We start from the raw sequence: 72,089 nt of genomic DNA, 5'->3' as shown, positions 1-72,089 counted from the left end.
CTTGTATACGTCAAAGTATATTCAATACATTGAAGACAATTCCATTGCTGTTGCTCGATAGGCCGTGGTTGCTTCTGAAGGATGTTTGCTGAAAGAAAGAAAAGTATATTTTGATTAGTCATCGTAAACTGAGTTGCGTGAATATATTCCGGTCATTTCAGCGATTATAAAAACGTTACTGCTATTGGGAAAAAAATTAAATATGTAAATTAATACATCATATAGGAGTGCGTTTGTCTAAAATATTAAGTCGCATTTTTGTATGTAGTCAGCTACAACCCTTTAACTCATTCTTATGCGTACTCAAATGTCACTGCTCACCTTTTGTGGAAACGAGTTTCTTCATGATGTAGTCACGATCTTCAAAAAAGAAGCCTCATACGTGTTGCCGAGTCTTGATACCTCTATGGCTCACGACATACTCGTGCTCCCATCATCATCGCAGGTTCTTCACCCGCTCAGTGCTTTGGGCACCACTAACTCAGTGACCAAAGTGGCCACTCATGTGGTAGTGGGCCCTTTGTTCGGTGCTTTGGGAACAACTCTAAAATGGCATACAACACGTGCGCGCCGTCTTTTTTATAGATAGGGCCACGTGTGTAGTGACGGATGCGCTGAATCTGTGTGGTGTGGGTGTATACCAGCCATGAGGGAGTGTGTGTGTGTCGATCTGACAACTAGACCTGCAACTAAGAAATCACTACAATGGAAGTTTGGGCCTTGTACTTTTGTTGTGTTTTCCTGGTAGCGTAAGAGTGGCCTTCTTTTTTCTATGTGATGTTATAGAGTCACCATGTATGTGACCTATTTTGTGACGCATTTTATTGTACAATGCGTTTGAAAAACTAGTTGTGGAAGGGTGTTTTTAAATTAAACTATGTACTCTGGTTACGAGTTTGTTGAGTGTAGAAGTATATATATTTTTTTCTATTTTGTATTCTATCATAATTGTGCTGACTTTTCTGCTTTAGCGTGCAGTACTATATTATTTAATAAAGTTTATAACAAACTGTTGAAATCATGTTTGAAATTAGGATGGAAGCATGTAAGCTGCTCTCTGTGAGGAATAGCAATGCCGGCTCCCGCAGGAAGTGGGGAGCCGGCTGGGATCGTGGAGGCCTTGCGGCTGTTCCCACGGTCCGCAACGTTAGATTTGAGCCCCGGGGGATGGGGTGCTCGGGAATCCACACTGTAAGCATCTTGAAGAGAGGTCTGGATGCACTATGAAGGTCTCTGTAAATGAAGTGGTAGTTTGAAAAGTGAGATTTTTTCTAAAATGGTGGACAACATGCAGTTTTGATAAAAGAGAGGGATTGATTAGTTGTTCGAGAACATTCTGCACTAAGCTACGATGAATATTTCTGTGTTTTAAAAGGCTGATTTTTATTGGTTAAGAATAAGTGTTAGCAAAGAGCATTACATAAAATAAGCTGGTATATTCTCAAGTGAAGCATACTTGCTGTTTAAATTTGCAACAATGGATGATGGACTTTTCACCTGTGTGCTGAGTTTGGTGTTCCCTGAAGTGTTTCTATGGTAACTGGCAGATTGTGGAATGGAGGAAGGGTTGAAAGTTTTGTCAGTTGGAAAGGGTGCAAAAGTTCAAGCAATATAAATGTGTTTTCTTTTGAATTTAATGTGGGAATATATGTGATTTTTTATTTATTTGTATATGTGTGTAGATTGAGTGTGTAGTTTGATCGAAAAAGCTTGCTATTTGCTATAGGACTTCCTGATCCCGTAGGACTGCTTAGGGGGATTTACAATGATGTCCAAGTTAAAAAAATGTTGATGGCCATTGTTGAGCCTTTGATGGCCCTCGGGAGCACCGTCTCCGAGGGCTGGCTCTTGTAGTGTTATAGGGTGCTTATTCGTGAGAGTCTGCTGTTTGCTATGGTTGGGCGAGAGTTCTCTTTGAAGTAGGAAAGCAGATTGTTTTTCGTATGAGAGAGCAGTATGTAAGGTAGTTTCTCTGACCAAAAGCAATTCCGGCTCCCGAATGATGCAGGGAGCCGGCTGCTACCGTGGTGGATTTGGGGCTCTACCTACGGTCTTGAACTTTATATTTGAGGCTTGGTGGATGGGGTGTCCGGTGATTGTAAAAAATTAGTGATGTATTCTATTTATTTTTTTTACGGTATATTTATTGTGCGCGTACAGTGTGAATTTTGGAAGTTGTTCCATAAGCGTACGTAAGCAAGAAAAATGAATTAAAAATAAATCTTTTACAGATATTTATCAAGTTTATGTGTTTATATCTTTGTTGCTTGTAATGAGACGTTTTTACTTTATTGGTACTTAAAAGTAAGTGCTTATCTATAGTCTAAATTTGCTGAGGAGCAGTGTTTTATACAGTGCTGAGCTTTTGACCTCTGTTGACAGTTGACTTTTGCATGATCTGTTGGGGGTAGGGTGGAACGTTATCTCAGTTGGAAAGGTTTGGAATGTTAAATCAATAGAAATGTGTGTTTTGTTTTAAATTAATGTGTGCCGGATTTTAATTGGCTATTGATATGTATGTATGTGTAAAATGAGAGGGGAAAATGTTCCATTTAACGGTTCTGCTGCAAACACGGAACTAGAGAGATTCTGTACAAGAATATCCACTGTGTGAGTGGTATTCTTCTTCATCTACAAATCAATTTGAAAGGTGAGTTGGTAAGTTGTATGGGAGTGTGTGCGGTGCATCTTTGTACATTGAGGAATTATGGGGTATATCAAGACAGGCGATAATATTGTTGCCGCTTTATGTGTAGAAAACTGCCTATAAAGCTGCGATAATGTTATCGCCGTTTTTGATAATATGCCCCTATATTCGTTCGTTGTTAAACGTTTTATAGTAGTAAATGTGTTTTGCTCTAATGCATGCTGTTATGTTTTTTGTTTAATATCAATTTGTGCGTCTCTGTACATTAAGGGATTATGGGCCGTATTATCAATAAAGGGTGATACATTATCGTCGCTTTTATCGGCAGGAAACTGCCGGTAAAGTGGTGATAATGGTCTTGATAATACGTCCTTGTGAATTGCCATGGAAGCCCAGGTTAACACTAGAACCTGGGCTGCTATGGGAATTTACAAGGGTCTATTATCAAGCCCATTATCGCCGCTTTAGCGACAGTTTCCTGCCGATAAAAGCGGCGATAATGTATCGGCCTTTACTGATAATATGGCACTGACGGGCATATTATCAAGGATCAGTGTTAAAATTATCGACGTTTTATGGGCAGGAAACTGCCGATAAAAAGGCGAAAATGGTCTTGATAATACGCCCTTGTTAATTCCCATAGAAGCCCATGTTCTGGTGTTAACATGGGCTTCTATGGGAGTTAACAAGGGCGTATTATAAAAGCCCAGACACGGCCTGTGTAGGGAGTTGCGGTGAGACAGGCAGGGTGGGGGAGGGGCAGGGTGGGGGGTGATAAACAACGGAATCTGGATGATTGTAGGTAATTAAACCATTAAATTAATAAAACGAATTTTGGGTCATATTATCAACAACATAAGACGAAACATTATCGCCGGTTTTATCGGCAGAAAACTGCCGATAAAGCGGCGATAATGGCGTTGATAATATGCCCTTGTGAATTCCCATAGCAGCCCAGGTTAACACCAGAACCTGGGCTGCTATTGGAATTTACAAGGCCTAGTATCAAGCCCATTATTGCCGCTTTATCAGCAGTTTCCAGCTGATAAAAGCGGCGATAATGTATCGCCTTATGTTGTTGATAATATGCCCCTTCGTTCCGTGCCCTGCATCGCATTTTGCGATGCAGGGTGCGCTACGAAATTCGAGGCATATTATCAAGGACCGGTGTTAAAATTATCGCCGTTTTATCGTATTCTTAGCGTATGCTGAGAATGATTAGCAGTAGAAACTATGGTGCGATCACTCTCTCACTGTCAATTCAGAGCACAGGGCGCGCTATGAGAATAGTTAGAAGTGGTCACTTATTGGAGATCCGATTCAGCTGTGTGGCTTATGCGCGATGTTAGCAGGCATCGCTTACTTGATTACGGTAACTGAGCGTGTGGTTTGCTATAAAAAAATTGTGTTTACTCCTCTGTAGGGGAAGCTGGATGTTTCCATCTGGCCGTCGATTTCGACCTTGAAAGAAGAGTCAACTAAATGAGCCATATAAGAGCGCTATTGTCTCAAAAAGAGGTCGCTCTTACATCTGCTAGAGAAACATTTGTCCTTCACGTAGCAAACACCCGCACAGAAGTGTATGCTTTATTAAATACAGACGTGCGATGGAATTTTAGGGAGTTACTTTAGACTATCTTTAATGCGTCCTCTAGTAGGGTGTTAGCTTACTTTTTTAAAGTTATAAGCATTGGCCTTGTGACTTCTGTTGAAACTATATTTGGTGTCTTGTCGGTGTATTTTCATTCGATTTTTTCCACCATCTTTGGTGAATTGTGCTTAATGCTCACATTAAGTGCCGGTGTGCTTGTGTTAATTTGTTTACTTAAATATGGATGCACATCTTGCAGCAGACGACAATATTTCTCGGTTGTAGCTGGTCCGCAACCGAATGCTTAGTTACTATGGAGCATTGCCTCTTGCAACGTTGAGTGCAGCTTATGAATTATCATTTCGATTCTCCTTTTTCACATGCGTTCAACCTGTGTTCCATTGCCTGAGCTGTGATTTCGACTGGGCCCTGGATTTGTGTCTCTGCAGTACGGTGTCTCCCAACGCGGATTATGACCAGCTGATGAGCCCCTTAGTGGTTCATGACTTGCTCTGTTCTGGCGGCGGGATTATGGCTTTAGCAGTGACACATGGAATAATGGGACGTTGGAATGTTTTTCCAGCGGCGCTTGAGTTCTTGGCACGCAGTTACATTGAAGATGACCCGAGTTTTCCTCCGATGGTGATAGAGGCTCCGGTTGTTGAGGAACGTATATGTTCATTCCCACTATTGAATTGGATGGCTGAAATGTTTTCAGATGAGAACAATGACTTCCTTTTGGAGGCTGTTGCTACATACTGTGCTTATACGCTGGTGGAATAAGACTGTTTTATTTTTCTAGCTATTCTTTATTATTTAGTTACTCCTTTTAATCAACGATCGAATAATTGAACTTGACTCTGCTTTTTAGGCTTGGAGTCTGCGTTCGTAATTTGCCCACGTTTATATTATGTGCTTTGGTCAAGGAAATGTGTCGTGGGCTGAGCCTTGCACTCACACCGTGTTAAGTTAGCATGGGTTTATTAGAAGCTTAAACGCCATTTTTGTTTTCCTGCTCTGGTTTGTACACAACACGCACTTGCAATATTGTTTAGAGAAGACTGAATATTTTGCTTCATATGAGAATAATTTGATATACTACATTTGTAGACTGTCTCGCTACTTTAGTGTGTATAGTGAGAGCATGAAACATCAAGGTTATGTTGGATACTGTGTGTGTTATTCGGAATGATGTTCACACGTTCGAGCCATACGAGATATGCAGCTGTGGCATTTCTTATACTTGCGCGTTTAGTACTGAAGTGTGCAGGCATAATTATGCACAGTTTGAGAACATTCGTATCTTGACAGTTTGTGTAGAACTTAATGTGATCCACTACTGCTGAGTAACAGAGGTATGGGTCTGCCTATGTAGTCGTATGAGATCTTCTGTAGTTATAAACTAACCTGCTAAGTAGGGAAGGTGAAATTTAGGTATATTTTAAATCTGTTTCCCTTTTGCATTATAGGATGCTTTCTCCCTTTGTATTTTATGAAATAGTAACAATGCTGACAACTTTGTTTCTGAAAATATGTTTGCTTGTATTATGTAAGGTACTGGGCAGGAGATTACGGTGTTAGAAATAAACTTTTCAAAGTTGCAGGTGTGTTTATTAAGTGCTTGTTTTGGACTTGTGTAAGAATGTAACGAAAGAGTGCTCTTGTTATCTACCTTACCTGAGGTAACCTAAGTCGCATGTTGTGGGTTGACTAATAATTGGTGTATTTGCTATAGGAGGAAGAACCAATGAGTCACTGATTGCTAGTCTGTTAGGGTGTTTGGGTACTAAGGTGGGGTTTGGAACACCGTAATTCACTGAGGTCGTAAGTCTTTATGCACAGTTGTGTGTAGGAGCAGAATCACTGCAACAGTAGTTACAACAACAAAAAGGCTCGATAAAGGGCCTTGAGGTTGAATCAAAATATGAAATTGAAGAATAATTGATAAGTGTAGCCAAGAAAGGGAGCAAGTGTGGAAATTTCATAGTGCCTTCAGCCGGGGTAGTTGTTATAATTAAAAGCGTTGATAAAGGGCCTGTACTTTGAATTTGAATTAAAGAAGAATGATTGATAACCCCAGCCAAGAAAGGGAGCAAGTTTGTGTGTGTATGTGTGGATGATGTGTTGATTGAGCAGAAGATGAAGAAGGTGAAAAATAAGAAAGGCTGCAGACATGCAAACTTTGTTCTTCTTTGTAAGGGAAGTGCCTGTTTAGTTTTCCTGTACATATATATAAATCCCCTGCGTGGCCTCTGCTCTTTGGTGTGAAGAGGTTGAAGTCATGTATATATATATATATATATATTATTGTCATAATTGGTCTTTTGCACTTTATTGACATGCACTTTTTGTACTTTAAAAATAGCATAACAAGATCTTACCCATTTATCATTCTGTTCTTGTTGAACAACGTATAAATATTCTAACTATTTAAAGAAGGATTTTTTATAATTCGCCCTTTTTTTTTTTTTGCCCCCCTCTAGATACAAGTATTTTGATGGATTTATCCGGAGATTTCTGGCTCTAACTTGTGTACACATGTGATTTGATTTTATAACATGTATTTATACGGACATATAGGCTTTTCTATTTTTGAATATGTCTTTGATTTCTATGATCACGTGATGTATGGAGGGGGCGGAGGTGATTGGGTAAAATGTGCACTATAAAAATAAAAAATGTACAAACATTGGTTGCATGTGAACAAGGGCCCTAGTAGCCCGAAACACGTTATGCACTTTTCCACGAACTTGAGCAAATGAAAAAAGAAACCTGACATCTGGTCCTGTGGTCTGTCTCTTGTGTTTCAGTAACGAGAGGAGTTTCTTGTGGATATATATATATATATATATATTACCTACTGGCGGTCGCCAGTAGGTATATATAGTTAGGATTTTTTCTCTATGGGATTTTTGAAAATTCTATGTCTAATAACTTTGGCGTTTGTGGACGGAATTGGCTGAAATTTTCAGGAAAATGGCACATTTTGTTTCTGAGCAGCCCTTGAAAATTTGGGGGGGGGGTTCGTCAAGGGGGGGCCGAGAAAAAAGGGGGGTCCCAAAACGTGTTTTTAACATTGAGTTTTCCATAGGGCGGTTGGCCTCACTTTTAGCCCGAACAGCTGAATGGATTTGCACGAAACTTGGCAAAATTGTAGGGACTGGTAGCCCGATGTGCCTTTGCTAGGTCTCAATATATGTGCTCCAGTGGATTTTGAGAAATTAACGTTCAAAAAAAGATATATATCTGTAACAGCGGACCGGGCAGCGCTCCGGTTCGCGGACTTTTCGCGGTACGGAGCTTTGTGAAGCGAAGCTGATTGGTTCTCCAGCATCTGTGAACATTCCAAACAGTCCGTAGCGGCCGCCATCTTGTCTCTCGGTAGGATCGAGAGACAAGAGGAGGCCAAAGCGAAGGGGCAAATGACCATAAGGGGGCATAGTAGATCCTCGCTGACCCCCTAGGTTTGATGTGGAGGTTTTAAAAGGGCCCCGCGGGGCAAAAAAAAAAAATAATAATAATAATCGAACGGCTGAATGGATTTGCACGAAACTTGGTAAAATATTAGGGACTGGTAGCCCGATGTGCCTTTGCTAGGTCTCAATATATGTGCTCCAGTGGATTTTGAGAAATTAACGTTCAAAAAAAGATATATATCTGTAACAGCGCTCCGCTTCGCGTAACGGAGGTTTGCGAAGCTGATTGGTTCTCCGGCGTCTGTAAACATTGCAAACAGTCCGTAGCGGCCGCCATCTTGTCTCTCGGTAGGATCGAGAGACAAGAGGAGGCCAAAGCGAAGGGGCAAATGACCATAAGGGGGCATAGTAGATCCTCCTTGACCTCTTAGGTTTGATGTGGAGGTTTTAAAAGGGCCCCGCGGGGCAAAAAAAAAAATAATAATAATAATCGAACGGCTGAATGGATTTGCACGAAACTTGGCAAAATTGTAGGGACTGGTAGCTCGATGTGCCTTTGCTAGGTCTCAATATATGTGCTTCAGTGGATTTTGAGAAATTAACGTTCAAAAACAAGATATATATCTGTAACAGCGCTCCGCTTCGCGGAGATAAAATTATATCTGTATTACCTAGCTGTTGCTAACACCAGTTAGTGACGGCTAGTAGGAGATAGCGACCATCTTGGGCCCCACTTTGCATGTGAGTGATATTTATCACTAATGACATGCAAAGTGGGCATGCCAAGATGTTAGCGACTGGAAACAGTCGCTAACATCGCTATCTCCTATTATCAACTTTTGGAAATATTCGCGATAAGCGCGAATATCTCCAAAAGCTAGCACCTGCCCTGAGCAGTTCTTAGCCATGTTATCCAATGGGAGGTGGATAACATGGCTAAGAGCATTAGCTCGGTAATGCATGAATATCGCTGAGTTTTCAGCGATATTAATGCATTGCGGTAGTTTTTTATCGTATTTGCGATAAACCTTGATAATAGCAAGGTTTATCTGCGATAATTTCTGACGATGCTTAGCGGTAAAAAAATCGTTGCTAAGCATCGTTAGGGATAAATATCGCTTAACTTTGGTAATATGCCCCAACGTCTGTTAACGTTCGATTCGAAGGAAATCAGGAAGTGTTGAAAAACATTGTCTGCGCCATCTTGCCTTTTTTCAAATGCCACACTTTTGTCGTGCACGGCAGTCATTTTAGATGCCTTGACCAGACCCACTCTGTGCACGCTGTCTCCCCACCCTCGCAAGCATCTCCCCCAGGCAGTGGTCACCCCCGCTCTCTGTCTTATGCATGGGTAATAAACCACCCCCCATCTGCGCTGCTCTTCCCTGAGAATCACACCCTGTGCCCGCCCGACACCTCCCTTTCGCCCTATTCACTACCGCACCCTCTGACACTCCTTTTTCTCTGTGTCCGATTGTCCAGGCCGGTCCTAGGGTATCAGCTAGCCCTGCAGATGTAGTTTATGGCCCCAGCTGTAAAGAATCACCCCTCTTCAAAGGAGTTATAGTAGATCAAGGCCCACACTCGATGAGATCCGTCACAGCAGACGCGTTCCTATTATCTGAAAACCATCCTGTATTGTGATTGGGGAGGGGACCGAGCCTGAAGCGGAAGATTCCAGGGATGACTCTTTGTACATCAAAGTTTTTACAATTATGTGTCACATTAAAAATATATAGCACTCCAACAAAGTAGTAAGATTATAAAACTTTAATAACTTATAAATATATACAAGAAAACAAAAACAGTAATAACATATAAACATTTTTAGGGAAAAACAACGAAGTAGCGGTCGGCTGTGCGAATAGTCCCAACGCAGCACAACGTCCAGATTTCTGGCATGGGGCGTCGCGGGGGGTGGGTCATCAGTAGCAAACTGTTGTGCGAATAGTTCCAAGGCAGCAGAACGATGGCACCAAGGTGATGTCCAGTAAGTTGCCGCACTGGTTTTGGTATCCTACAATGCTGCTTCGAATAACGGCGTGGGGCGCCCCGGGGGAGGCGGCGTGAACGGGCCTCTCCAGGTGGAGTCTCGTCTGTTGTAGTGGGGCGCCCCTTTACCGTTTCAGTTGCCATTCCGTCCGCTTTTGGTCCACTGTGTCAAAAGCCGCAATTCAGCTGAGTTGCGCCCACTCTTGCGGTGCAGCGATAGGCGGCTGTCACAGGACTCTCAAAATGGCGGCAGGCTGTTTCCTTTTTGGGCCTGGTCCACTGAAATGGCCCTGGGACACCTTGGAAATCGGACGCTTGTCTGCTAGGTCTTGGACCCCATTCTCGAAAGCGTCCCCTCCGCCTTGAGGATTCATCAAAAGTTTTGGGGGCCCCCGACTCCTGTAGGCTTCTGGTGGGGAGCGGCTGCCATGATTGCTCGCGGAATGACCACGACGGAGCTACGAGATGGTGGTGCTCTCATGCTGACGCCAGCTTCAGTCTGAAACATCCAGAAACAAGGTGGGGCTTTCATCGTTTGGGAAAAAAAATAAGTTTTCATCCAATGAAAAGTGTTGTTTTTAGGTCATATGATCAAGCCTTCCATCATTAGAAAACCAAAAGTAAAATGAACCAATGAAAAGTTTTATAAACAAGTCACATGACCTGTTATGCGGCATAGGGTATAAAATGCGGAGAAAATACGTTGGCACGTGAGGCGGCGTCAGTAGCGGACCGATGTGCGAATAGGCCGAAGGCAACACAACGCGCCAAGATCCGGATGGCACCGATGTGGTGTCCAGCAAGTTGCAGCACTGGTGTGGCCATCCTACAATGCTGAAAGTCGGCGTGGGGCGCCCCGTTGGCCTGTGAGTTTGCGTCAGTAGCGGACCGATGTGCGAATAGGCCGAAGGCAGCACAACGCGCCAAGATCCGGATGGCACCGAGGTGGTGTCTAGTAAGTTGCCGCACTGGTGTGGCCATCCTACAATGTTGAAAGTCGGCGTGGGGCGCCCCGTTGGCCTGTGAGATGGCGTCAGTAGCGGACCGATGTGCGAATGGGGCCAAAGGCAGCGCAACAATATTTTCTGACTAGAAGACACCACAAGGCGCTGAGATGCCAAGATTCGGATGGCACCGAGGTGGTGTCTAGCAAGTTGTGGTACTGGTGTGGCCATCCTACAATGGTAAAAGTCGGCGCGGGGCGCCCCGTTGGCCTGTGAGATGGCGTCAGTAGCGGACCGATGTGCGAATGGGGCCAAAGGCAGCGCAACAATATTTTCTGTATGGAAGATACCACTAGGCGTTGAGATGCCAAGATCCGGATGGCACCGAGGTGATGTCTAGCAAGTTGCTGTACTGGTGTGGTCATCCTACAATGCTGAAACTCGGCGTGGGGCGCCCCATTAGCCTGTGAGATGGCGTCAGTAGCGGACCGATGTGTGAATAGGCCGGAACCAGCACAAGGCGCCACGATCCGGATGTCACCGTGGTGGTTTCATAGTTGAGAGGCACTTCATCTGCAGTGGGGCGCCGAGATCCGGATGGCACCGAGGTGATGTCTAGCAAGTTGCTGTACTGGTGTGGTCATCCTACAATGCTGAAACTCGGCGTGGGGCGCCCCATTAGCCTGTGAGATGGCGTCAGTAGCGGACCGATGTGTGAATGGGGCAAAGGTAGCGCAAGAATATATTCTGAATAGAAGACACCACAAGGCGCTGAGATGCCAAGATCCGGATGGCACCGAGGTGGTGTCTAGCAAGTTGTGGCACTGGTGTGGCCATCCTACAATGGTAAAAGTCGGCGTGGGGCGCCCTGTTGGCCTGTGAGATGGTGTCAGTAGCGGACCGATGTGCGAATGGGGCCAAAGGCAGCGCAACAATATTTTCTGACTAGAAGACACCACGAGGCGCTGAGATGCCAAGATCCGGATGGCACCGAGGCCAAGATCCGGATGGCACCGAGGTGGTGTCCAGCAAGTTGCAGCACTGGTGTGGCCATCCTACAATGCTGAAAGTCGTCGTGGGGCGCCCCGTTGGCCTGTGAGTTTGCGTCAGTAGCGGACCGATGTGCGAATAGGCCGAAGGCAGCACAACGCGCCAAGATCCGGATGGCACCGAGGTGGTGTCTAGTAAGTTGCCGCACTGGTGTGGCCATCCTACAATGTTGAAAGTCGGCGTGGGGCGCCCCGTTGGCCTGTGAGATGGCGTCAGTAGCGGACCGATGTGCGAATGGGGCCAAAGGCAGCGCAACAATATTTTCTGACTAGAAGACAACACAAGGCGCTAAGATGCCAAGATTCGGATGGCACCGAGGTGGTGTCTAGCAAGTTGTGGTACTGGTGTGGCCATCCTACAATGGTAAAAGTCGGCGCGGGGCGCCCCGTTGGCCTGTGAGATGGCGTCAGTAGCGGACCGATGTGCGAATGGGGCCAAAGGCAGCGCAACAATATTTTCTGTATGGAAGATACCACTAGGCGTTGAGATGCCAAGATCCGGATGGCACCGAGGTGATGTCTAGCAAGTTGCTGTACTGGTGTGGTCATCCTACAATGCTGAAACTCGGCGTGGGGCACCCCATTAGCCTGTGAGATGGCGTCAGTAGCGGACCGATGTGTGAATAGGCCGGAACCAGCACAAGGCGCCAAGATCCGGATGTCACCGTGGTGGTTTCATAGTTGAGAGGCACTTCATCTGCAGTGGGGCGCCGAGATCCGGATGGCACCGAGGTGATGTCTAGCAAGTTGCTGTACTGGTGTGGTCATCCTACAATGCTGAAACTCGGCGTGGGGCGCCCCATTAGCCTGTGAGATGGCGTCAGTAGCGGACCGATGTGTGAATGGGGCAAAGGTAGCGCAAGAATATTTTCTGAATAGAAGACACCACAAGGCGCTGAGATGCCAAGATCCGGATGGCACCGAGGTGGTGTCTAGCAAGTTGTGGCACTGGTGTGGCCATCCTACAATGGTAAAAGTCGGCGTGGGGCGCCCTGTTGGCCTGTGAGATGGTGTCAGTAGCGGACCGATGTGCGAATGGGGCCAAAGGCAGCGCAACAATATTTTCTGACTAGAAGACACCACAAGGCGCTGAGATGCCAAGATCCGGATGGCACCGAGGTGGTGTCTAGTAAGGTGCACTGGTGTGGCCATCCTACAATGCTGAAAGTCGGCGTGGGGCGCCCCGTTGGCCTGTGAGATGGCGGCAGTAGCGGACCGATGTGCGAATGGGGCCAAAGGCAGCGCAACAATATTTTTGGAATAGAAGAGACCACAAGGCGCTGAGATTCGGTTAGCACCGAGGTGGTGTCTAGCAAGCTATGCAGCTGAGTTGCGTGCGCACTTGCGGCGAATAGGTCGAAGGCAGCACAACAATGTTTTCTGAATAGAAGACACCACAAGGCGCTGAGATTCGGTTACCACCGAGGTGATGTCTAGCAAGTTGCCGCACTGGTGTGGCCATCCTACAATACTGCTCCGAATAACGGCGTGGGGTGCCCGAAGGGGGGGGGAGGCGGCGTGAACGGGCCTTCCTAGGTGGAGGCTCGTCTGCTGTAGTGGGGCGCCCCTTTACCGTTTCAGTTGCCATTCAGCTGAGTTTCGGCTGTTCTTGATGCTACAGCGACAGGCGGCTGCAACAGGACTCTCAAAATGGCGGCCTGTTCTTTGGATTTGGGCCTGGTCCACTAAAATGGCCCTGGGACACCTTAGAACTCGGACGCTCGATTTTTTTTTCCTTTCCTGTACATGCAAAAAAAGGTAAATGCCCGGTACGTTACACGCTTCATCTGCCACGATGAACTCTCCAGAGGAATCGAAAAAAATATAGTTATGGTAACTATACCATGCATTGTCATATGGAGAGGTGGCACCAATTAATTATAGTGCTGCATAAAAGAGAGATTTGGAGGAGAACCCCTGACCTCCTAGTACATTCATCAAAGAAGTGGCACTGACAGCATCAGAGGCAAGGGAAACGGTCCCAAATATTTAGAAGAACTTTGGAAAGATTAAAATGACATGTTTAGATTGTGGCAAATTAATTTCATGTGGACAGATGAGTGTTACTCTAATAAATACAGCATATGAACATCATCATAGTCGATGGTTGGTAGAGACATTTTGACTATATCCTGGACCTGCCCGTTCTCGCCCAAAATGGCGCCGGAATAAATGGGACTCGTAACTCCTTGTTGTGTACTGGTTGCAGAACCTTGAAATCACGAGATACGTATGCAGTTTTGAAGCACATGGCGGGCGGGGACGAGAATTGATTGAATATTTCGACATCCCTATTGATATTAAGTTCTGATGTGTTATTGATTACTGTACTATTGAAAGTTCGAATTAACGTCACCCATGGTACTTGCCCGCAAATGTATATCTAGATAATTTTATTGTAACTGGCCCTGTCGTATTTTAATTATAAAATGTACGTCCACCGATTCCGTAACTGTTAGACACCTTAGTTCTTGCAACCTAATGGCCCGCCCATTACGTTCCTCTACAGTGTAAATGTCTACTCATCATATACGATTACAGTTTGCTCCGTGGCCGGCCCACGTGGTTATAGGCTCGTATTTGTATAATGAAATTTTCACAATAAAGGTTTTTAAAAGAAAACATGGTAGTTGTATATACATTGGTAAAGTTTTTAATAATAGTGACTGTTTTAGAATCATTAAAAGGCAAGTGAAATAAAGCAGACCAATTACATGAAGGGTAAAAGGTATAATACGAAGGAACGCAGTAAAGATAAATGGTCAAGGGCTATTGTGTTTTCTACTCCTGCAACATAAAGTGATCGATAAGAATCTCATATTCAGGCGTATCGGCGACTAAGACAGCAGGTCGACCCTCTTTTGCTCAACGGCTCCGTCATGGGACGAAGAAACGCTCTTTTTCTCGAAAAAAGAATATATTTTACTTGCAGGACAGTTGTAAATTTTCCGGGAAAGTACATTAGCCTGGAACATTATAACATATATTTAAGAAAAAATAATGTTCGGAAGTAATAAAAAGCGTAATTTTTAGGTCATATGACCAAGCCTTTCATCATTAGAATAAGAAAAGTAAAATGAACCAATGAAAAGTTTTATTAACAAGTCACATGACTTGTTATGCTTACGTTACGCGCTGCGCGCCCCGGATGACTTCCGGATGCGCTAACGCGGCGCGTCATATGACGCATTACGCGACAACGCAGGTCCAGAATATAGTCAAAATGTCTCCACCAACCAGCGGTCGGAACACAACCCCTTTCAGCAGGCTAAATAGTTCTGTTAAATGACAACAGAAGGGACAGGCAACAAGAACCATCAGTCAAAGAGGGGAGGGCTAGTTCTTCTCTACCGGGTTACATTGGGGCGCTACCGGAACTGATCGAATTGGTAGTCTACAGTGTTTCTGGATGTTTCAGACTGAAGCTGGGGTTAGCATGAGAGCAGCACCATTTCGTAGCTCCGTCGTGGCCATTCCGCAACCAATCATGGCAGCCGCTCTTTATCGTTATTTTGGGCGGGGTGGGTGGCGGAGCCGAGCTGTTTTGCAGCCATCATTGTGTGGAGTTCAGTTCATCTCACTAGTTTTGTATTTGTCATGAGGGGTTGTTCCTAATGTTTCTATTTTAGCGAGGTCAAAAAGAGATCCCATTAGTGGCCTACTGATTTTGCTCGATTCCTTTTCTTTTTTTTTTACACGATTTTTCGTTATCTGCAAAGACTAAACAGAGTATTGCGACTCTGTGTTTGTTTGTAAATAGAGAATGAACCAAAGAGAACCAATTCTAAAACAGTAAATACTTGGATAACAATCAATCAAATGGAGAGAGAAGCAGGCACCACGTATTACAACGGGGGCAAAGGCCTGCGTTAACTACCCCTCACTATGTGCAAAGAGAGAGTACTCCTAATAGAAATGAGGGGGGGGGGCACCATTCAAAGCAGATCAGTGTGCATAAACACGAAAATGTTTTCACTTACCACGTACTTGACATTCGACAGCTTATGATATTTGCTATTAAAAAACCATTGAAATTCACTGAAAAAACCATAGGTTATAGACCATATATAGTTAGGAATTAGCATTTACAAAACCTTGAAAATTCACTGAAAAAACCATAGGTTATAGACCATATATAGTTAGGAATTAGCATTTAAAAAACCTTATTTTACTCACACAAAACCATTGAAATTCCATATATAGTTAGTTGCACTAACTATATATCGCGCACCCGCAATCCACTGCTGATGATGTCACATATTACATCATTCATGACATGGTCAGTGACATCACTGATGACATCACTGATGACATCTCAAATGACATCACTGATGACATCACTGATGACATCTCAAATGACATCACTGATAACATCTCAAATGACATCACTGATGACATCTCAAATGACATCACTGATGACATCACTGATGACATCTCATTTGACATCAATGACCACATCACTGATGATATCATTCATGTGACAATACAATGCATCTCCTCACACTTTAATATAACCTCTGTTACACCCAGTGTTAAATACAGAGTATAATTTTTGAAACCATTGACACACCAATACTAGTTACTACATACGCACTCAGTGATTCCTATGTTTACACACACATTCACTCATTTACCCATACAATCATTCATACATACAATCACTCATCTTTACAACACTATCATATGCACTCATACACCTATACAGACTCTCACACTCTGTCACTCATCCATGGAGTTACTCACACACCTAGTCAGTCCTGTAAATAATCAATCACACTTCCATTTTCTAATCTATACAGTTAAACATAGAGCACCTTACATTTTGAAACATATACTAACACATACTTACTCTCTTATACAATCATTGATACAAGTACACATTGATCTGCACAGAGTCACACACCTCCCAGCCAGCCACACACACACTCAGTCTCCCATACAAATACTTGGGCAATCAATCAATAACCCATATAGTTACTCATATAGCTACTGACCAACACATGCAGCAGTTTACAGAACAACAGACATAATGATACACAAATTAAGACAGTTTAGTCACTAACCCATGCACTCAGTGAGACACATTTAATCACTCACTCATACAGTCAGTCACGCACCTACTAAATCCTTCATCCAGACACTTCTACATCTACTCATTCTTCAATATGTAAAACATATTTAAACTTTTCAGAAACACACAGTCACTGGATGATGTCATCAGTGATGTCATTTGAGATGTCATCAGTGATGTCATCAGTGATGTCACTGACCATGTCATGAATGATGTAATATGTGACATCATCAGCAGTGGATTGCGGGTGCGCGATATATAGTTAGTGCAACTAACTATATATGGAATTTCAATGGTTTTGTGTGAGTAAAATAAGGTTTTTTAAATGCTAATTCCTAACTATATATGGTCTATAACCTATGGTTTTTTCAGTGAATATATATATATATATATATTTTGACTGAAAAAAACATAGGTTTCACATACGTTATAGTTAGGAATTAGCATTTAAAAAACCTTAGAAATTCACTGAGAAAACCATAGGTTTCACACATGTTATAATTAGGAATTAGCATTTAAAAAACCTTGCAAATTTACTGAAAAAACCAGAGGTTTCAAACATGATATAGTTAGCAGGACATTTCACACATACAAAACCATTGAAATTCCCCCGTTATAGTTAGTTCAGCTAACTGTAACTGGCGCGCCCATAATGCACTACAGATGCCGTCACATATTACATCACACATGACATGGTCAGTGACATCACTCATGACATCACTGATGACATCTCAAATGACATCTCAAATGACATCACTGATGACATCACTGATGACATCATCCTTGTGAAAGAGTGGCAGACCTCCTATCAGCATAATATAACCCTTGATACACACATTCAAAAATAGAAACTAACATTTTCAAAAAAATGGAGATACCAATACCAGTTAGAACAACCTGTTCAGTAATTCCAAAATCTACATACACAATCACTCATTCACCAACAGTTCTATATAGCCACTCATACATGTACTCACTCATCATATGTACTCATACACCTATAAATCCTGTTACACACAGACACTCAACCATAGTTACTCACACACATACTCACACATGCAAATAAACTATCAAACATCCATTTATTTGCATATACAGCTATACACTTTACCACTACACTTACTTTTACAGAAATGTACACATACTTATTCTCTTAAACAATCACTTATAGAAACACATACTTATTTATACAGGAACTCATCAATCTCTCACTCTCACATATAATTACTTATATACATCAGTACTGTTCAGAGAAGGTGGGGAGGCCAGTGGCAGAACAACAGACACACAGTGTCAGGAAGGCTCTGAATACTTCGCAGGGGCAGTATCGATGCTAGTCCCAATCGCCCTCCACCAGTGGCCCAGCTACCAAGAGCTAGGAACCCCAGCTGAAGGGAAAAGGGGAAGTGGAAGAAAGAAGAGACACCTTGAAAACTGTTGCCACCTGCACTGACTGCTGGACTCTGGAAATACGTCAGCCGTCTGTCAAGGAGATGCCTAATACACAGATGAGGGGAAGAATAAACAACAACTACAACCCACCTTATTTATCACTCTATAATAAAAGTTTAAACTTGTCCTACCAGTGGTTTTCAAGGTAATTGCTTCTCTTCATTTAAATGTGAGTGCTCAGCTGAGGACTTTTCTTACTGCAAGATAATAAACTAACATTACTGGTTTGCTACTCTTTGTAAACTCCTACTACTGTATATTTTAGTACTCTAAATACCTGAAAGACCTCACACTCCTGCAGTAAATGGTTTCTTTGTGGAACAGCTATGCAAGTCTCTAGCTGAGCATACAGTCTCTGGGCCAAAGGAATCCTTCAGAGCGCACAAAAAGGTTCAAGGAAGGAACAGAAGGGAAGGAAAGGATAGGGAAAGGGCAAGAAGGTAGGGGGAAGGCCAGTTCGCTGCTTATCTCGGTTACGCTGCAATCTTACTGTCCATGCTCCTAGCTCAGCTGTCTTGTGACGTTCTGTATTCTTCTTCAGGGAGCGTTTCAATCCGTCGACTGCTGCCTTGTAAATAACCAAGTCTGTGTACTGGGAAGGCGCTGTAAATTACTTCAGAGGCTGCCTCATTCAAAGGCAGCGCAGTTCATCAAGAAGGATGTCTTTGAATTCTGTGAATTGCTTCCAAATGCCCACTTGGTCCTATTCTCCTCAAAACTTATATCTAATGCACTGGTAATGCTCTAAACTTAAGGAACGCGAGGTATACTCTTTGGAAAGAGATTCCTCACTAAGAAACTATTATTTCTATTTGACTTCTAACTCCCGTCAGGAATATTGACGCGGAGCAAGAAACCCGACTGTTACCTCTGGAACGAAAGTCGTTGAAGTGCGCAGTTCCTTGCCCTCGTTCTAACTATGTACACTAGACCGCACATCTCTACAGTGTAACGGTGCGTCAAATGCGTCGGCCATCTTAGGGGAGTGAATGAGCACATTATTTAATTGACCACTAAAGAGAACCTAAGAGACTTTTTACAAGGGTCACGGGAGTCTGTTTTTCAATTGCAGGGATACCATACATTCACCCGATTGGATTTTACAATTGCTCGAGTCTTGATCTGCCACATGGGAGCACAGGTTGCTGCAATCTGAAAGTTCCTGACAGTACCCCCTGTCAACGACCGATTTATCGGTCCTGGCTTGAGTGGTTTTCGTGCATGAAATCTCTTGATCAGTTGTGGGGCATGAATGTTAGTTTCAGGTTCCCAAGACCTTTCCTCAGGACCATAACCCTTCCAATCCACTAAATAATGAAGTTTCCCTCTCTTCAATTTGGAGTCTAAAATGTCCTTGACTTCATACTCTGCATGGCCGTGAATCTTTAAGGGTTCAGGAGGTTTACTCAACCGCATTTGTGGCTTAGTCTTTTTCAACAAGGAGACATGGAAAACGGGATGAATACCTATCATAGCTGGCAGTTTTAATTTTACAGTCACAGGACCAAACACCTTTCCCACAAGATAAGGACCCACAAATCTGGGTTGGAACTTCCTATTCCCCTTCAAATGAAGATTCTTAGTTGAAAGCCACACCTGATCACCCTCCCGATATTGTGGAGCGGCCTGTCTATGCTTGTCTGCACATTTCTTATATGAGGTCTTAGCTTTTATCAAATTGTGTTCTGCCAACTTATGAAGGGTGTTTATGTCTGTAATCATATTTTTAACTGCAGGTACCTCCAAATCTTCTTGAGTTACAAAGGGGTTAGGGTGACGACCAAAGTTCAAATAAAACGGAGAGTAACCAGTAGAGGCACTCCTTGCATTGTTGCAAGCAAATTCTGCCATCCACAACCAATCTGACCAATCACCACCCCGATCCATGAGGAACAGACGGAGGTATTGCTCTAACTCCTGATTGATTCTCTCCGTCTGACCATCAGACTCAGGATGGTAACTGGTAGACAATCTACTCTCAATTCCCAAACCTTTTAGGTAAGCTCGCCAGAAATGGGAAATAAACTGAGGTCCTCGGTCTGACACTACAATTTTAGGAACTCCATGCATCCTGACTACATTTTCACTGAAAACTCGGGCTAACTCTGGAGCTGTAGGGGTGCCAGACAGAGGAATAAAGTGACTCATCTTCGTGAAAGTATCCACAATCACTAAAATGGTATCAAATCCCTTACTCACAGGCAAATCAACAATAACGTCCATGGAAATGGTATGCCAAGGATGGGTATGGGTGGGGAGTGGTTGTAACAATCCCTGTGGAGCCTGACAACTGGGTTTGCTTCGTGCACATAGCTCACAAGATTGCACATATTGTTTGACATTAGCGGACAACCCAGGCCACCAAAAATAACGCTGCACCAAATCCAGAGTTTTGGAAATTCCTTTGTGTCCGACTAAAGGATGATCATGACAACTTTGTAACGCTTTCTGCTGTAGAGTTGACATGAGAAGATACAGAGTTTCCTTAAAATAAGGTAATTGCTGATGACAACGTCTTTCTTTGCCAAGCGAGACCCACTTCTGGATTTCTTCTTGAGTCAAGCTCTTTCGGACCTCTTCCTGGAAATTGTCTAAGGAAAGAGTACAAATAATCTTGTCTTCAGGAATGATTGGTTGAGGTTCCACCGGATGTTCACATTCTTCCATATTCAAACGGGATAGAGCATCGGTCTTCCCATTTTTAGGACCTGGACGGTAAGTGATGACGAAATCAAAATCCGCAAAGTATAAAGACCATCGTAACTGCTGTGGTGTTAAAGTCTTTGCGGTCCTTAGGAACTGGAGATTTTTATGATCTGAAAATACTGTCACTGTTTGTTTGGCCCCCAGCAAATAATGTCTCCAATCTTCAAAAGCATCTTTCACTGCCAGTAATTCTTTTTCAGTAATTGTGTAGTTTAATTCAGCCGCATTTAATTTTCTGGAGCGATAAGCCACCGGATGAAGTTGCCCAGTTTTCGCATGCCGTTGCGAAAGAACACCTCCAATGGCTTGATCTGAAGCGTCGGCTTCCACAAAAAAGGGATTCTGCCGGATCAGCATGTTGCAGAACAGGAGCGGACACAAATTTCTTCTTCAGACAAAGAAATGCCTTCTCAGCCTCAGGAGTCCAATCAAACTTAACTCCTTTCTTCAACAGACGCGTGATTGGAGCGATCAACTGTGAAAATCCCTGGATGAAACGCCTATAAAAATTGGCGAAGCCCAGGAATCTCTGAATCTCTTTTATGTTCTGCGGAGCTGGCCAATTTTCCACAGCTTGCACCTTTCCAGGATCCATGGTGATTCCTTGAGAAGAAATGACAAATCCTAAGAATTCCACTTGGTTCACATGAAAAACACATTTTTCCAGTTTTACAAACAAGTGATGGGCCCTAAGTCGTTCCAACACCACTCTTACATGCTTTGGGTGATCCTGCAAATTCTTGGAGTAAATCAAAATGTCATCCAAGTAAATTATGGCAATGTTATCAATCAAATCACCCATGATGTCATTAATGAAATGTTGAAAAACTGCAGGCGCATTACATAACCCAAAAGGCATCACACAGTATTCAAAAAGGCCGAATTTGGTGCGGAAGGCAGTTTTCCATTCATGCCCTTCCTTCATTTGAATAAGGTGATAAGCACCCCGCAGATCAAGCTTAGTAAACACCTGAGCTTCCTTAATTTGATCCAACAAAACAGAATTCAACGGTAACGGATATCTGTTCTGAATGGTTACCTGGTTCAATGCACGGTAATCGATACACATTCTTAAACTTCCTTCCTGCTTCTTCGGAATAAAAAATAAAGGAGAGGATACCGGCGACTGAGAAGGTCTGATAAATCCATTAGCAAGGTAACGGTCCAAATACTCTTTGAGGTGTTCATTTTCTGCTTCCGTTAGAGCATAAATCCGACTACAAGGAAGGACGGCCCCAGGCTCTAGATCAATAGTACAATCGTACGAGCGATGAGGCGGTAACACTTCAGCTTCCTGTTCATTGAAAAAGGCCTCTAACTCTCGATACTCTGCGGGGATTTCTCCTGAAGTGATCGCTTCAATAGTCTGACCTCCAAACGACAACAGAGAGGCTTGCAAAGGTTCTTCCAACACTTCTTGTGGACCAAAACAGTGTTCCAAGCAAAATTTAGATTGCATTCTGACAGTTCGATTCTCCCAATCGATGGTCGGATTATGGGTGGTTAACCATGGTAACCCTAAAATCAATTGAAACTGCGGTGCATCAATTAAATTAAATTGCAAAATCTCCCAGTGACCATCGGACTGAATTAGCATTAATTCTTCAGTATGACTGGTGATGGGGCCTGAGGTCAAATTCGTTCCGTCCACGGCACGAACAGGTTCTTGTTTTTCTTTACGGATAGCTCGAATTCCCATTCTCTGAGCATATTTAATGTCACAAAAATTGCCAGTGGCTCCCGAGTCCAACATTATGGCCCTCCAGAAAGCTGAAGTTCTCTAAACTTTAACGTCATATGAAGGATAACGTGTGGAGACATGGTTTGTAGAGTATTCAAAATAAGATGAGGTTCAGGAGCCGACTTATCTTCCTTCACCACCAGAGCGACCCCGTTTACTGATGGTTCGTCTCGTTTCCCTTAAACGGAATCTTGGGTCGCTTTGTGCATTCCTTCACAAAGTGGCCAGAGCCACCGCAACATAAACATAGCTTTTTCTGGCGTCTCTGTTCCTTCTCTTCTTTACTCAAAGGACCTCTCACAGCTCCACTTTGCATAGGTTCAACATCATTATTACTTCCAGGCCCTTTCTCTGTTCGAGTCCGATCAAATAGAGGAAAACTAACTCTCCAATCTTTCCTCTTCTCTCCTTTACGTTCCGAGTTGCGGAAATCCAATTCTAACACCAGATCCACCAATGCAGATAGTTCGTTCGGACGCTTTGGTACTTGAGCTAAGGTGTCCTTGATTTCATCTCGCAATCCTCGGTAAAACAATGCTGCTCTCTTTTCTTCTGGCCAATTGGTTTCAAGAATGAGTTTATTAAATTGCGTGAGGTATGTAATCAAATCTCTAGAACCCTGACGCAACTCCAGCAGCTCGTTATCTGTGGTCTGGGAAATCCTTCTCCTGTCAAAGATTCTAAGAAATTCATTCTTGAATCGAGCGAATTCACTAAGAAGGGGATCATCTCCACTGATCAAAGGCATTGCCCAATTGGCTGCATCTCCTCCCAGATAAGAAAGGATAAAGGCTACCCTGGACTGAGCGTCGGGGTAGAGGGTGGGTAAGAACATTGGGTTAAGAAAAGTTGAGCCTTTTGGGGATCCCCTGTAAACCTCTCTGGGGCTGCTAAGGGAATTAAAGGAGATACCGAATGAATAACCTGTGCGATTGCCTTAGGATCTGGGCTAGAACTACTAGTACTGGGAGCTGGAGTACTCTGAACTGGATTCCCCATTGCCAACCCATCTACCTTTTGAGCTAACACCCTAGTCTCCTGCCGAGATGCCACTAATTCTTGTTTCAAATTTTTATTTTCCTCACGAACTGCACCTATCTCTCTTTGAATTTCTTCAAGTAAACTCCCCAATGCCTTCAAATTCATTCCCTCAGCCATACTGCCCGGGCGAAGTCAATTACGTGGGCACTTCAATCTGTCAGGAAGGCTCTGAATACTTCGCAGGGGCAGTATCGATGCTAATCCCAATTGCCCTCCACCAGTGGCCCAGCTACCAAGAGCTAAGAACACCAGCTGAAGGGAAAAGGGGAAGTGGAAGAAAGAAGAGACACCTTGAAAACTGTTGCCACCTGCACTGACTGCTGGACTCTGGAAATACGTCAGCCGTCTGTCAAGGAGATGCCTAATACACAGATGAGGGGAAGAATAAACAACAACTACAACCCACCTTATTTATCACTCTATAATAAAAGTTTAAACTTGTCCTACCAGTGGTTTTCAAGGTAATTGCTTCTCTTCATTTAAATGTGAGTGCTCAGCTGAGGACTTTTCTTACTGCAAGATAATAAAATAACATTACTGGTTTGCTACTCTTTATAAACTCCTACTACTGTATATTTTAGTACTCTAAATACCTGAAAGACCTCACACTCCTGCAGTAAATGGTTTCTTTCTGGAACAGCTATGTAAGTCTCTAGCTTAGCATACAGTCTCTGGGCCAAAGGAATCCTTCAGTGCGCGCAAAAAGGTTCAAGGAAGGAACAGAAGGGAAGGAAAGGATAGGGCAAGCGCAAGAAGGTAGGGGAAGGCCAGTTCGCTGCTTATCTCGGTTACGCTGCAATCTTACTGTCCATGCTCCTAGCTCAGCTGTCTTGTGACGTTCTGTATTCTTCTTCAGGGAGTGTTTCAATCCGTCGACTGCTGCCTTGTAAATAACCAAGTCTGTGTACTGGGAAGGCGCTGTAAATTACTTCAGAGGCTGCCTCATTCAAAGGCAGCGCAATTCGTCGAGAAGGAAGTCTTTGAATTCTGTGAATTGCTTCCAACTGCCCACTTGGTCCTATTCTCCTCAAAACTTATATCTAATGCACTGGTAATGCTCTAAACTTAAGGAACGCGAGGTATACTCTTTGGAAAGAGATTCCTCACTAAGAAACTATTATTTCTATTTGACTTCTAACTCCCGTCAGGAATATTGACGCGGAGCAAGAAACCCGACTGTTGCCTCTGGAACGAAAGTCGTTGAAGTGCGCAGTTCCTTGCCCTCGTTCTAACTATGTACACTAGACCGCGCATCTCTACAGTGTAATGGTGCGTCAAATGCGTCGGCCATCTTAGGGGAGTGAATGAGCACATTATTTAATTGACCACTAAAGAGAACCTAAGAGACTTTTTACAAGGGTCACGGGAGTCTGTTTTTCAATTGCAGGGTTACCATACATTCACCCGATTGGATTTTACAATTGCTCGAGTCTTGATCTGCCACATGGGAGCACAGGTTGCTGCAATCTGAAAGTTCCTGACACACAGGGCTGTAATAAGGGAGCAGGGACATGGACTTGGACAATGGATGGCTAGGAGGAGGGAAGGTAGGAGCAGCAAACTTGAGTGGGGGCAGTACAATGTCAGGCCCTGCTTCCAACCCCCCACCATCCATTGTGATATGCATCTTACTTAACGTTAAAAAAACTAGAAATTTGCTGAAAAAACAAGGATTACAGGGACGGTATAGTTAGACTCAGATTTCACTCATACACAACCAGTGAAATTCAGCAGTTTTAGTTACCTAAGCTAACTATAACTTATGCCCCCGCAATATACTGCTAATGACCTCAGACATTACATCATTCATGACATGGTCAGTTATATAACTCATGACATCACTCATGACATCTGAAATGAGCTGTGAATGAAATGGAACTATAATTGCTAGAACTTTATTTAGGGATAGTGTGTGTATATTAACACCCCCTTTTTTTCTTTTCTTTCGCGTAAGAACCATTATAATACGCAACATGCCCAGATTAATATGGCCGATAGCCTTTCACTTTAAAGTAATGTGGAGTCCATTGTCTATGTTGATGTTTGCAATCCTAAGTATGTTTATTATGAATGAGTTACATTGACGAACATACTGGTATAGTTCATGGTGCAAGATATGCTGAAATGACATTGTGTGCATATTAACACTTGTTTTCTTTTCTTAATTGTATCAATTCCTGAATTTTCACATTGTGACCAGGCCAATATGGCTGCCAGCTTCTTGGATAAAAGTAATATATAGTCCTTTGTTAATGTTTGCAACTTTAGGCATTTGTACATTTAAATAAGGATGCTACAATGACGTCTAGTTTCGTTATCAAGGTTCGGACGAGCCAAAACGTGTGGATCACGTCCTTTGCAGATTAAGTACTTCCAAACTACAACCTGAAAGCTGATTCCTTCCTTGTAAGAGTGAGAGGAAATTAAATACATATATATATGTAAAATTCACTGAAAAAAACACGTTTCAGGGACAATATAGTTAGAAACCTCAGAAATTCACTGAAAAAACCACAGGTTTCATGGACGTCATAGTTAGATGGACATTTCACTCATACAAAACAAGAAGAATTCGGCCGTTATAGTTAGTTGGGCTAACTGTAACTCGCGACCCTGCAATGCACTGCTGATGACGTCACATATTACATCACTCATGACATGGTCAGTGACATCACTCATGACATCACTGATGACATCTCAAATTGCATCACTGATGACATCATCCACGTGATCATCAGATGCACCTCATCAAACCCTAAAATACAGACTACCATTCTCAAAACCATAGACACACCAATACTAGTACAGCTACAATGATCTGTGCACTATGCATGCAGACCTTTAACCAGCTACATACTATTGATACGCTCTTCTAAATACCCAGTTAGTACCTATGTTATGTTACGATAAACTTATCAAGCGCACTTACATCATAGATTTCTTGGCGCTAATCATACACCAGTGACTGCAGAGAACCATTTTAGCGTGATTGCACAAAAAGCCAGGTTTTCAAAGCCTTTCGGAAGCCCAAGAGACTGTCACAGTTCCTAACTGAGAGTGGAAGTGAATTCCAGAGCTTAGGGGCCAGATAAAAAAAACTATGACCACCTTGTTGTTTTAATTTGATTGATGGCGTGGAAAGAAGGTGAAGATGGGCGGAGCGGAGATTGCGTGTAGGGACATGTCTAGTGATTAGGCTGTTGATAAATTTAGGACTCGTGCAACGTAGTGCCTTAAAGACTATGGGGCACATGCATCAATGTACGATTTTGCGATTCTTAATTTGCGAAAATTACCGAATCGCAAATTAAGAATTGCAAAATGGTATGCATCATTTTTTTGGCTATTTTTTTGGGATTCGGTAAAAATCGCAATTTTTACCAAATTCCAAATAAATAGCGAATTCCTAACTGCATTTTCGCTATTCCCATTGATTCCTATGGGCCAAAAGGCCCATAGGAGTCAATGGGAAGCCATTTCAAAATTCGCAATTTGTTAATGCATTCCATGGGTGCAGGGGGGGGTCCAAAGGACCCCCCCTGCACCCCTGAAATGTATTTTTAAGTGGATGTTTCACACACACATGTCCTAAGGACATGTGTGTCTGTAACATGCAAGTTTAAAAAATGCATTTTTTTGCTTTTTTAAACATTTTCGCAAATTAACACGAGGGTCAACCTCGTGTTAATTTGCACTTCCAATTTCCAAATTCGCTATTTTTAAAAAAATGATGCATTTTATAGAAATGCTAAAAAATGCGAATTGTGCACAAAAGTTTGATGCATCCCAAAAATGGTTTTTGCATTCGCAAACGGCCGATTTTTCCGATTCGCACCGTTTGCGAAAACCAATGATGCATGTGCCCCTATGCATCCCGTCTTGAAAGCAGTGCGCTGCGCTATAGGCAGCCAATGGAGGATGCACAATAACTGCCTAGCTGACTGCCATCTCGGCTGTTTGTAAATCAGTCTGGACGCCTGATTTTCAATTATTTGAAGGCGATTAAACAGCCCTAAAGGAAGGCCAGTGTAAAGGGAGTTGGAAAAATTAAGACAAGAAAGCACCAACGCTATCACCACCTGGATCAAAGCTTGGTGCGACAGCAGGTACGCAATTTTACTTATTTTACATAGTTGGAAAAGACAAGAGGAAACCACCGTACCCACATGTCCCTTCAAAGAGAGATCAGAGTCTATAGTCACCCCGAGACTTTTCACTGATGAAGATGGGACAGGGGGGGACCTAGTTCGCCCGGCCAGAAATGGGGTCCCCAACACGACGGGCTCTTCCCAGGCAGCACCAATTCTGTTTTGCCGGGATTGAGCTTCAATTGGTTAAGATCCATCAAACGTTGGATATGCAGCATTGTAGCTTGAAATTCAGGGGCTGCATTTTGGGAGTCCAACTTTAAAACCAGCTGAAGATCATCAGCATAGTTAAAAACAGTTGTTTTCCTGATTTTAAGGTAGTGAATCAAGGGGCGGATGCACAGATTAAACAATAGTGGGGACAGGGACGAACCTTGTGGGACTCCACATGAGGTAGACAGATTAGGGGCAATATAATTCCCAAGACGCACTGCCTGGGTTCTGCATGTTAAAAAAGACTTTATACACCTATATGCTGTGCCCCGGATCCCTGCTTGTTCGACACGGTACAATAAGATGTTATGGTCGACCGTGTCGAACGCAGCCGACAGATCCAGGAGCACAAGTGCCTGCGGGGTCCCCTTGTCAGCATTGGGCCTTAAGGCATCCATCACTGCTAAGATCACTGACTCTGTAGAATGAGCTGGTCGGAATCCGGCTTGATTGGGTTCCAGATAATCGGAGTTTTCAATGAACTTGGAAAGGCACCTGGATACATGGGCCTCCGGTATTTTTGAAAAGAAGAGGAGAAGGGAGATCGGGTGATAGTTAGAAGAAACGGAAGGACCTGCTCCTGGTTTCTTGAGAAGAAGAACTAGAATAGTCTTTTTGAGAGCAATGGGTACTTCCTCTTTACTAAGAGATTCATTAATAAGGGGGAGGAGGCTGTGCGGTAAGGCTGAAAATATTTCCCTCAAAATAGGGGGAGGACACCAGTCTTTGGGAGACTTTGGGATGTATCAGGGCCAATAATCGGAAATTGATCCATGGTAGATGGATTATAAGGATTAACCTCTAAAAGCTCCCTATGCTCTAAAGAGGGGATGCTAGCCCTGATTGTTTTGATTTTATCCACAAAGAAACTGTTCAATGCATTACACCGCTCTTGGGTAGGGGTCGAACAAGGTAAAATCCTGTCGTCGCTGCTGAGGTTGTTTACAATTCTAAAGATTTCTCTAGGTTTATTAGGGGCAGCAAGCACCTTTGTAGAGAAATACAAGGTCTTAGCAGCCAATAAGGCTTTCTTATAGACCCTGCGAACTGACAGATAGAGCTGTCTTTCTTCGTTGGCATAGCTGTGCCTCCATTTCCTTTCAGACTGACGCAGCAATAATTTTTGTGATTTGAGTTCAGTGGTGAACCATTTATGGGCTTCCGCCTGTCTAGCCCATCAGAATTTGATAAGCGGGACGTGAGTATCACTAGCCGCCAATAACTAGTCGGAGATGTCTTATTCCATTAAATCAACGTTAGCATTGGCATCGGCGGGGGGAAGGGAACTACCCATGGTATCGATACATTCCTTCATGTCAAGTGTTCTCCATTTTCTAGTCATGCCTCCAGCCACCTTCGGAGACTTGACCCTTCCCTTGAAGGTGGCTGTGAATTTGCTTAAATGATGGTCCGACCAAATGCATGGGGAAATGAGAGGTGACGAGCGTTCGATGTTATGTGACCAAATTTGGTCCAGGGTGTGACCCTTGGTGTGCGTAGGAGCCTTAATATGTTGGACCAAGTTGATATTAGTAAGCAGTTCCGTAAGTTCTGCTGACTGAGGCCCCCCTCCTTCATCGTTGAACCAATAATTCAGGTCTCCAATGAGCATGACTCTAGCATGGTTCATAGCGAGGTTCGCTATCTGTTCGCTAAGAGAAATGAGAAATAAGGGCATGGGCTGGGGGGGACCTATGCAGTCTAGAAATCCTTCTGTCTGTCCCATGCACTTCTCCATTCACCCAGCCAGCAGTATCTACGTATCCTATCACTCCACCAATACCTAAACACTTATGAATTCAGCATGCACTTTCTTTGCAACACTGAAATTAATCCAGTTATTAGTGGTATACTTAAGGAATGGCATAGTAACTAACACAAGTGCAGGTACAATATTTTGTACACTATGCTTGCACACCTCTAACCAGCTACAAACTATTGGTACGTTCTTCTAAATACCCATTTAGTACCTAAGCAGTGTAGGAATCCTCCTGTCTGTCCCATGCATTTCACCAATCACCCATCCAGCACTATCTATTTATCCTATTACACCACCAATTCTTAAGCACTTATAAATTAACGATACACTCTGTTTGTAATACTGTAATTATTCTAGTTACTAGTCATGAACGTATGGAATGGCCTAGCTACTAACACAAGTACAGCTATAATATTTTGTGCACTATCCAAGCAGACCTCTAACTAGGTACATACTATTGATACACTCTTCTAAATACCCAATTAGTACTCATACAGTGTAGGAATCGTCCAGCCTGTCTCATGCACTCCTTTATTCACTTATCTACCACTATCTACTTATCCTATCACTCCACCAATACGTAAGCAGTTATAAATGAAGTGTTCACTCTGTTTGCATCATTGTCATCATTGCAGTTACTAGTGGTATTCTTATAAAATGACCTCAGCACCAACACAAGTAAACATAACATATTCTGTGCATAATCCCTACAAATCTCTAAGCAGATACATACTCTTGGTCCACTCCATTAACCCCTACCGCGCTACCGCGTTTTCCCGCTGTGCGCTGAAATTTAAAAAATGGCTTGTTTATGACAAAGCCAGCTCGTCATCCGCGTAGCGCAGGTAACGCCCATGACGAGCTGGCTTTGTCATCAGCACTGAAGGGGTTAAATACTGAAGTAGTACCTCCTGTCAGTCTCATGCAATTCTTCAATCACCCATCCAGCACTAGGTTCTTATTGTATCAATCTGCCAATACCTAAGCACTCCTGGGGCAGATTTACAAGCACCCTGCAGCACCGGTACGCCACTTTTTGTAACGTAGTGATGGCGCCAGGCACTCCTTCATATTTACAAGGACAGGAAAAGCCACCCTGCATGGTTTTTCCTCTTCTTGTAAATATGACCGCTTCATGAAGGGGCGTTCCATAGGTGTTGCTGTGGGTGTTCCCATGCAACACCCATAGAACAAGACACATCGCCAGATTTATGAGAAACCGTAAATCTGGAGATGTGTGTGAATGCTGCGTCATCCTAGAGTTGGTATAGCCAGGCGCAAAGAGGAGAATTATTTTAATTTCTCCTCATTTTTTCCTCTTTCAATGCATGCTGCATTCCACAGCATACGTTGAAAGAGGAAAATGCCTTTACTGATTGTTTTTGTGCAGGAAGGTGTCCCTTCTTGCACAAAAACAATCTCGGCATGACACAAGCATCCTTGCACCATGGTGCAAGGGTGCCTGTGTCACCGCATGGCTGTAGTTTGTACAGCAGTGCAGAGGGAAGCACAGAGTTGCAACATATCCATGTACATATGTCACATCCCTGTGCTTCGGAAGTGCCTCAGTGCAGCTAAAGAGCTTGCAGTGTCACGCAGCAGTACTTCCTAATAAATCTCCGCCTATAAATTCACCATGCACTACTGATTCATTCTTTCAGTCAATCATGCTGTATACATATTTTCAACCAAACTTTCACATATTACCTTGCAATTATAGTTCTTTCTTTAACCAGAAAAGGTAGTTCTGATAAGAATTTTGCTTTTCTTCTTTTTACTTTTATATATATATATATATTTTTTTTTAACAATTTTTTATTTTTTGGGGTGTTTTTTCAAAAAATGAACAAAAAAAGAACAAATAAAACAGGAAATTTGGAATTACTTATCATTCCAAAAACAACAAAAAAATTTACAACGATGGTTGCATTGCGCAGCACACACTGCATCCACCAACTGCCAACCGAAGCACATAAGTTTCTTACACTTCACGCAGTGTTGCTCGAGAAAGGAGAATTCTGGCCTAATGTCCATTGCAGGTGTTCCTGAGATGCTCCAGATGTACTTGCCACAGCAGGTGAGGGGTTCAAAGCAGCTCGCCTCATTTCCTCCCGAGCAAGATTGAGAGGATGTATGGTCCGGATATGCTGGTACATAGAAGCAGTGCCATAAGAGTATTTTTTTTCACTGGCTCTTGACAGGACTCAGTCACAACTTTTGCACGTCACCGTTCTCGCATTTACTTTCTTCTCTCCAGGTAGAAAAGTGAAGAATTTCCACACACAGATTCCGGCCTCTGTGGACGTATTGCCTCCTGCAAGAATTCTTCTTAAGAAGATACTTCCTCCTGCTGCTGTCCAGATGCCATTTTGTTTCATATTTTTTGAAAAACACCAAAAAAACAAGCAAAAAGGGTTCTTGTAGGAAAAGATGTCTCTCTAAAGATGCTCCAACAAAAATGATTAAAATGGGTGGGGTCCTTCAATAGTTACAGTGGGAAATGTTATAAAACAATTAAATCTTTTTTTTTGAGGTCACATGAGATCCGCGCACTCTGCGCTCACGAAGCATGCACTCGACATCGCGAAATATATTTAAAAATAATATAAGTTTACTATAAGTACAAATATATTATTTTTCTGAATATCTTAGATAATGTCTTGCCCTGATATGTATATTAAATACACATACATATAATTTTAGAACATAAAACTTTTTTGCGGGAGTTGCGCACCCAGCGTGCCCCAGCATGTATATGACGTCACGTGGGAACCGCCACCCCGCAAGGGTCGCATACCGTAATGCGCATGTGTCACGAATGCGTGGGAGCCGGAGTTGCGGACTGGTCGCATACCAATCGCGCACATCAAGTAATATTAAATGTATATGATGAAACTGGAAAACACGCAGCCGTCGCACACTGTACGTGGATCCTTCACAACTTTTCTAAAATGGCGGCTAGAATCCACGCACCCACAATGATGTGTACGCTTTGGGTACGTGACTCCCCAAAAAATTTGAAAAAGAGAAAATAATATAAATATATTAAAATGAAAAATAAAACAAAAAAATGTAACAATATTTCAGTTTGAATTTTTTTTTTGTGCAATTTTCAGAAAAATATATAATTTTATTTAATGAATAAAATATTTATAAATAAACAGTTAAGAAACTGTAGAAAATCAGTACAAAAAAATAGGTTTAACTACTATTACACTTAAAAATTAGCATTTAAAAAAGCTTTGAAATTCACTGAAAAATACACAGGTTTCAGAGACGTTATAGTTAGAAATTAGCATTTAAAAAAGCATTGAAATTCACTGAAAAAAACCATAGCTTCCAGATACGATAAAGGGCCAGATGTAGGTAGCCCAATACCGGTCGGAAACGGCCGAAAATACCGATTTTTGGCCGTTTCCGACCGGTATTGGGCTATGGAGATGTAGGGGCTCAAAAAACATACAGAATCAGTAATTTTACCGAATCATTAATTTGACCGAATCGGTAAAATTACAGAATCGGTAAATTGACTGATTCTGTAAATTTTACCGATTCAGTAAATTTACCAATGGGTAAAATTACAGATTCTGTATTTTCAGATGTAGGTAGCACTTTGAACAGTGCTTCAGGCCTTTCAGGATTCGGTATTTACCATGTAATACAATTGCATGGTAAATACCGAATCCCTGTGTACATGCACATCTGTGCATGTACACCTGTGCCATGTGGCACACAGACATGCCCTAAGGGCATGTCTGTGTGCCACATGGCGCACAAGCCAGTTACAGGTGTGCAACAGGGTGTCCCCCCTTTGCAATTCGATTCGGTATTTGCTATTGAATCCTATGGGCTTCAAGGGCCATAGGATTCAATAGCAAATACCGATTCGGTATTTACTGAATCGGTAAATACCGAATCTTACCGATTCGGTAAAAAATACCGAATTTTTACCTACATCTTCTTTACCGATTCATAAATACTGAATCGGTAAAATTCGGTATTTATGAATCGGTAAATGAGATTTACCTTCATCTGGCCCATAGTTAGAAATTAGCATTTAAAAAAAACCTTAGAAATTCAAAGACAAAAACATGGGTTTCATGGGTGTTATAGTTAGCTGGACATTTCACTGTTTTTTATTGCCCTTATGTGCTGTAGTACCCTTTTGTGCCCTTTCAGTATGGGACTGCCTACATAATGTAGGCTGCATGGGCACTCCAGCACATAGACTATGTGCTCTGATTTACATGTATGGGCTTTGATCATTTCTCCTGTTCCCGAAATGGTGTTTTGTAGGAGGTTCTGTTGATTGTATGTTGACATGCTTTGCATACCTTACATTTGAACAACCCCTTCCTTTAACCCCTACCTTTAGGTTGATAGCCAGAATCATTTTGGACCAATATTTCTTTCATAGAGGCTGCCGTGCTGTATGAAATGGCAGGCCTCTGGTCTGAGGGAGTAGATGGCCTATGGTGGGATCTCCCAAAACTAGGGGCCAGTTTCTTTTTATGATCCATCTAATAAACTTTGCGTGTTTTCTGTATCCCAAAATAAATCTGAAGGTATCCACTTCTTGTTCCGTGGTTTTTCCTACCTCAATGTGTTTTCTGAGCAGGGTCTCCCTAGGGATTGATTTACGTTTCATAATGGCTGTGTCTATTCAGTGAGTTTTGTAGCTCCTTTCTACAAATATCTTCTTACTGGTAGTCTGTGCTACTTTAAGATCTTCTTCACAACTGCAGATTCGTCTTAAGCGGAGCATCTCCCCATATGGGTGTTGGGGATGCGAACTTCCGGCATGCAGAAATGCATTGCCCGCAGTTGGTTTTCTGTGGAGTTTTGTTTCTAGTTTACCATCTTTGATGAAAACCTGTATGTCAAGGAAATTCACACATTCAGAGCTAATGGATGCAGTAAAGTGCAGGTTCAATTGGGTAGTGTTGAGCTCCGCAATTAATTTTTCTGCATCAGTTGTTCCCTGCCAGACTACAAAGAGATCATCTATGAACCTCCACCAGGCTTTAACATTGTTTTTACAGACATTGTGTGTTCTTTCAGTAGGACCAGCTCCTACTACCACCCCTTGTGTAAGCAGGCATAACTGGGGGAGAAGCTGGCCCCCATAGCCACACCTCGTAGCTGTTGGTATAAATTGTTTTGAAAAATAAATAATTTGTTGCATAAACAAAATTCTACCATATTCCTGAGCATGAGGCTGTGTTGTACATGTCCCGGTCCTCTTCGGGCTAAATAGTATTGCAATGCTTTGAGTCCATCTTGGTGGTTTACAGACGTGTATAAGGAAGTCACATCTAGAGTAATTAAGAGAAAATCATCCTACCAAGTAAAGTTTAACATTTTTGATAAAAAATCACTCGTGTTTTTGATACATGAGGCAAGCTTATGTACATGTTCCTGCAGATAGAAGTCTATATATTGAGAAATATTTTTGAGTAGAGTTTTGCGAGCAGAAATGATTGGTATTCCTGGAGGGTGTTTGGCATTTTTATATATTTTATGGATGAAATACATAATCGGTGTTAACGGGTTATCATTTTTTAGACATTTGAATACATCAGAGGTTAACAGTCCTACGTTTTTCCACGCTACCAGTTTAATTTTATAGTCTTTGTACACTTTCTGCAAAGTTGGTTGATCACTGCATTTGTAGCATTCGATATCCCTTAGTTGGTTCATGGCCTCATTGACATAGTCAATTTTGTTTCACAATACCAAGTTGCCTCCCTTGTCCGCATTGCGGATAACAATTTCATTATTTAATTTCATTTTGGATATTAATAGATGAAATTGCATTTACAGTTTGTTGGTTTTGTATCTGATTTTGTTTTGGACAATATGATTTAGCTGCTTGATAACGCTCACAACTTGTTCATGGAATTCGTCGATTGTATCTTTCAACATTATAGGGTTAAAAGTGGAGCAAGGTTTGAATGGAGTCTTTGATGTTTGTTGTATACTCTGTTTATTGTCGTCATCCTCAGGGATTTGACTTGAGATGCTATGTTTATTAAGTAAATCCTGCCTGGCTTGAAGTACCAACATATCTGAGGCCGTTAAATTGTACTGGGACGAATCGTCGGATTGTTGCACCTCTTGATTATTTGACTCTTCTGATTTTGCATTGATTTGTTGCATGAAATATTTCTTCAGTATAAGCTTTCTTACACTTTTGTAAATGTCTATTTGTGTGGACGCATAATTAAAAGAACTCTCGGGCAGTAGGAGAGACTTTGTGAGAGAAGTTGATCTGCTTTATTTAAAACGACATTAGTCAGATTAATTACTGATGGGTTATCCGTTTGCTCCTGCTGAGTTAGCGTCTCAAAATTCTCTTCAATTGTTTCTTTTGTTGTTTGCTGCTGCTTGATCCAACGTTGTCTGGCCCGTCTCCTCTCCCGGCGTTTAGTTGTTCTGGTCTTCTTTGTTTGTTTGTTGTCTGGGGCGCAGGGTTTGCCTGCGCTCGAGGATCAAAAATCCACCTCCTCTGCTAAGGTTATCCTTGCCAGGATCCGTTTGAGTGTTTGCTTGCAGGTCTCGACCTCAGTTTCACTTTCTAGGGCTGAACTGAGGTCGCAATTTGATGTTGGCTCCGGTCTCGATCTACCAACCTTGGGACTTTGTTTGGCAGCTTGTTCTCCTCCGTATTTGGAGACCTTAAGGGAGTCATATTTCGTTACAAAAGTGAAAATATGTCCACTTTTGTAGTCGTTTCGATCTCAAAATTTAAACGCTTTTCTTTCACGTATTTTGTCCTCCTCTTTCTTTAGTCTTTTGGTCATTTCATCTTTTAGTTTAGTTATTTCATCTAACTGTTCCAATGTGCTTAGTTCAATATTGAGTTCCTTAGTTTGTTCTAATAGTGTGGCTCGATCTTTTTTAGCTTATTTTACAAGGATAATCAAAAACCTCCGAGATGACTCCAAATTAATTTGTGCCCACCCTTTCATCATTTCCCTATCTGGGTTTTCATAACTTGGGGTTATCAATATTCTTATCCCCCGTGGCACCCTACCAACATCCAAGAAGCGCTGGAGGGATCTAGCGTCCCACCATTTATTCTGTTCCACCCTCATGAGTTTTTCCAGCTGTTTAATTTTCTCCCTAAGACTGGGATTTCTAAGCCCGACTGGCGCATTGTGAGATATTGAGTCTATTTTGGGCATTTTATTGTCATCAAACATATCGGCTGCCACCGTTTCTCATTCTCTGAGCGTGTCGGCTGTCATTCTGGTCCTAAGAAAAAGTTTATCTGTGTAGATTTGATACTCCGGGCGAAGTAAACCTGCTAATGCTGGCTTCTCACGAGTATCACTGCAACACATCAGCACCCAGCATCACATGTTAGACTTGCTTCACCCTCAGCTCGCCTAGGTCAGGCACCCTCCACGCCCTCCAACTCGTGTTCACCTACCTGGCAGTGGCTGCGGGGTATCGCTGTTGTACTGCTTACTGGGGGGCACTGCTGCCAATATTCCTCCTGGATTTGAAATTGCACTTGATCCCAAGCAGTGGCTCCTTTGATGGCAGCAGCACCCAAACGTCTGATGAGGTCCATGTTGAACCGGAGGAGTCAAAACCCACTGTATTCATCAGCAGCACTTCATCTTGACCTTGGTAATTCCACCCAATATCTTGTGCCTCGCTAACCGAGGCACGAGAAAACAGGAAAATAAACGCGTAAAACAAGAAAAGGGGACAGGGTAGAAACACTCTGATCCCCAAGGCCTGCTCAGGGGGCCCCAAAAAAGCATTTTTTTAAAAATAAAATCGCCCGAATTCACGCTGGGTGGGTGAATCCGGCTCAAAATTAAAAAAAACGAAGTGCGGGCTTCCGCACTTTGTGGTATTAAAGCCCATGGGTTGGCCAATTCCTGGGGCAGTGAAATGTGTGGGAGCCCCCAATCCCCCCACACTGCCCCGGGGACCACCACCTCCCCAAAGCTTGATTAAATAGTTGTGGGGGCATGCAGCCCCCCCAGCCCCGGGGACCGCCACTCCCCAGGGCTAATTTTAAAAAGTGTGGGGGCATCAAAGGCCCCCCCAAGCCCTGAGGACTGCCACCCCCAGGGCTTTTATTATTGGTTTTCAGGGGGGCACCTGGCCCCCCTGTTGCCCTGGGGACTGCCACCCCCCAGGGCTTTTTAGATAAAGAATGAAACCTGTGTCGGGGGACTCAAGCCACCCCAAACGCCCAGGGATTGCCACCTCCCCGGGGCTGTGCTTTGGATGGGAGGGGGCCCCCTCCTGGAGCTAGTGATGGGCCTCGGTACCGCCACCCCCCAGGGCCGGCTCCTGCAGTGTCCCGGGGTGCCCACCCAGGGACACTGCAGTTTGCTGTGGAAGGGCGGGAGGCTCGCGTCTCCCACCCTGCCATAGCAAACTGTGGTTTGGATTTTGGAAGAGAGAGCAGGCTTCCAAAATCCAAACCAGATTGCTTTTCCACACGGTGAGCTGCATGTTAGCAGCTCCCCATGTGGAAAAGCGATGTCGGCTCCCGCAGGAGGCGGGGAGCCGGCATGGACCATGGGGGCATTTGGGCTTCCCCCACGGTCCCAAACAAAGTGGCCAGGCCCCGGGGGATGGGATCCCAGGGGCCAGAAGTGGCCCGGGAGGGAGGCCACGCGGACCCCCTCCCCATAATAAAATGATTTATTTTTCTTTTGAAAAAACACAAAAAGGCTGGCCCCAGGGGATGGGGTCCCCGGGGCCATAATGGCCTGAGGAGGGTGAGCCACGCAGACCACCTCCAAATATATATATAAAAAAACAGCGGCCATGCCCTGGGGATGGGGACCCCGGGGCTGAATATGGCCCCCAGAGGGGCGCCACGCAGCCCCCTTCCATTTTTTACAAACATAGGGACCTGGCCTTGGGGGATGGGGTCCGAGGGCCTATAAAATAAATAATAAAATAAGAATAAATAATAAAAAAACACTCGATCGTGCTGGAGGCCCCGCCCCTCCCAGCAACACTCTGCAAACGCGCCCTGTGGCACGGTTTAAGTAGGGGAATTTATTTCCCTTCAATACTGGGGTACCTGGGGGCCAACTAGCCCTCCAGGTACCTCCAGTAAGCACCACAGGGCTGCGTTACAGAGAGGTGTTCCAGGCCATGCCCCTATTTCACCTCTCTGCAACGCAGCTCAGTGGAACTTACTGGAGTTACCTGGTGGGCTAGTTGGACCCCAGGGGCCCTCAGGATTCAAGGGGACTTTATCCTGCAACTTAAAATGCACCACAGGCGTGTTTTCACAGTGGTGAAGGGAGGGGGCGGGGCCCGAGGTGACATGCGTGGAAACACACCCTGTGGCGTGTTTAAAGTTGGGGAATTGATTCCCCTTCAATCCTGAGGGCCCCTCAGGGGCCAACTAGGCCACCAGGTTCCTCCAGTAAGCGCCACAGGTCTGCGTTGCAGAGAGGTGGTCCAGGCCACATCCCTTTTTACACCTCTCTGCAACGCAGCTCTGTGGCGCTTACTGGATGTACCCAGTGGGCTAGTTGAACCCAGGGACCCTCAGTGTTCAAGGGGACTTAATCTACTAACTTAAACCGCGCCTCAGGTGCTTTTGCACAGTGGTGAAGGTACTGCGCTTACACGCAGCTCTGTGGCGCTTAATGGAGGTACCTGGTGGGCAAGTTGGACCCCAGGGACCCTCAGGATTCAAGGGGACTTAATCCCCCAAATTAAAACACATCATGGGACGCGTTTGCACTGTGGTGAAGGGAGGGGGCGGGGCCTGAGGTGACATGTGTGCAAACATGCCCTGTGGTACTTTTTAAGTTGGCAAATTAATTCCTTATGAATCCTGAGGGTCCCTGGGGGCCAACAACCCCACCAGGTACCTTCAGTAAGCGCCACTGTGCTGCGTTTCAGAGAGGTGGGCCAGGCCACGCCCATTTTTACACCTCTCTGCAACGCAGCTCTGTGGCGCTAACTGGAGGTACCTGGTGGGCTAGTTGAACCCCAGGGACCCTCAGGATTCAAGGGGACTTAATCCCCAAACTTACAACGTACCAGGGGCGCGTTTTCAGAGTGGTGGAGAAAGGGGTCATGGCATTTGTCTACCTGTCACCAATCCCACTGTGTGGGGCTTACTGGAGGTAAAAGGTAGGCTAGTTGGCCCCTAAACGACCCCCAGCGGTGAAGGGGACTTCAATTCCCATCCAAGAGCGTGCCAGGGAGCGCATTTGTAGAGTGGTGGGCAAAGTGGGCATAGCCTGGTATGAGTACTTACCAGTGCTGCTGTGTGGGACTGACTCAATGTAATAGTTTTGAAAGTTGGCCCCCAAGGATGTCTTTGGGGGCCAACTACCAGTCTTGTTTCCTCCAGTAAGTCCCACACAGTGGGATTGCAAAGACGTCTTCGGAAGCCATGGCCCCTTTCTCTACCCCTCTGCAAACGTGCCTCGTGGCAGACTACGGGATGGGGGATTAAGTCTAATTTAGTCCTGAGGAAGTTTGGGGGCAAAGCATCCCTCCTGGTACCTCCTGTAAGTCCTACGCAGCCGAATTCCTGAGCGTTGGTTGGACGCCCAGCACCATATCTCCACCACTCTGCAACCGCGACTCCTAGTTAAAGTAGCATATTTCTGCACCTCTGACTTAGAGGTAGTTATAATCCCCCTGCCCTATTATGTACTAGGGACTTACAGAGGGGGTCATGCTAATCGCAGGGGTACCCCAATGCATAGTGTTCTCTAGTGTATTTAGGTGTTTTCACTGTATTCTAAGTGTCTTTTGCATTGCACTGGCTCTAGGCCTGGATAGTCAGAGTCAGTTACCACCAGAACCCATCTGAAAAAGTTGTGGGCACAGGATGATCATGCAACTAGGCCTCTTTCTGCTCCTCTTGAAGAAGATCAGCAAAAATGGTCAGGCGATTTAGTCGATGTTTCTTAAATAATTTTGCCCGGCGTTAAACGCCTCTAATACCTTATGAAGATTATCAAATAAAGAGGCAGGCGCTGGAGACAGGAAGACAGGAAACACGTTTTATTCCGACGGAGCAGAACACATCAGATCGGACAACAAGGTATCGTCTCGAGGTGCTCTCTGACAGCCTCTCTGAGACCTGGTCTTTTATACACTGGTTTATGACATGTGACCGTTCTTTATTACAATAAAGACATTGTGAAATATGAGGATGACATCCCCGGCACCCCCCTAGTTCCGGCCCACTCCAACATATGACAACAGTAGAGGCCCTTACCCCCCCCATCCAACAGGAGGGGGCTATCACGCAGCTGAGTGTTTCGCCGATTCCTTTGGAATGTGTGCGCCTGATCGAATCCCAAGGGGTGGGGAGGCCATGATCAATAATAGCTTCTTTGAAAAGGGTCGAGTGCATACAGTAGTGGGCAATAAACTGTACCCTCAGGCCAAGGGATGACCAGCGGTTCGTACAGACAATCGGGCTCAGAGGAAGGGGTCATCAAAGGAGAGGTATTCATGGAAGGAGAGGATCAGTGTGATCGGTGTAGATAATCGGAAGGAGGTGTTGGTCAGGCGCGGGGTGTGATTCCTAGAGACAGAGTCATGTGGAAGAGGAGGTCATGACTTGTGCATGTGAGAGCGGGGGCAGCCAGGGTGCATGGGGGAGGCTTGCAGGGACAGGGAAGTGTGCTGAGGATCGATCGTGAACAGGGAGATCATGGTACCTAAAATGGCTGTCGTGTATGTTCATACGTGAGTCTGAGGAACGGACAAGATGGCGCAGATGATGTTTAGTTCACGATCTAAAATTCCACAGTCCTCCCTTTTAAAATGTCTCGCCAGTTTGTCAATTCGGCTCTATCCCCATAAGACCACGTATTTCTACCTCATAGAGGGGACTCATGTGCTCAGTTCTGAAGTCCAAAGTCTTAGGACACATACAGTTAGAAATGAGTGAACACAAAGGTGGCAGACATTGAATACCTAAGCAGCATCCACACAGTACCACAACTGGTATCAGTATAAATGTAAACAATCTCCATCCCCAGTCCTTCAAAGTGTCCCAAAACCAGCTTCCAAGCGACCATCCTTCTTGCTCTTGGTGAACCTCTGAGGATAGTCTGTGGAGGTGTTCAATTGCTTTGTAGACTGAAGGCGAGTTATCTGGCACGTAGGTGCAACAGCTGGAGCCGATGATGCGGCATGCTCCTCCACGGTCGGCCAGAATCACATCTAGAACAAGGCAGTTTTGGAGAGCCACCAGGCGGACTGCCTGAAGCTCAGCCGTGTTGTTAGCAAGGATGCCAGCCGTGATGTTAATGGTTGTTTCTATTGCCTGAGTTAGGTGTCGGATAGCACAGCTGTTTGCCATTGGTCCCCACAGAGGAACAAGTCCCTTTGCTGCATCCAGGAACTGTGCTCCGGTGGAGTCGGCTTGTTCAACATCTCCGGCGCGCTTTTGCCGGTGATGGTAGGCTGAGGCCACATACGTGGGAGGAAGAATGAAGGCGATGTAGCAAGTGCCCCTCCAACCTTTCGGGAGCCAGGTGTAAGCTTTGGTGCCACAAACAAAGTACATATTCGGAGAAGCAACAAAGGAAGGAGGATCAACTGAGACCAATGTTCTGGTGATGCGGCAGGAACTGTGTCCCACCAGCTGCGTTCCCTGGCCTTCGAGACACACAAGTCCTGTGACATTGATGACAGACAGAGCCACGGTCAGGGTGGCAGCTGTTTGCTTCCGCAGGTGGGAGAAGGTGGGTCTGGCTGGATTGTGGAGTACTTGCACTTCGACTCTTTCTTTGGCAGGGATGTTCATAAGGAAGGCGGAACCTGAGACCGCAGGACAAATGGGGGCAGACGTTCTTCCTGTTTTGTTCAGCCAGAACCCATAGTAGAAGTGTGACACTGTCTGACCAGAAGCAGCGTTGTCCTTGTTGCTCTCCTGCAAGAGGATCAACCAGGTGAGGCAGGAGCCGTGAACCGAGAAAGGAGAAGGGATGAAAGGTATAGAGTGTTCAGTGGCATGCGGGAGCAACCCGCAGATCCAGCAGTTCGTGGCATTTGTAGCAAGGTTGTGCTGGTGCAGCAGTTGCACGAAGGAATTGTTCCAGAACTCCCTACGCCTCTCTTGGAGCTGAGGCGAAAGGGGGATCAAGTGATGCTCTTTCATGGTGGTTGGCTGTACAGTGGCCAGCAATGTCTGGTGAGCGGGTGTGCCGTCTTCCAAGATCCAGAAGGAAGTCATGAGGAGGAGGCAAAAGAGGAAGACAATGAAGAAGGCGATTGTCTTTGATTTGTGCAAATTGTCAGTCTTTGGGTTCCTGTAGTGGGTATTTCCTGTTGCTTTCATTATCTTCTTATCTGGCGCTTCAATCATCTTCTGATCTGGCGCTTCCATCATCTTCATCTTCAAGGTGCTCGGTAGTGGGCAGAACCACAGACTTCGTTTAGCTTCTCTCCGGGTAACCCTTGGTTGGTTTTGGGTCACCGTTCTGAGATTTTAACTTAGTCAGTGGCCTACTTAGCCGAAGCTCCCCCCTTTCGACGCAGGAAATACCCTTCCCGGGATGGCACAGTGGGATCAGAGAATTTTGCAAGTTCAAGTGCCTCTGTATCAGGATAGCAGTTCAGTGATGGTCGGTCTTTGTTCAGGAGCTCTTCTTGGGTGTCGACGTTTTCTGTCGTGGCCAGGGTCGAGGAGACTTTCTTGCAATGATGGGCGTGCAGCCAGTGCTTCTTTCCCTCCACTCGAAGAGCAGTCCGAGTGGTGATCAGTACTTGCCAGGGGCCCGTCCACCGGGGTTCCAGACTCTTCGCTCGTTGAATGTTTCGGACTAGGACGTAATCTCCCGGTTGGATATCGTGACCGGGGCCACTGGAAGCATCGGGGATAGCCTGCTGCACCTGTTGATGAATGACAGTCAACGTTTTAGTTAATTTGCACAAATAATCTGACAACAGGACGTCGGGGACGTCATGAATGGAGGTTGGTTTGGGGGCGGTCCAGAGGTTCATTGGTCGTCCAAACACCACCTCGTAGGGGGTCAAGTGGTGCTTAGTGGGAGTGGAGTGCATCGATAGCAATGCCAGTGGGAGGGCATCTGGCCACTTGAGTCCTGTGGTGGCCACTATTTTTGACAGTTTCAGCTTCAGTGTAGCATTGTGTCGCTCAACTAGGCCAGCGGATTGGGATGGAAGACCGCATGGAACCTTTGTTTTACTCCCAGCCCCTTCAGAATTAGTTGGATAACTTCAGCTATGAAGTGGGGGCCATTGTCGCTCCATAAAATTCGGCAAAGGCCGTAGCGAGGGAAAAACTCTTTCAGTAGTACTTTGGCAGTAGTCATGGCAGTGTTATCACGGGTTGGATAGGCTTCCACCCATTTGCTGAAGGCGCATACAATGACTAGTACATACTTCAAGCCTTGGCATCTCTCCAGTTGGATGTAATCCATCTGAAGGACTTCAAAGGGGTGGTTGGGGGTCCCAAACCCTCCCCGGGGTACCACAGTTCCTTTCCCGGGGTTGTGTTGTAGGCAGATTAGGCACTGCTGGACCAGGCGTTTGGCTGAGTCGGGGATTTTGTTGTTGTGCCAGACTTTGGAAATGAGTTCAATCATGGGGGCAGAACCTATGTGTGCAGGGGAGTGTGCCATAGTCAGTATGGGGATCAAGTATGAGTCAGGCAGCAACCATTTGTTTGTGTCTTTTGTCCGCCAGCAGCCTTCGTCGTCCTTCAAACCCACCCGTGCCCACTCAGTCAGTTCGTGAGGTGTGCTGGCCGACTGGATGTCCCTAATCGTTTCCCTAGCGTCAGTCCATTTTTCTGCTTGTGACCTGGTCACATACACGCGTGTCGTTGTCCTATTCTCAGCTGTGGTTCGGGCAGTGATGTCGGCCAGTGCGTTTCCCTGTCCAACTAAGTCCGTCACCTTCTTGTGTGCCTGGCATTTGATCACCGCTAATCGTTCGGGGAGGAGAACTGCTTCAATCAGGGCGGAGACTAGATCTCCGTGGAGAATGGGTGTGCCATGGGACGTCAGGAATCCCCTTTCCCTCCACAAGAGCCCAAAATGATGAACCACCCCGAAGGCATACTGGCTGTACATGTAAATGTTCGCTGTGGTTCCTGCCGCTATGATACATGCTCGTGTGAGGGCGATTAGCTCTGCCGCCTGTGCGGATCGTTGTGTGATGCGGGCTGTTTCAACTACTGTTCGGGCTGTCGTCACCGCATAGGCAGCTGAGCTGGTGCCGTCTGGGAGTTTGATACAAGAACCGTCTACCCATAGTTCTCCATCAGGGTCTGTAAAAGCAGTGTCTCTAAGGTCAATTCCACTTCTGGTCTGTTCGTCCGTGAGGGTCACACAGTTGTGTATAGGGGGCACATCGGGGTCATTTTCAGGCAAGGGCAACAGTGTAGCAGGATTCAAAGTCGTGCATCTCTTAAGAGTGATATGGGGTGCAAGCAGAGTCAATTCGTACCCCGTCAGTCGTGCACTAGTCAAGTGTTGAGTCTTGGTCTGGTTCAAGAGGGTGTCAACTGCGTGGGGTACTAACACCGTGAGAGAGTTCGAAAGTACAATTCCCTCACTCTGACGGATAGAGACAGCAGCGGCGGCTACTGCTCGGAGGCAGGCAGGTAAAGCTCTGGCGACTGGGTCAAGAGTGGCAGAGAAGTAGGCACAAGGGCGTTGTTTGGAGCCAATGGGCTGAGTTAGAACAGACAACGCGCATCCCTCCCTTTCGTGAGTGAAGAGAGAGAAGGGCTTGGAGTAATCTGGTGTTCCTAGGACGGGTGCCGAGCAAAGGGCATCTCGCAACTCCTTAAAGGACGCTTGGCATTCGGGGGTCCAAGGGAGTGGGAAAGGAACATCTTTGGCCAACAGGGAAAGTAGGGGTTTTATGATGAGACTGAAATTTGGTAACCACTGTCGGCAAAAAGAGGTAAGGCCCACCAATGAACGGACTTGCTTCTGCGTTTTTGGGATGGGGGTGTCTAGGATGGTCTGGATTCGGTCGGGTGTAAGTTTCCTCCCTTCTTTGGACAGGAGATGGCCTAGGTAGGTTACTTGAGGTTGGCAGAACTGCAGTTTCTTCTTGGAGACTTTGTGGCCATTCTCCGCAAGAAAGTGCAATAGTTGGATAGTGGCTGCGATTGCAAGAGGAGTGGTGTCGGCCGCCAAAAGGATATCATCGACATATTGGATCAACACCACTCCATCTGGTAGCTGGACGGCGTCCAGCTGTCTTTTGAGGGCCTGGCTGTAAATGCTGGGACTTTCTGTGTAGCCCTGAGGAGCTCTACAAAATCGGTACGAACGGTTTTTTAAGGTTAAGCCGAAGAGGTAGCGGCTGTCTGGATGGATGGGGATAGAGAAAAATGCATTCTTGAGATCAATAACGGTGAAGGTGGTGGCAGTGGACGGGATGAGGGTCAGGATGGTGGTGATGTCTGAGACTATGGGGTACTGTGGCACTACCACTTTGTTGATTTCTCGCAGGTCGATGATGACGCGGTACGCTTTCTCATCTCCCTCACCTTGCTTCTTAACAATGGGTAGGATAGGGCTGTTGCAAATATTACTAACCACTTCCTCTACCACTCCTGCATCTACCAGGGACTGAATAATCGCTACCAATGCCTTCTCGCCTTCGGGCGATATCCGGTACTGTGGGAGTTTCGGGAGTATTGCATCTGGTCGAACAGTTATGTGTACAGGATCGATCATCATTCGTCCTACATCCGAGTCGTTTCTGGCCCATAAGTACAGGGGTAGGGTATCGAGCAAGGATAGGTCAGCATCTGTTATGGTGTACATATGTCGTGCGGGGTAGGGTCTGGTCATGCTCGGGTTGTCGTACAGGATGACTCGGACTCCCTCTGGGGAACACCTAATGGTAGCTCGGAAATGTTTTAGTAGATCAATACCCATAATGGCGTCAGGGGAGTTGGAGGAGAACAGAAATGTTGTGTCCGTGGGGTTGTTTCCTAGGTCAAAGGAGATAGGTACAGACAGGGGATTAGTGGAGGGCGTTCCATCGAAACCTATCGATGTAATGTGTGAGCCAGACAAGGGTGCCCTTGGAATCAGTCGTTTTGATAATACACTACGTGTCTCTCCAGTGTCTACCAAAAATGGAGACTTTGTACCCAGGACCTTAGCGGTGACGTAAGGACCTTGCTGGTCAACACAGAGCTCGACTGGATCCCTCCCTCGCCCTTGGCAGTCCTATGCAAAGTCGTGAGCATTGTCGCAGCCGGACTGTTGGCACTGATTCTGTCGGGGGCGGTCAAATGTGTTCGGTCTGTTAGGTTGGTTACTGTTGGCATCGTGGGTGTGTCCTCGTCCCTGTCCTCTTGTCCTGGGGCCATTTGCCATGTCCCTTGTCTCATTATTCTTGATCGCTTCTCGGAGGACCGGGCATTGAGACTTCCAGTGGCCAAATCCTTTGCAAAACGCACACTGGTTCTCATCGAGGTCTGTTCGTGGAGCGCCAGGTGTGGGTGTGCGGTCTCTAGGGGGTGGATTTCTAGGGGCATTTGACTGGTAGTTTCTCCTATACTGCTCCCTTCCTCGAGTCACTCCCTGTAATTGAGCAATCATCACTCGTTCTTTTAAATCCTTTTTCTTTCTCTCAGTTGCCCTCTCGTTCTCATTCTTTTGGTGTTCGTAATACTGAGCCATCTGAAGGATAGCTGCAGGTTTTGAGGCCCCCCAACTACTCTCGCTTGTCTGTAACTTCTGGCGAGACCTCCTGTAATAGCCCCTTTACGTAGTTTTGCACGAATAGGTGTTGTCCGGTTGCGGTGGTCATGTCTTGGCCACTGTAATCGGAGAACACTGTCTCAAATCGGGAGAAATATTCTGATACGTCTTCCTGGGGTTTCTGACGGCAAGCCGTGACTATCGACCAGTCTACCTTTCTCTCTGGGATCAATGTTTTTAACTTCTGCACTATTTTGTCCGGGAGTTCCAGTATGTCTTTTACAGGTTTCTTACCGGGCTCTCGCTGCCTATCTAGTTCACCGAGTTGATTCCAGGTATGTCCAAACAGATCTGTGTGGTTGGCCTTCCGGATTTGCTTCCACACGTCAGCCGGCAGACATAACCCAAAAAACAAATCAATGTCCGCTAGAGTCATTATGGTTGAGCCCAAGGCTGTACTTAGTTCGGTATAAAATGCTGTCGGGTTCTTTCTTAAATCGGGCAGGGTTTGCCTAAAGGTTAAAATATCTTGTCGATCCCATGGTTGATAAACCCAGTTGTACACAACCCTCCCTTTTGCATCTGCGTGGTTAATATCGTCGTTTGTTCCCTGACCTCTTGGGGGAACCCAGTAGGGGGTGGCTTCTCTGATAGGCATCATAGTGATGGCTACTTCTAATGGGGGCTCCGCCGTTTCAGAGACTGTGAGCTTAACCTCTGGTTTCTGTTCAGTGAGATGGCGGAAGACCTCAAGCGTTTGCATGAAGAGGTCTGTCACATCATGCTCAGTCCCATCTCCAACATCGATCTTTCTATATAGAGCCGTCAACTTAGCAGGACCCTTAGTTTGATACCTATCCTCATATGCGTTCAGGGTGTGGAAGCTGAACCGTAAAATGAAATGCCGTTTGTGGCTACCAGCATGTGAATTGTACATATCCATCGCATATTCTTCGCTCTCTTTCCGTTCTACCAGTGTCTTTGCTATCTTATCAATCCCATCCCGCTCATCTTTGCTCAACCTATTCGGTCTTGTCGTTAGCTGCTTGCTAGTCTCGGGTTCATCTGATGTTGTTACCGATGTGGCCGGTGCGTGCTGTGCCAGTGGCTGGCAGGGGGCATAAGGAGGGGGCATGTAGATGATCGGAGGACCTAGCAGTAACTCGTCGTTTGCCCGTTGTTTGGAGGGCATCTCTGGGTAGAGCGTAGAGGGGGTCCTAACAGGGCATTGGCCTGTTGACCCTGATTCTTGCGTTTGTCTAACTTACTCTCTCCTTTTTATCTCTTCATCTAGTTCCTTCGCTGCCAGGTGGGCTGCCTTTCGTAATTCTTTCCCTATTTTTGTTTCTTCTCTTTTCCTTCGTTGTTCTGCTTCTTTGCGCCACATGCCGATACTATTCTAACAGCTGCTTCTAGCGCTTTTATTTTATGATCATCAAAGGAACCTATCAGTGGCCACTGATTTTTGGGGTCCCTTTTCGTATATTTATGCCATAGCTTACTATAAGCTATGGCGACTAGTCCTTGTTTAGTGAACATGTCCTTATTAGGGGTGCCTTCCAATGGAGCTGGATGGTTCATCTCTAATAAGCGGTCCGGGTTGATCCAACTACTGACCAATGGGGAGAAGATAGGCATGACGGGTTACAACGGGGACAAAGGTCTGCACTACCTATCCTTCACTACTTCGCGAAGACTAGACAGAATATTTTTATTCTGCAGTATTCGCAAATAGGGAATACCCAAAGAGAGAACCAATATCGAACAATTAATGTTCGTTCAATCAAACAATCAGTGGCGAGAAAGAAATAGGCGCGACGGGTTACAACGGGGGCAAAAGCCTGCACTACCTATTCTTCACTATCCGCAAAGGGGGACAGAATACTTTTTACTCTTCCCCGTTTGTAGACAGAGAATTCTCGAGAAAAACAATCCTCGAACAAACACTGTTCGGGCAAACAATCAATCAGTGGGGGAGAAAAGATAGGCACGACGGATTACAACGGGGGCAAAAGCCTGCGTTACCTACCCTTCGCTGCATGCAAAGGAAGAGAAAATACTTTTATCCCTCTTAGTTTGCAGACAGAGAATCTCCAAGAGAACCAACAATTCGGAGAGTAATACTAGTATTTTCAATCAAACAATCAAATATTTCTTAGTTTGTCGTGTTACACGACCTTACCCGGACCGCATGGACAGTTTCTTGTCTTCCGCTTCCAGCGCCCGATCGTCCACTACTCTCTGCTGCTACCGTGGCACTCCTGATGGTTCCCAGTCAGGACCGAAGATCACTCGGGGAGAGGTCTGCTCGGAACCAGTGAAGTTCAGATGATCGGCTGTCAGACGAGGGTCTATCGGACAGGAGCTCTTCCGATCGTTGCAGTCGTTCACTCTGTCGTTGGGACCTCTCCCACCGGATCCACGTGTCGCTGATGGGCCCCACACGTTGGGACGCCAATTGAAGAAGACCAGCAAAAATGGTCAGGCGATTTAGTCGATGTTTCTTAAATATTTTTGCCCGGCGTTAAACGCCTCTAATACCTTATGAAGATTATCAAATAAAGAGGCAGGCGCTGGAGACAGGAAGACAGGAAACACGTTTTATTCCGACGGAGCAGAACACATCAGATCGGACAACAAGGTATCGTCTCGAGGTGCTCTCTGACAGCCTCTCTGAGACCTGGTCTTTTATACACTGGTTTATGACATGTGACCGTTCTTTATTACAATAAAGACATTGTGAAATATGAGGATGACATCCCCGGCACCCCCCTAGTTCCGGCCCACTCCAACATATGACAACAGTAGAGGCCCTTACCCCCCCCATCCAACAGGAGGGGGCTATCAAGCAGCTGAGTGTTTCGCCAATTCCTTTGGAATGTGTGCGCCTGATCGAATCCCAAGGGGTGGGGAGGCCATGATCAATAGTAGCTTCTTTGAAAAGGGTCGAGTGCATACAGTAGTGGGCAATAAACTGTACCCTCAGGCCAAGGGATGACCAGCGGTTCGTACAGACAATCGGGCTCAGAGGAAGGGGTCATCAAAGGAGAGGTATTCATGGAAGGAGAGGATCAGTGTGATCGGTGTAGATAATCGGAAGGAGGTGTTGGTCAGGCGCGGGGTGTGATTCCTAGAGACAGAGTCATGTGGAAGAGGAGGTCATGACTTGTGCATGTGAGAGCGGGGGCAGCCAGGGTGCATGGGGGAGGCTTGCAGGGACAGGGAAGTGTGCTGAGGATCGATCGTGAACAGGGAGATCATGGTACCTAAAATGGCTATCGTGTATGTTCATACGTGAGTCTGAGGAACGGACAAGATGGCGCAGATGATGTTTAGTTCACGATCTAAAATTCCACACTCTGTTGGTTCTTTCTGCACATGTCTTGCTTCTTCCTGCACTTTTCTTCGTCTTTATGGACTTCTGTTTCTCCTTTCAGTATTTCTTTCGCTTCTTTCTGTGCGTTTTGTTTTTTCTTTCTTCACATGTCCTACCTCTGTAGGCATAGTTAGAAACAAGCATTTAAAAACCCTTTGAAATTCACTGAAAAAACCATAGGTTTCAGGCACGTTATAGTTAGAAATTAGCATTTAAAAAACCTTAGAAATTCACTGAAAAAAAACCATAGGTTTTATGGAAAGTTATAGTTAGTTGGACATTTCACTCGTACAAAACCATAGAAATTCCCCCATTATAGTTAGTTCAGCTATTACTCACACCCCCGCAATGCACTGCTCATGATGTCACATATTACATCACTCATGGCATGGTCAGTGACATCACTGATGACATCTCAAATTACATCACTGATGACATCATCCATGTGATAATTTGATGCATCTTCTTACACCCTAATATAACCTTTGATACACCCACTCTAAATTACAAACTGCCATTCTCCAAACCATAGACACTCCAACACCAATAACTACATACCCACTCACTGAGTCTTAGGTTTACACACATCACCCGTACAGTCACTCATACTTATGATCACTCAGTACAGGACTATCATATAAACTCATACATCTATATAGACACGCACACCCTGCCACTCATCCATAGAGGTACTCACACACCTAGTCAGTCATACAATTAATTATTCACACTGCCAGTTACTCACCTATACAGTTATACACACACAGCTCACTTACTCGTACAAATACTAGCACATTCTTAAGCTCTTATACTATTACTGATACAAGCACACACTCATCCATGCAGCCACTCTCACAATCACACACTCTCACTTATAGCCATTTATATACTCCAACACACATATATACTGCCTTTCACATATGTAGTTACTCACACATGTACCACTGAGATATACATTCACTCACACTTTCTGCACTTCTCTTGCATCTTTTTGCACTTCTCTTGTCTCTTTCTGCACTTCAGTTGCTTCTTTTCTGCACTTCTATTTGCTCTTTCTGCATTTCTGTTGTTTCTTTTGATGCTTCTCTTGCCTTTTTGTGAACAACCCTTGCCTTTTTCTGCGCTTCTCTTGTTTTTTTGTGCACTTTTCTTGCCTCTTGCCATACTTTTCTTGCCTCTCTCTGCACCTCACTTGCCTCTTTCTGCAGTTCTTTCCTCTATTTGCACCTCACGCTCTGCTTTTTGCACATCTCTTGCCTCTTTCTGCATTTCTCCTTCTCTTTTCTGCACTTTTCATACTTTGTTCTGCACCTCTCTTGCCTCTTTCTGCACTGCTCTTCCTTTTTTCTATGCTTCGTTTGCCTCTTTTTGTACTTCTCTTGCTTCTGTTTACACCTCTCTTGCCTCTTTCTGGATTGTACTTGCCTCTTTCTCTACCTCTCTTGCCTCTTTCTGCACCTCACTTGCCTCTCTTTGCACTTCTTTTGCCTCTTTCTGCACTTATCTTGCCTCTCTCTGCACCTCTCTTGCTTCGTTCTGCACTTCTCTGGGATCTTTCTGCACTTATATTCCCTCTTTTTGTGCTTCATTTCCCTCTTTCTGCACTTCTCTTTCCTCTTTCTCTACCTCACTTGCCTCTTTCTGCACTTCTTTTGCCTCTTTCTGAACTCCTCTTGCTTTTTTCTGCACTACTCTTGGTTCTTTCTCCACTTCTTTTTCCACTTCTCTTGCTTCTTTCTGCAAATCTCTTGCCTCTTTCTGCACTTTAATTGCCTCTTTCTGTACCTCGTGCCTCTTTCTGCATCTCACTTGCCTCTTTCTGCACTTCATTTGCCTGTTTCTGCACTTTTCCTATCTCTTTATGTACTTCTCTTGCTTCTTTCTGCACTTCTCTTGGCTCTTGCTGTACTTTTATTTCCTCTTTCTGCACTTCTCTTGCTTCTTTCTGCACATCTGTTGCCTCTTTCTGCACTACTCTTTCCTCTTTTTGCGCTTCTATTCCCTCACTCTGTACTTCTCTTTCCTCCTTTTGCACGTCAATAGCCTCTTTCTGCACTTCTCTTCCTTCTTTCTACACTTTCTGCAAACGTCAACTCGCAATGCCCTGCTTTTCTTCTGACCTATTCCAACTGAAACTTCGCTGTAAGCAGGCGGAAAGGGTGTGGAGGAGGTCATACTCTGAGGGTGCTAAGTCCTTATATAAACTAGCACTGCTTGAATATAAAGCCCAAATTAAATGTGCCAAGGCGAAATATTTCGAGGTCACGTTGACACAGGCAGCGAATAAATCGCAGACTCTATTTAAAATAGTAAATGACCTCTCTAGGCCCGAGTGCTCGGCGAACAAAATCCCAGCTTCACAATCTCTCTGCGACTCGCTAGCAAGAGCGTTTGAGGATAAAATTGCAAACATCTTAAATGCCCTTGCTACCTCAGACACATGTGACCCTCAATCTGCGGATGCCTCTGTATCCCTCCCTGTCCCTGCTGAACTGGATGAGCATATATCTCGTCAGCGGCTAGAGTGTTTTTCCCTTCCCTCATTGGATGAGTTTTGCACGCTAGCGAACGGGGTGAACTCGGGTTCTCCTTTGGACCCACTGCCCCACAGATATTGGAAATTATTTCAGGATGAACTTTTTCCTCCTCTGCATTCCATCTGTCTTCAGTCCTTCAATTCGGCTATGGTCCCTGACAGCTGGAAGTTGGCGGTGGTCTCCCCTCTCCTAAAGAAGCCCACGCTAGACCCCACCTGTCTGTCGAATTATCGGCCTATTTCCTTGCTCCCTTTTCCAGTTAAGATCATGGAAAAACTTGTCACCCGGTCTCTCTCCGGCTTCTTGGAAAGTAACAACTATCTGGAGATGGCCCAGTTCGGCTTCCGGCCAGCTCATGGTACGGAGTCGGCACTGGTGGTCGTGTTGGACAAACTTCGATCTCGGGTCGATAATGGTCGAGCAGCCTTTTTAGTGCTGCTCGACCTATCGGCCGCGTTCGACACGGTCAGCCATCCCATTCTTGTCAACAGGCTGGAGGAGGCCGGGATAGCTGGTTTGGCAAGGGACAGGCTGATCTCGTACCTTCAGAACAGGCATCAGGTGGTGGCCTTACCACCTTTCCGCTCAGGTATTAGGAGAGTGGGACAAGGTGTTCCGCAGGGGTCCGTGATCAGCCCCATATTGTTCAATTTATATCTGTGTCCTCTAGTTAAATTGAGAAAATCTTTCGGCATCTCAGTGATCAATTACGCTGATGACACCCAGCTCATCTTCTCCCTGGAAGGGGAAGATGCGGTGTCCACAGATACTTTCCATCGCTGCATGACGGCCACGGCCGATTGGTTGAGGAACAATTCTCTTCAATTTAATAGCTCCAAGACTGAGGTTCTCCATTGCTCATCAGACCGCGTCCCACGTGCTCTGCCATCTGACCTCTGACCTTCTTCCTCCTTGGGTAAGGTGGTGGCGGTGGATTCTGCCCGTAACCTTGGAGTGATGTTTGATTCCAATCTCCAGTTGAATGGTTTTGTTGATAAAACCATCTCTATCTGTATAATGTTACTCTGCACTTTGCGGAAAATTCTTCCCCTGCTCCCACTCCAGGCCAGACCAAAGGTGGTGCGTAGCATTATCCTTAGTAGGATAGATTATTGCAACGCATTGCTTCTGAGGGCTCCTGGTACCTTGATTTCTAAGCTGCAACGTGTCCAAAACATGGCTGCAAAACTAGCCCTCTCTAGGCCTCGTGCTGCCTCCTCATCCCTTGCACTTAAAGATCTGCATTGGCTGCCAGTCCAGCAGAGAATTCTTTTTAAATCTTCCTGCCTGGTCTTTAAGGCTCTACATGACCAAAGGCCCAGTAATGCTACGGAACCTCTTCTCCTGGTACCACGCAGCGAGACCGTTATGCTCATCTTCATTACATCTGGTCGTGGTTCCAAGGATCAATAGGAAACGGATGGGGGCCCGATCCTTTGGATATACAGCCGCCAAGCTTTGGAACTCCCTCCCACTATTTCTGAGGAGCTTGGAGGACCTTCCATCCTTCAAGAAAAATTTAAAAACTCACCTGTTTCCTAGAGTTGGCTAAATACATGTCTGCGTAAATGGTTCAGTGGAGTCAGAAAGCGCCAGGATACCCTTTGGGTGGCAGTTCGCGCTATATAAGTGCATAATACATACATACATACATACTTGCCTCTTTCTGTACTACTGTTGCCACTTTCTGCACCCCACTTGCCTCTTTCTGCACTTTTCTTGGCTCTTTCTGTACTTCTTGTAAGCAGCAATCGCTAACGCTTGGGGGCTTACTTTCCTCACTTCAGGTGAGAGCCAAAAGCAAGTTTGGGGGCCGGAACCTCCGGTCAGCGGTCTAGATGCGCATTCATGGGGATTCTAAAGCACGGCCACAAAGCGGGCTTGCAGTGGACGTGCGCTGCGGGCCGTCCGCTCAACGGCCTCACACAGCACTAACCATGCTGCCGGCTCTGAACGCCAATTAGGGAGGAGGCAATGACAGACGTATACACGGGAAAAACTGCTACAGATGAGGGAAGATAGGAGCGATGAATCCCTCAATACATCCTCCCTGCAGGTTAAAGCACCTATTGAGAGCGAGTCGGCAGGCCTTAAGTGTGGTTTGCTCAATGTTAGGTCCCTTGTCAAGCACCACCAGGAGATTAATATCCTGATTGATACCCTTAAACTTCTCACTGAAACCTGGATCTGCCCTGACTCTGAGGTTGAACGGGTAATGGCATGCCCAGCTGGCTACAAGGTGCTTCACAAACCACTGGGTTCTGGGAGAGGTGGGGGAGTTGGATTGATTTTCAAGGATACCTGGAACTTTTTGCAACTCTCCATTGACAACACTGAGGACATGGCACTCTTGGGTTTTTTCCTTATGAGACCTAGTGGACAGCTGTTTTTTGGCATGCTCTGCTATTGCTCGCCAGGTACAAACAACTCTCATTTCCAGAATTTCATTGATAATTTGTTTAATCTGGCACTCTCACATTACCATATGGTTATCATAGCGGACTTTAACCTCTGGGCTAATGGAAACAATGGGCCAGCACATACTGATCTTGTCAAATCCTGTGAGAATTTGAACTGACAACAGCTGATATTGGCTCCTACCCACCAAGGTGGTCATATTTTAGATCTCATTTTTGCCAAAGAAAATACAGTTAAAGTTGAGGCTATTTTGCCTCTCTGCTGGATGGGTCACTTACTTGTTACCTTCACAGTGGATATCCCCATTAAAAACCTTGACCTCACCACCACACCTAATTTTAACAAAGGCAGGGAATGGAACAAAATGCATGATATTGCTAAATAAATGTCTCTATTCACTGATACTAATGTATTCGACGTAAATAAGCCTATGGAAACTAACTATCAGGAATTTTGTAAACAGATCACTAAGACTCTTGACCGGTTTATTCCCATAAAAAAAATCAAAAACTAAACGTAAGCCATCTGCCCCCTGGTTTAACAACAATCTAAAAGTTCTTTAAAAAAAACTGTAAACTGCCAGAAAGGAAATGGAGGAAAGGCTATGATACTGTTGATAAAAAGCGTTGAAGGTTACCCTGAATTACTATAAAAATGAAATCTCCAAAGCAAAGGAGGAGCTTTTTGCCAATTCTATTCTAGAGGCCCCTAACAAAACCCACAGGATCTTTAAAATAGCCAAAGAATTATCCAAACCTGACTGCATAAAAAATAAAATTGTTGCAACTCAAGAACTTTGTGACGGCTTAGTAATTTTTTTCGAGGGGAAGATTTCTTAGATAATATCTGGGCTGTCAGTACGTCAGGATAATTCTTGTGAGTCGGTCTCTGAGACTTAAGCTCAGTCTTCAGCATGTCAGATAGATGCAGGGGCTTGTGAATACAGAGGTCTCTAAGCCAGTTTGCCCTACCTACGAAAGAAGAGTTCTACAAACTTGCTATGAGCACCGAATCTGGATCCCCAATGGATCCTCTCCCCCACAACGTCTGGAAGGAGTATGGCAGACAGCTAATACCACAGCTCCATCGGATCTGTGGTCAATCCTTGAGCAGTGGGAAAGTCCCTCTCTGCTGGAAACAGGCTTTAGTGACACCCCTGCTGAAGAAATCTACCCTTGACCCTCAGTGCCCAAACAATTATCACCCTATTTCCCTTTTCCTTTACCCAATACAAATTCTCAAATGCCTGGTCAGCAGAAACTAACTTGAGATTTGAAGACAAGCAATTTGGCTTTTGACCAGGCCATGGGACAGAGACGGCACTAGTAGTGGTCTTGAACAAACGTAGAATGCGGCCAGACAGAGGTCAGTCATCTGTTCTGATTTTGCTCGACATGTCTGCTGCATTTGACAAGGTCAATCACAAACTTTTATTGAGGCGGCTTGCGGAACTCGGACTAGATGACCTTGCTTTTAATTGGCTTAAGTCCTTTCTAAAGAATAGGCAACAAGCTATTTGCCTTCCCCTCTTTCTATCTAAATTTAGAACTTTCAAAATTCACTGGAAAAAACATAGGTTTCAGGAACGTTATAGTTAGAAATTATCATTTAAAAAACATTTGAAAATCACTCAAAAAATCATAGGTTTCAGGGAAGTTATAGTTAGAAATTAACATTTAAAAAAACCTTAGAAATTCACTGAAAAAACACAGGTTTCAGGAACATTATAGTTAGAAATTTCACTCATACAAAACCAGAGAAATTTGGCCGTTTTAGTTAGTTGAGCTAACTATGACTTGTGCCCCCACAATGCACTGCTGATGACGTCACATATTACATCATTCATGGCACGGTCAGTGACATCACTGATGAAATCACTGATGACTTCTCAAATGACATTACTGAAGACATCATAAAAGTGATAATCAGATGCACCTCCTCATACCCTAATATAACCTTAAATACACCCACTCTAAAATACAGACTACCACTTTCGAAACCATAGACACACAAATACGAGTTACTATATACCCACTCACTGATTCCTACGTCTAAACACACATTCACTAATTCACCCATACAGTCACTCATACATGCAGTCACTCATCAATACAACACTATCATATGCACTCATACACCTGTACAGATACTCACACACCGCCACTCATCCATAAAGTTACTCACACACGTAGTCAGTCATGCAAAGAATCAATCACAATCCCATTTACTCACCTATACAGTTATACACATACCACTTCACTTATTCAGACATATACTAAAACATACTTACACTTTTATACACTCACTAATACAAGCACACACTCATCCATACAGCCACTCTCACAATCACTCACTCTCACATATAATCATTTATATACTCCAACACTCACATATACTGCATTTACATATGTAGTTACTCATACATTTACCACTGAGACATCCATTCACTTAACATGCCACCCATACACACACTCACTCACCCTTACAGTCCTTCAAAGATGCACTCTTAAAGCCATACACCCAGTGAATCACCCATTCACACATCTATGCACAGAGCCACACACCCCTCACCCATGCACACAGACACTCAGGCACCCATACAGATATTCAGTCAACCAATCAATAATGCATATAGACACTCATTTAGCTACTCACTAAGTACGGGCGAATTTTGCGAATTCGCAGTACGCAAATTTGTGCGAAAGCTTACTTGCGGTCCGCAAAATACACAAACTTTCGTGAGATTGCGGATTTTTTTATTTTTGCGAGTTCGCTGGATTTTTTTTCATTGCGGCTACCGTGAAGTTACCCATGCGGTTGTATATGGGCACGGCCATCTTGTTTTCACTGCGTATTTCTGTTCCCGGTCGCTAGTTGCATGCATGCGTTGTGCATTTCCTGTTCCGGGTCGCAATTGCGTGTTCACGTCCGTTTATGCGTACTCGCGAGGAAAATATCGCGCAAACTTACCCACGTGGTTGCAATGGGTGCGGACATCTTGTCTTTCATTCATTGCTATGGTTCTGGGAATGCCTTTTCTATCCTGCTTCAATCTTTGTAATTCTTTGTTTGTTTGAACTTTTTTTATCTTTGTTACTCATTATCTATCTCTCTATTTTTGTACATCTATATTTTGTGTTTATTTCTACTTTTTTTTACTTTAATAACTACTTTTTTTGTAGCTCTCTCTTTTCATTTATTTACTTTTTTTCCCTATTCTTTCCTATTTTTCCTTTCTTTAACCCAGGACCAATGCAAAGGGAGCCGGCAAGTCCAAGGGGAAGAGTCCTGCACCCCGCAGCCGGCTCCCTTGCGGGCATTTAAGGGGGTTGTCTGTAAGTCCCAGGGAGATCTTCAGCGTGGTAGAGGTGGACGCACTGGTCTTCTTTGTGCAGCGCCACCTCCCCAAGACCATCGCAGCAGGCGGCAGGCACAGTACCGGGTACGGCCTCCAGGAGCGTTGCCAGCTATGGGGTAAGGTGTGCCGGGCCATGTATCGGGAGTCAGGGGTCCGGCGCACCTACAACCAGGTGACGCACCGGTGGTCCGACATAATGGACCGGGAACAAGACCTGCTTGACCTGCTTGGCGTCAAGATCCCTGGGCTTGGTGAGTACTAGTAGCTATTTAATAACTACTTTGTTTTCTTCTACTCTGTGCTATATTGCAAATATATGTTTTTTCCGAAGAGCAAGAATGCTGTTGATTACATTGCAGGTAAATTATGTTTCAAAAGCTTCTATGATTGCAGGTGCTCGCCTGCTCACTGGCAGTGCTACTATACTTACTTGTTTTCAATTTTGTGCTCACTTGGTGATTATGTATGAGTGTACTTTACAGAACTGCGTAATGCTAAAGAATAGACACTCAAGTCCAGTCCTTCCTTTGTACCCCTGCCACTAAGAAGAGATAGCGGTGGTGGATTGATAGGTTGAGTATATTATGACTTGTTATTTAGTAGGACATTTTTTAGTGGTCTGCAATCATGACGGACTGTGTCTGTCACTTCGCGTGCTGCTGTGTGCTGCCAGTCCTAGTAGAACCTTTTTCTAGTTGGTTTAGTGAGTTACATAACTCTCCAAGTAGACGGTCCGCGAATCCAGCAATACTAATATCCTAGTAGACCACATCAGATAGGTCAATACATTTAGTGCAATTGTTGTTTATTTCCCCAAAATAATTTGTTATTGTTTTTTTGAAATGTTTGATTTCGTTGACAACAATCATCCATGTTTGTGTCTTTCTTTCATGTACATAAGCACCTCCCAGGGGCAAGAGGACAGAGGTGGCAGTGCCGGCAGAGCAGGAAGGCCAGGATCGGTCCGTCGAGGGCTCTTCTGCTGGCCCCAGTAGGTTTTCCTGTTAAGATTAATAATTATACTTCCCTAACTTGTACAGCACCTATTTATTCCAAACGTTCATCATAATTCTATTTTTTCCTAAATCATCTTTAATCTTCTTGTAGACTGTTTCTAAATTCTTATACTGCCTCTACTATGACTCTCTGTGCTACTACTATTTATTATTATTAGTCTGTCTGTGTAGCTAGCTAAGCTTGCACAGTTGGCAAAAGGTGTTAAACAAAACTCCTATTCAGCAATAGCTCTAGGCACTGAGTGCAGTCCTCTGGGTTGTCCATAATGTCTATTGAAGTCTTCTTAATGTTTATGCTTTGTCAATTCCCAACAATAAAATGTCACTGGCCACCAAGTATAAGATACTAGTTTACTTTTTGATTAGATAGGAGGACATACTACTACTGTTGCAGGGACTATTCTCCACATACAGAACTATGGACAAGAAATAGGTCATTGATGATAATAGGTGCAGTTAGACTTTCCACATACCTCAGTCATTACAGAAGTTGAACCCCCAATCTCCTTACTGACTATTTAGTGTGTCAGAGTCATTATTTAGCTCCCGAATGCAGCAATGATCCCCAATGATTATACAACCCAGAACATAAGGCTATGGAGTCAGAGTCCCGGCCTCCCAGAGTCATGGAATCATGCTTGCAAATTGCAAACCCTTTCGCTCACTCACTCATGACCAAAAACAACAGAGTCTATGTAAGTTTTAAAGCTTTATTAAAAGGAAAAACAACTAGCTCTGTGTGTACTCTGTATATTAATTTTCAATTGTGCATTATATAAAAACATTTATTAAAATCAACTTCATAGAAGAGAAATGGTGAAGTCATGAAAACTGAACAGTGGCTGATTTTACACATTAATTGTGGGAGACCCGGGGGGCGGAGCTAGCCGGCGTCAATGGCAGACGCGTAAGTGCGGAGCTCCGAGCCAGCGCCACCGTCTATCCGGCATTAATCCTTCATCAGCAGTGCCACACACAACTAGCCAGCGGACGTCGTCCCCCCTATCCCTAACGGACCTCCGCCTGCAACTTTGGCGGAAATCGGCCCAGGGAAACCCTACTTTGACCGACTGCCCTTCTGGCGCCGGACCAGGCCCGAATCCCCGGCCTTTCCTGCCCGGCGAGGCCGAGCGACGTCACCCGACGTGCGGCAGGAGCGAGCGGTCGGCTGGGGGTCGGATGATACTTGGCAGTGGCTGGCCCCCTGACTGCCTCACGCGGCGGAACCACGCACCGGAGCTGCAGCGGAGCAGCTGACACACACCTGAGAGCCGGAGGGGGCGGCGAGGGAGACGCCGGTGTGCCTGCAGGGCAGGTTGCGGACCACGTGGCGGCCGCGGAACACCCAGAAGGTAGGCTCGGCCCGGGCCTCAGACTGGCATACACCCTCTTTTGCTGTCCTGGGCCATATTGGGGATACTGGAGGGCGACCTCCCCGCCATTCCGGAGGACAATCACGGGCATAAGTGGCGACACCAGGCCCCAGCAGGCCACGCTCCCCACGCAGCCCAGCTTACAGCGCCACTGCAGCCTTTCACCGCCAGCGAGAGTGCAAACGCATAGATCAGGCATACAGTGAGTTCCCCGTCGGAAAGTGCCACTGCCTCCCCGAATCTTCACGATGGTCAAGGGAGACCGGACGCAAACGAAGCTGGCGTTCGAACAGCGAAGGCAGAAGGAACCGGAACGACCGGCAGCCCAGTCCCCGAACACGACTGGTGACCGGAGTCCCTCACTATGTGCCGAAATCAAAGAGATGCTTACCACTATGGAGAAAGGGCTGCAGGAGGGTATGTCGGCCATTGGAAGCAAGATTGATGCACTGGCCTATCGGATGGACCGGATGACAGAAAGAGTGGACAAGCACGCGGAGAGACTGGACATGGCAGAACGCAGGCTCACCGAGGCAGAGGAGGCACAAACCGAGTGGGACTCTGACCGTAAGCAATTTGGTAGACTACTTCAGGTCATCCAGGAGAAGTCGGAGGACTTGGAGGCGCGTTCCCGGCGCTCCAACATCCGCGTCACGGGCGTGGCTGAATCGACCCAAACGGGCAAAATGGAACTGTTTATTGAAAAGCTCCTGAAGACGATGCTGGGGGACGACACCTTCTCGCCGATGTTCATAGTGGAACGCGCCCATCGCACCCTCGGCCCGAGGCCCCCCCCGGGCGCCAACCCTAGGCCGATTATAGCTAAATTGCTAAATTACAGGGATAGAGATGCAGCCCTCAGAGCGGCCCGTGAAAAGGGCAAACTACAGTACGAGGGAATGGACATATCGCTATACCCTGACTTCACTTCTAAGGTCCAGGAGGAGAGACGGAGATTTGTTCCGTACAAACAGCAACTCAGAGACCTGGGCCTGGACTACGCCATGTTATACCCAGCGAGACTACGCATCAATAGGCAGGGGCACTCGCATTTCTTCACGGATCCTAAAGAACTGCAAAAATCCTTGAAGGTTTGGATGAAAGATGCCCGGGGGAGTCCGAGCCCACACCCGGCGGAACGGAACTGCAATGGGGACCTCGAGGAACAGGACTGAATAACGGAGGGCGGTCAGCAGTGCAACCCGAGTAACTGATCGCTTCAGCACCCCTGATTCCCCTCGTAGGCCTAATGGAGATAGCCGCTCAGGGGCGCACCGCCACAGGCCTTGGACTGGTACTCGATGCACTGTGGGTGAGATTTGTGTGTTATGTACTGGGTCCGCTGGGGGGCTGCGCTTGCGCTACTGGAACTGCCCTAGGCGGGACTTGGCTCCCATTTGCGAGACACAGGAGGGTACTGGAGAATCTGGGGGTGGAGGGCCGGAGAGGTGAGCACTCGCGCACAATGGTGAACTGTGGAGCTTAGCAGACACTGCTGAATCTTGTTAACGGGGCGCTGGCGAAGGGGCATGCTGAAGGACACTGTTTGTAAGTCCCAGTGGGGAGGAGGACGACATAAAGACTACTCAGGCTACCTCTGCCCCAGCGCTTACAGCGATTACGGCTCGGACTGAGCTGAAATGGGGAATTGTTGCATGGGTGTGAATGCGGGGGGGGGGAGGGGCACTGGAATTTCGGTCACGCCAGGTTGGGGGTTGGGTGACTGTGGGAGGCGGGGGGACGTGGGAGTTGGAGGGCTCGGCCGCACCAGGTTGGGGTTGGTGTGCTGTGGGTGGGGGGGGAGGTGGGGGTTATGGGTTCAGGACTGTTCGGGGGGGGGGTCCAGATTGTGCTGTGAAATGTTATGCTCCTCGGAGGGCGTGTACGGCTGCTATGTACGGAGGGGAGTGGTGAATGGCAGGGCCTTGACATTAATGTGCTCTTTTAGGGACCATGGTTGATGCATCACAGGATGACCTCTTGAGTGACACAGAGACTCTCAAGGCTGTCACATGGAACGTTAGGGGGCTAAATGATTACAGAAAACTCCGCAAGGTGCTGCAGTACCTACTTCGGCACCACATAGACCTGGCACTCTTGCAGGAAACTCACTTGCCTGACACCAGCAACATGCTCACGCACAGGGGGCTTCAGGGACACGCCACTTACGCGGGCTTCACCACACATGCAAGGGGGGTTCTTACATGGGTCAACCCGAAATCTAAGTTGTCTCTCACACTACTGAAAGCGGACCCGGAAGGAAGGTTTGTGTTGAGCAGGTGCGTGGGCAAGGGCCACGACATACTAGTCATGAACATCTACGGTCCGAACTACGATGCCCCTGACTTCTATGCGGCAATGGCGGCCCACTGCGCCGGCTGCCCCGCTGATCGGATGCTTTGGGGGGGGGACTTCAACTTCACATTCAATGCAGAGCTGGATAGGTCGGCGGGCCCCCCCCGTCGCCCGGCGGCGGCCGCTCTGCAGATGCAGGCTGAAATGTTGCGACTGGGGCTGGTAGACGTCTGGAGAGATAGGCACATCGACAAGGGGGGATACACACACTACTCCGCGTATCATAACATCCATACCAGGATAGATTACTGGCTGTCCTCGCACACACTGCTTCCCATGGTTCGGGGCTGCAGGGTGCTCCCCCGCACCCTGTCGGACCACTCCCCAGTGGTGCTGGTACTGACCACTCCCAAGCAGAGGATCCCTCCGTTCACGTGGCGCTTCCCGCCATACTCACTGCTAGATGAGGCGTTTAGGGCTGACCTGGGGGAGGACATAGACACCTACTTCGCCACTAACGTAGGCTCAGTGGACAGGTTCGGGACAGTCTGGGAGGCATTCAAGGTTTACGTCAGAGGGGTAGTCATGGCAAAACACTCCAGTGTCCTCAAGGCTATTAGGAACAGGCTTAAATATCTTGAGGGGCAGATCGCGGACTGTGAACGCTGCCAGCTCTTAGACCCGACCCCACTTGGGGATGAGTCCTTGCAGGACCTACTAAAAGAATTTCAGGAGGAGGCGGATAGAGAGGTTAAACACCTGGGTAAGTACGCGACAGCTCGCTCTTATGGAGAAGGAGATCGCCCCGGGGCACTGCTAGCTAGGATAATGAAGGGCACTAGGCGCAGGCAGACAATCCCTGAGCTGCGAACCCCGGGGGGGGAGAGAGTCACTACGGAGGGTGACATTCTAGCGGAATTTCGGAGATTCTATGAGGACCTATATACCACCAAGATCACTGGGGTAGACGCCCAAATTGACAACTATTTAGACTATATTCAGATGCCGTTCCTCGATAACTGGCAGAGGGAATTCCTGATGTCCCCTATACTCCGTGAGGAGATTTCGGACGCGCTAGACACCATGAGGTCCGAAAGTGCCCCCGGGATAGACGGGCTGACGGTGGCATTCTATAAGGCGTACAAGGACAAGTTGTTGCCTTACCTCTCCACCCTCTTTGATGAGATATGCGAGTACGGCGTTATGCCGCTCTCGATGAGAGAGGCGCTCATCGTCACAATCTTGAAGCCGGGCAAGCCGCCTGATCTTCCAGGTTCATACCGCCCCCTGTCCCTACTTAACGTGGACGCTAAGCTTTATGCTAAGGTCCTGGCGACCAGACTGGCACTGGTAGCCCCGGAGTTGGTAGCCCCGGAGCAGGCAGGGTTTATCCCAGCAAGGAATCTCACTTATAATATACGGACTGTCATGGGGGCCATGCAGCACACTAGGCATGACACTAAGGCTGTGGCGGTGTTCCTCGATATGGAGAAGGCCTTTGACTCTGTGGAATGGCCCTTCATGCGTAGGGTACTGAAAAAGCTGGGACTGGGGGAGTTATTCCTCCAACTTCTAGGCGCGCTTTACCATATGCCCACGGCGAGGATCAGGCTAGGGGACGCGGTCTCGGAGCCGATTGCCATTAGCAGAGGCACGAGACAGGGGTGCCCCCTCTCCCCGCTACTTTATGCACTGGTGGCGGAGCCGCTAGCGTGCGCGATGCGGGAATACCACTCCTATGAAGCCATCAACTACCCTACTTACAAGATCGGCATATCCACGTACGCGGATGACACTCTGCTGTACGTCAGAGACCCGGCCAATAACTTGTCTTCAGTCTTGAGGGAAGTGGTGAGGTTTGGCGCACTCTCGGGGCTTAAGGTCAACTGGCCTAAATCAGTGGCCTTCCCGCTGACCCCTATCACCGAGCCTTTTGAGATGGATTACCCGCTCCAATGGTCCACGGAACCGGTGAGGTATTTAGGCATCATGCTCCACACGGATTCAGAAGTGATGCTAAGGGAGAACTACGGGGTAGCCTACGGCAAACTTGTAGACGACGTGGAGATTTGGATTAAGCTCCCCCTGTCGCTGATGGGCAGAATAGCTATGATGAAAATGGTAATACTCCCGAGATTTCTATTTCTCTTCAATAACCTCCCGTTGGTCCTCTCGAAGGCCTTTTTTGCGACCATTAACAAATTACTGGTGAGACTAGCGTGGGCCGGTAAGCAACCTAGAGTACAATGGAAGGCGCTACAATTACCGTACGAGCAGGGAGGTCTGGCTGCTCCAGACCTGGAGCGGTACTACAGGATTGCACAGGCTTCCCATCTCCACACCTGGATACATGGGGACCCGGCCATCCCGCATGTGATCCTGGAGCGACTGTTCGCGGATCCCACCCCACTTCCAGCAACCATATGCGGACCCAGAGACCGCAGAGTGGGAGTGCTAGACTCCCTCCTGTCCACTAACCATGCCTGGCATTCTATATTGCAGCGCCAGGACAAAGTACTGATGTATGCACCCAACATGCCGATACAATGGGCGCTATGGCTCCCGACTTTGGCGGAGCCAGGTGTGTACAAGGCCCTTAACGACTTAGGCGCACGCACCATGGGTGACCTCTTTGTGCAAGGGAAGGTGAAGACGTGGGATCAACTCGCGCATGGAGTGGAGCGTGCCTCAGCGCTTCAGCGCTTTCAGTACCATAGAGTGAGGAGTGCGCTGCTGGATCTTCTGGGTCCCGACCTGGAGGAGCCCCCTGAAGTCCCGGAACTGGTATACACCATAGACACCGAGAACCCGAAGAAACTGATTTCTAGGCTGTATAGGATAGGCCATGAGCACACGGCACTGCACTACACTAGGGCGAGATTAGCATGGCAGACTGACCTAGGGACTCCAATCGATGACGACATGTGGGGGTACTGCTGCGCGGCCTCCAGGCGCATTTCCCTGAACGGGCGGCACCGATTGATTCACTTTAAATTCTTGCAACGTGTGTATCACACGCCGGAACGGTTGCACAGGTACGGCCTACGTGACACGCCACACTGTGAGAGATGTCATGCGCCAATAGCGGACTTCCTACATTTAGCCTGGTGGTGCCCGGGAGTTCAGAAGTACTGGGCCTGCGTATTTGCAGAACTTAGCAGTATAGTGGAACTGGACTTGTCCCTTAGCCCGGCCCTCGCACTGATGGGATACACCAAGCAGATACCAGTCACGGTGAGAAAGCTGGTGAGCATGGGCTTGCTCCTTGCGAAAAGGGTGGTGGCACTGTGCTGGATGAGGGGTCCCCTCCCTACACTGAAGAGATGGTCTAGTGACATGAAATACTGCAACACTCAGGCAGACGCATACAGTGAGCTCCTCCCGCCCAGAAGCCGCCCCAAAAACTTCTGGGGGCTGTACCAGACTTACCTAACCTCCAGAACAGACGGGGATGCCTCCACGGAGGGGGAGGGAGGCGACCAAGATAATGACCTACACATGGAGCCCGGATAGGGCTGCACACTACACTATTGCATATCACTAGGTGGGAGAGGCCATCACACCGCTGCCTATGTGAGTCATCAGGAGCCACCTGCTGGAATACTGGGAAATGGAGAGTGGCACGAGCCATAACGCCCCACCGGGACGCACACTACCACACACGAGAAGCACGCACATGGGACCAGTTGTGGGGGGGGGGGGTTCATGGGATGGGACTTTGGTTGGGAGAAAATGATAAAAATGCACCACGTTGTTTATATACACGCAATGCACACCGCAACGCAGACAGAAGTAGTGGGCGGGGGTTGCCCTGCTTGATCCGTATTGATAACGAGACCTTAACCTTGATCTATAGGTCCTTCTGCTTGCTACATGTAAATGTCATGATTGTGGCGAGGCAGTCCGCCGCCGGCCCGTGATGGGTTGTAGGCGAAGGGCTCCTCGTACATTGTAATGTGCTGTTATTCTTGCATGATAAACAAATAAAAAAAAAAAAAAAAAAAAAAAATTGTGGGAGACCCCTCACCTGGTTGGAACTTAAAGTACTGGTGGTGATGATGATGAGTAACATGTTGCTCTTGTTCGTAGAAGGGAAACTTCTGTCTGTTATGAGAAAAATTGTGCGTGTTAAAAAGCAAGAATTCATCAGTTGTGCCTAAAAGTGTAGCATGTTATGTAAGCATAAATAAAAACACCCTCCCCTTCCGAAGGGGGAATTTTTTGTTTAGACTAGAGAGTCACAAATAAATAAGTTTGTTAATGTAGTAACATTTTTTTTCATTCCTAGACAAAATAGCGAGTGGTGTATATGGCATCTAAAAATATGAAATGTATTTTCTAGGCGAACACCATTGGCACAGACCACCACCAGTGCCGGGGCCAGCGCGGAGGTGGTCACTCCAGGAGCAGATGCGGTGCCACCAGTGCCAGCAGGAACTGCTGTGGGGGATGCCTCGATAGTGGCGGGCAGTAGTAAGCTATTATATTCCTTACTTATTGAGATTGCAGAGTAGGCTCACTGCAGTGGTGTATATGTTGTACAGTACAAGTACACTTTACTGTTAAGAAGACTTGAAATTGGAACTATGTTTTTATCACCCAGGTAGAAGACAGTCACCCTTGACTTCGTATTAGCAATAGCATATGCGGTGGGAGTTGACGAGTAACAAATGGCCTCCTCTAAATTTGACTTCAACTCAGCTGTGAAAGTTTTATCGAGAAGCCAAGTCAGATCAGAGATGTACTTGATGGATGGGATGAACGAAAAGGGAAAGAAGGGTGTAAGGAAGGACAAGCGAGTTAAATTAATGACTGGCAAAGAATGATATGTGTTTTTGAATGCAGGTAGAGGTGGCTGGTAGGAATCTGATGCCGGTTGAAGCAAGGATAGGTAGAAGGAGAAAGAAAAGAGGACTGCCTGGGTGGGTGAAACAGAAACTGTGTGTGTGCGCAATATATCTTTTGGGTCAAATTAAAATGCAAGTCCAGCACGGATGCATGGGTGGCGGTTTACAAAATAAAATAAAAAGGGTGTTTTTTGGTGAGGAAAAGTAAAGTTTGTCCAGTTGAGTCATTAAGAAGATTGATTGACATTTACTTTGAATGGAAGGATGCCTGGATGGTATCTTCCTCATAGATAACATAGGTGTATGTAGAGTAGACAGAGTAGACGGTCACTGGATGAAGAGTATTAGTTTGAAGAGCATGTAACACCGCACTTCCGTGCCAGAGTAGCAAAGCCGAGGAAAGTAGAAGTTGTAATTTTTCAGAATACTCCCTTGACTAACAGTAGTTTGCAAGCACAGCATATATTGTGTATCTATATTGTATAGTTCACATTATCAAGTCAAGTCACAAGGGCCTTCCTCCGGCAATTACGGGGACCACTACCTTTGTTAATAATTTTTTTTCAACTATGTCATTCATGTGTGGCCTATCGGTGTTCACTCAATCCATAAAAACAAAGCACCTAAAGTCATTCCTTATAAAAGCACATATCATGTGAAGGGATAGATGATCATATTATCTTCTTCATTTTCCTTTTGTAGTAGTCAGGGGCTGGGCAGGGTGAAAGTTAAATTAATTGAGCAGTATCCCTCATAACAGAGTATGGCCAGTGCCACCCGTAATAGAAAAATAAGAGCTTCCCCACCTGCATGTACTGGTAACAGTAACCGAGTCTGTGTCATCATGGCTTGCGTCTGTTTTTCATGGGTGCAAGCTGACTGCACTGGCATTATGCCGGCTTCCACAAGTTTACTTACTAATTTCGCTAAACAAGAGAGAAGAAGAAGACTGGTGTACTGTCTGAGTCTAATGTAGTGAGTCCATAGTGCTAGTAGAATTCCTGAAACTCCAACTAATGTTAGAGCAGAGGTCGATGAAGTGGAAGGTTAGATAGATACATGCCACAAATGTTATGTACTGTGTATGCAAGTTGCTAGTGCTACTATGACACAACTTTCTGTTGAATAATTTTGTGTTAATCTTAAAGAGTATTGGTTACAGTACTTTTTTTCTTTCTTCATATAGATACTCCTTCTAAACTATCAAGGAAGGAGTTGGCTATCTGGGCCAGGCGACGGTAGCTGGAGGCAATTGTCGACGAATATCGGTGGCTGGTGGCTCAGGAGGAGGAGGATGACTCTCAGTCAACAACAACAGCTGCATCCTCCTCCACTGCCCCTGGGTCATACAGCCATCGCAATCCTCCAGCGGTACGGCGCCGTGGTCCGGCAGCCACCCGCCGCCACCGAGAAGCGAAACCAACAGCTGCCCCCCACAGTACCTGCAAGGCACATGTGCACCGCCTAACCCTGCGAGTGGCCTATCTTGAGCAGGAGGTGGAGAGGCAGAAAGTCCTGCTCAAGGCCCTCCAGAGAGAGCTGCGTCACCACCTGGCCACAGGACACAGCCGGCCAAAGTAGAGACTGCCCCTTTCCCCTTTTTTAAAGACTTTTGGGGGTTGGAATTGGGCGTTGGTGTTTTTGAACTTTTGGGGACATTTCATGGACATTGGTTGGGGTTAGGGAGGGGGTGGGTGGGGTCTTGTGGGATAGTTTATTTTTGTTAGGGTCGAAATAATTATTTATTTTCCACATAGCATACGTGTTTTTACTGTTTTCTGGGGGAGGCGGGGGGTAACTGTACGTTTGTTTTCCTGAAACTCAACTGGCTGGTTGATTCAAAATGTCTAAGTATTCGCCCAAATTTGTACAAAAGTGCCACTGACAGAGTTAGTGAAATCAATTGTCCTATTTCTTTACTAGTACTACCGTCAGTCTCTCCTCTCTTCCTACTCCATTATTTTTCCTCCCCCAAAATGCTTATCTTACCTGTGATTCTTGTTTGAGAATAGGGCTAGGCACAGAGCTGACTGCATGGCAAATGGCGATTAAGGTTGGCTATGGAATCCTGGACGGATGAAATGGCATCGTTGTGCTGGTAGTAGTAGTGGTACACACCGGCAGTAGCAGCATATAAAAAAAGGAAATGAGACATTGAGTGGCCTGAGAGGAGCATTAGAACAGTACAATAGTGCAATACACAAGAACAATGCCATAAATCATAGCCTAAGCAATCCTAAAGTATTAAATCAAAAGTTAACTACTAGTAGCGTGGATTATGGCTACTACAAGACCTAGTACTGAAGTACACAGCAGCAGAAGCTTTCGTCACGTGTAGGAGGATGTTGTTGATGATGAATCCACTCGATGGTGGACATGAAATTCTGAATTGATTTGCAAATACTCATGGGTGTGTGTCAAGCAGAATAAGAATATATCCTCGGATTCCTTGACCTGCCTTGAAATTGATTTTCTGTTGCTTTTGACCTTATCCTCCCCAGCAAGCATGTGGAATTACACCTCAATGAAAACCACACAGTCCGGGGGATGAGGGTTAGGATTTGAAAAATGGATGGGAATGGGGGTTTTTGGGAACGTTTTTTGGAGAGAGAAAAAAAACCACAGCATGGACAAACAACAAATGAAGAAGAACACATCTTTGGATACGAAGATAGCAATAAATCTTTTAAGGGACATAAAGGAAGTGCATGCATGAAGTTGTTTGCTAAATGGATGGTCAGGTTACTGAAAAGTAATACTAACTACAAATTACTAACTTGTACTAAACAATTAGACAGTACAGGGCTGCAGTATTTATGCAATTTCACTTGCCTATCTGCCCTCAGAGAGAATAAACACTCAGTAGTACATTACATTAGTTTTTAAAATAGCAAAGAAACTTATCAAATAGCTGTAGGGATGAATTTGAAGCAGAGAGCAAATGCACAAAGTCGTACTCATAGAAGTTCACAACAATAACATTATTTAAAAGATAAGGACAAGTGAAGTGGATACTGTAACTGTATGTTGTAGTTGTCCTTGTCAAATTGGGAAGTTGCATGCATCCAGCCATTCTTCTTATTCGCGGTACTCCTCCATTCCATCGGGCGCTCCGTCGATCAATCTTGTTGACCACACTGTCCACTGCCTGCCTGGCGGATGGGGAATTGCGGATTGCTATGGTAAGCCTGAGTTAATGTTTTTCCCATCACACAGGGTAAGGGCCGGCCTGTAATTGTCGATGGAAAAACAGAAAGGGATATTAAAACACCCAGCAGGAATAATATGAGGTACGGTGTGTAGTGCAAAAATAACACTTCCACTTTCAGAGGCGACAGTATTACATACATGCATCATTTCTAAAGTGCATACTCTGAGTCTCTGTTTCCAGGATAATAATTAGCACACAGCAGGCCAGGGCCATGCAGAC

This window comes from Lissotriton helveticus, chromosome 1_1 (assembly GCF_964261635.1).
Source record: "Lissotriton helveticus chromosome 1_1, aLisHel1.1, whole genome shotgun sequence".
Taxonomy (NCBI): Eukaryota; Metazoa; Chordata; class Amphibia; order Caudata; family Salamandridae; genus Lissotriton; species Lissotriton helveticus.
This window is presented reverse-complemented; position numbering follows the sequence as displayed.